Source organism: Chiroxiphia lanceolata, chromosome 3 (assembly GCF_009829145.1).
Source record: "Chiroxiphia lanceolata isolate bChiLan1 chromosome 3, bChiLan1.pri, whole genome shotgun sequence".
Lineage (NCBI taxonomy): Eukaryota > Metazoa > Chordata > Aves > Passeriformes > Pipridae > Chiroxiphia > Chiroxiphia lanceolata.
Genome location: NC_045639.1, coordinates 17705842 through 17777930, shown reverse-complemented (window position 1 = coordinate 17777930; position 72089 = coordinate 17705842). Strand labels below are relative to the sequence as shown.

Here is a 72089-nt window from a genome sequence, read left to right as displayed (position 1 = left end):
CCCAGCCAGCTCAAATGCTCCCTGGGTTTGCTGCATGGCTGCACCTGTATACATTCAAAGCATGATGAATCTTCACATGCAACATGTACCAGCTGAGTGTCATGTTCTCTGGCTGTGCCTTTTTCCAAGTGGTTCTTTGCCTGTCATGAGTGCAGCCTGGCACTGCACACTCAAGTGCTTTCACAGTAATTACAGTGACACTGATCAGACTGCATTAACTTGACTGCTTCATGGATGTGACATACAGATCGCTCCCCAACAGATCCTGTGTCAAACAGCAAAATGAAATCTTTCTGCAGAAAAGATTTAAGGCACATAGGTCAACGTCTGCTTGGACCTCTCAAACTTACAGGACAAGATACTCTGTAAATTAAACTTTATCTCATCAGCTCCCTGGGAAAGAAAAGAAAGGCTCCATCCCTTTTGTACATGAATTCACCACTTAATTCACAGCTCCCTAACTGACAAGTTCTTCAGTTCCTAAGTCTCAGCTCAGGATTTGTTACTCATGCATCATTGAGCAAAACAGTTACCTATCCACGATGGTGAGAGTGCTCATCCTTTCTTCCTCCTCCATCAGGGTGTGAGCATCTCCTGAATCCCACCGGGATACAAAAAAACCTGAGCAGTCCGGCTACTGTTGGAGCTGTTTCAAAAGCTTTTTGGGTGAGCTATCACATTTCTACTACCCAGTATAGAAGCCAGTGTCTCCCATTGCCATGAGTTAGGCAGTTCTGAAGAAACTGCCCAAAATCAGTGTGGAAGGAGGATGGATGGATGGATGGATGGATGGATGGATGGATGGATGGATGGATGGATGGATGGCTGTAGGTGCCAGTAGCTGCATAAGGACATTCAGCCTTTCTTGGTGAATTGAATGGTCGGAGTTGTCCCGTGTTGCTTTAAGTCAGTGAAGAATTGATGAGGCTGGTTGGGGAAAACTTGATCTGAGCCCCTCACTTATCTTGCACAGGGCTCGAGCAAAGGCTAAGAACTGAAGGATGTCTGGAATGAAGCAGAGCTCTCACAGTCTGATGTTTCAACGAGGCCTGGAAGAGCACCTCTGCCTCTCTACCAGCCACTGGCCTCAGTCCCCCTTCACTGTGTATAAAAAGCCTTGTTGTAAATCTGGTCCGATAAGGAGATAAAGATGTGCACAAACACTGTCTGGTGAAGGTCAGACAGCCTTTACTGCTACCTCAGTATGTGGAGGAGTACCAAAGTGTTTCTTCTACCTTTTGTGTGACTACAAATTCTGACAGAAAGCAATTGAGACCCTCACTAAGCCTCTCTCATTTACATATTAACTTCCAAACCCCAAGAATGCAAATGAAAAGAGGACATGTAATATATGTATGACCAAAGTCACCAAAACCCCAGCCATAAGGTGTGATTGTTCCATCCCATTGGGAAGGGTCAAAATTTATAGTATATAAGGGGGACTTTGGGGCAAAAAGGACAGAAGGGGAAAACACATCAGCCTGCTCAGGATCAGTTGACAGACTGAGTCTCTCCTCCTCTCCTAAAGGGACACCTTTAGGTGAACTTTGCACCTCCAGTTGCATTGAGGCAGACATGGAAATATTCATTTTTATATATATTACTAATAGATCTCTGTTACTATCTGCCACAACACACATTAACACTCTGTAGTTGGTGTATTTATCACCGGCGATTCTGAACACGCTTTTTTGTTGTTTCAATAAACTACACTATTTCTGAATCTGGATTGTGCAAATCCTTATTGAAGACAGTCAGAGCTATAGTAATGAATTGATAAATACTGCTATTTGCAAATCTGTGCTTGTCAGTTTTTCTTATTGAACTCAACCAAACTTATACTGCTGAGTTGGCTGTGGTCAGAAATTAAGCCCAGGCACACCCAGCCCACTGATCACTGAGGACCAGCTGGACCATAGTGGGGTTGTCTGACAAATTTCTGTACCCTGAACACATCAGGCTCTAAGACACCCTCTCCATGACACTGGTACTGGTGATTTCATGACCAGTGTGTAAGATCATGTCACTAATTCAGCTGAAAATGAATTAAAATAGTTCATATGTGCATCTCCTTGCCCGGTTAATTTTCAGGCAAACTAGAGAACTAAGCCATCTCACCAGAAGCAGAGTACTGATATTCCTAAAAGAATCACTAAAAAGTGATTCATACCTTTTAAGAGTATGAGCATCACATCACATGATGTTTCATCAGTTCTTAAGTGTCTTTGAAGACAACTCAACTTTGAAGCCCACTCAACTTTGAAGCCCTTTTTTTCTTTATCATCAATACATTTTAGAACTAGTATGACTCTAAACTTGCATGGATTAAGTGATAATTGCATAATTTACATAACTGTATTGTTGCTGGATGCTAAACTTCCTGTTATATGTATGAGATACTTGATTTGAATGTTAGAAAATTACAGGCATAGCTTAGAAACTGATGCAATTTCTGTTGTTAAAATGGGGAAAATATATTTTCTACCAGAAGATGTATTAAGCTTTTATAAAACTAAATTGCAAGAAAAGAACAAATGTTGGGAACCTGACTGGGGAAAAAGAGGCTACAACCTTGTTCCTTTGCCTTCAGAATGCTTACTGTAGTACAAAAATTTAAAGTACAGCCTTGATTTAAATATAAAGTGATTTGTTCCCAAATGTCTGTAATAAAATATCTACTATTTGTTTTGGCTAAACCACAGAACAATTCATTCAAAATAATTAATTAGTGCTTAGTAGCCAGTCTTCTCTCATACTGCTATGAAAGATAAGAAAGATTTCTACAAAAGTATGCCTACCCATTGCCAATTCACTAGATTCTTGCCAGTCAGACTCTAGTCCATAATTTGAAAATTGCTCTACTTTACAGTTTGTAATTTTAATCTCCTTTCACACAGGTGTGAACATTCTCTTTGAAGAATTAAACTCTGTTTGCTTACCCTGTTGTGACTTGGTTCTAAGCTGCTGTTTTCCTACCTAAAAGATATGGCAGAGGTTCAAGAGAGGGTTTTTTGTAGTTTGCTGTCAGAAGGTGTTATGGTGACCACCCTCTGGGTATAGCAACTGTAAGCTTGTTCAAAATTAAACAAAAACTGCATTGGTAGACAAAATAAATCATGGTGATTTTTTTGCCACCACTGAGGTCATCAGTATTCATACTTTTTGTCTTTGATAATTAAGACTAGGAAACACTTGCCAAATTCTTTTTGAAAATTATTTATATATTTTTTCTTGATTCTTTCACTAGTTTTCTGAAGGCTATAATTTAGGAGAAATGGAACACTGGTGGCAAAATGGCTGCATGAAAGACAGCTGTATTATGAGTTACTCCATTTTAATTTCTTTTCCAATTTTATGCAAGGAAATAAAAAATAAATTTAAATTAACCAATTGTAGTAACAATTTTTCAATATTTTTATATGTTAAAATGCTGTCTTATTATTGTGTTAATTCACATAGGCATTCAGGAATTTCAAGAATTACAATATCCAAAGACTACTCAAAATCTTTCATCTAAATTATTGAGGGACCTAAATATCCTCTTTTATCTTTTAGTATTTTTTGTTTCTTCTTCCTTATATAACCTTAGAAGAAGTAAGATTATCTGTAGTAATATCTTCCTATGCACTAAATTTTAGGAGGCAAGTAAATTTTTCCACTTGTTTTCTTTCATGTTACATAGACTGTATGAAATAGCTCACAATATATAGAAAGCATTTAAGAAAATTATGCAGTGTAAAATCAGAACAAAATATTTAGTGGTAAAATTATCACATTCTTCTGCCTGTCTGTTTTGGAAACATAAAAAAACTTGATATCTGAATTTTGACCTCTTGCTTAGCGAAATATAAAACATTAATCTCCTACACATTTGTTTCAATATTTTTTCATTATTTTTTAGTGAGAAATGCTTGTTTCTGGTTGAATCTGGCTTGAATCACAAATTTCACACATACTTGAAACTGTGCTTTATGTTTGCCAGTTACACATTCCACATATAAAAATTAACCAAAGAAATCGTGATCTTGTTTCATTACATAGCTCCACAAAATTCTGGTAACATTTGCTGTCACTGAATATGTGTGTATCCGTGTCAGTTAGAGAATTAAGGATTGCTGCGATAGGAATGTTTAGAAGACAGATAAGCCAATTTTAAACTTTTAAGCAAAATTTTAGTAGATTGACTTTCTTTAACTATGCACTTGATGCTAATGCTTAGTTCATATCCATCATCAGCTGTTATCACTCCATAGTCAGTTAATCCTTCCCATTCCCTACCTGAGGTTATGCAGTACCACAGAGCTGATGTGGGGTATAACACAGTTCTTCACTGCCCTGGTCACTGAGGTTCAGCGAGTAAGGCTTAAAACCTGCCTATCAAGGGAAGCTGAAGCAATAATGAGCATGTTACATCACTTCTGTCTGCCAGACCACATTGAGGATCCTGCCCATTTATCAATGCATTGTGTTCATAATGCTTCTAGACAGCATTTATCAATGCCCAGTAACTGTGAGTTATGGGTTCTGGAACCATTTGCTTTCACCCTGTGACCATATTTTCAAGGCCTCTACTGTTATCCTATCTTGAGCCTACACCTCAGCAAGCAACATCTGGTACCAGGGTCCAGTTTACAAAGAAGTTCTCAAATAGAGTTGGTAACAAGCTTAAGCAGCCAAATCAGGGCTTGGTGCAGTCAACATAAGGCAGAGTTAACTTAAAAACTTGTACTTGGCTTTGTTGAACCTCATGAAATTCCCATGGGTCCACTTCTTGAGTTCGTCCAGGTCCCTCTGGATGGCATCTCGTCCTTCAGGTGTGTCAACTGCACCAGTCAGTTTGGTGCCATCTGTAAACTTGTTGAGAGTGCAGCACTCAATCTATTTGTCTACACCACTGATGAGGACATTAAATATCACCAAACTCAGTAGGGACCCCTGAGGGACACCACTTGTCGCTGATGTCCATCAGGACACTGAGCCATTGACCACTCCCTCTGGATGTGACTGTCCAACTAATCCCTCATCCCCCCCATCAAATCCACATCTCTCCAGTTTAAAGCGAAGGATGTTGTGGGGGACCATGTCAAAATCCAGAGAGATGACACCCGTAGCCTTTCCTTTGTCCGCTGATGTGGGCTGTACAATGATGATTGTGGGTACAACAGGCCTCTGCCCAAGCTCTTCTTCTCATGAATGAGTCAAGATGGATGAAGAGTTTGTGGAGGCAACATTTGGGAGCAGGTTTGGAAAGTGGAAATTGGCTAAATAGATCTTCATCTGTCTCCCAACAGCCCGAGTGCTGTTAATGAGCTGCTGTGACAGCAGGTGTGACAGTCTGTAAAGTTTACACGCATAAATAATTATTTCTGTTACTCCTGGAATGAAAAAATACTTTCTAGTCTGGAAATTCAGTGTTAGAACAACCGAGATGAACATGACCAGGTCAGTTTGAATGTAGATTTTTCATGAGGAAAGAATTAAAGATAACTTGATCTTCTACTGTACAGTACCAATTTTTATCTTATTTTCCTTTATAAATCAACAAAGATCATTATACAAATGCCACAGTGCCTGTTGATAACAGCATGGAAGACTTACTCTGATAAAATTTTTATGGTCATGTCATCTTGCTATGTAGGAGCCTGGAATTTTAGTCTGGGAAAACTTGAACTTTATTTTGGTGTTTGTCTAGTGCCAAGCACAGTGGGATTCTGCTTCATGACTCAAGATGTTTGCTACAAATGGGATGAAAGTAGTAGTTAATACAGTGTTACACTGTAAAATGAGAGTGATTGCACAAAATCCAGGCTGAATATGGGCTGAATGAGAAGATGAAATTCAATCTGCATGTTGAGGTGAGTAAACAGAATCCCATCAACTTCATCTATTTGTTCTCTTTAGGACCATCCTTTATTAGCATGTAAATACTATTTGCACTGTGTAAGTTTGATGATGTCGAAGACATTGTTAACTCTTCACAAGACATTGCCTTCCCCTTTAATGGAAGTGTATCCTATAGTTAATAGAATTCTTATAGTTTCTTAATAAGCCCTAGTGTCAAGAAGAGACTTCTTTTTAGGGGTCTGCCCTGTGCTAAAAGTGTATGGATTAGATCTTTCACTTGTACCTAGGGGCAAGGAACTGGGAAAGGCTGATGGCCTTGTTCTTCCACTTGAACACTCCAGTGGAAAAGTCATAAACTATCAGGCAGTCCTCTGTCTAATTTTAAAATTGCTGAAATAGGAAAAGTATTTGAGTAAACAGAGTTTTTAATTGCATAAAGTCTGGAAACTGACATTTACAGAATGTATCATTAAAAATAATATATGATGAGTCAGCTTCAGAGAAAACAATAATCTTTTCTCTTTGTTTGGCATTAGTCAGAGACATTTTTATTAATTCATACATTTATGCTTAACAGATACATAGTACTTTCTCTAAAAACAGATTTTTTGTAGGTGGCAGGTTCATCAAAATTCAGTTGGGGCACTTTAAATGACCTGACTATAGAATATTTTTAGTATGTTCTATCAAAATCAGATCTGTCTTCGGAAATGTTTTAATGTCCCAATATCATATGACCTTAGATTGTAACCCTTCTGTAAACTACAAGAAGTCCTGATGCTCTCCACACTTCAGCTTCCAAAGAAATTTGTAGATAAGGTGTTCCTGTAAACAAAGATGGTGAAAGAGCATAGTCACTATAGAGTCCACAAATTTGTTTTGTTGAATTTTTTGAGTTTGGTTTCATTCCTCGGTATGTTGCTGCTGACAAAAGATTATAGGACCTTCACATAGGTAAGTTAGGGCAGGATATGTTTTCAAAAGAAAATCACAGGACTTCTAATACTATTTTGACTGCACAGCCTGTTCACGCAACCGACTTTTCCTGAAGTTGTTTAGATCTCCGTGCATTAAGAAAAGCAATTTTAAAGTCATTTTGTTGGACTTGTTCAAATTTTTTACATTTCCTAACTGTCATGTTGAGGCAAGCTCTTTGATGTTAATTCACGCAATAAATACATTTTGCTAGGCTATTCCTTATTTTAAAGTCATTAACAAGAATACTTCAAACATAGATAATGAAAGGCAAACACATTTGAATTGCATGTTGGCTGTTTGCTCTCTTTTCTCTCTTCTATACAGAGGTGCACACATGGCTCCACACAAATCACAAACCCAAAAGAAACCTCAGAGTGCCTATGTTTTGGAGACCACATAATGGCTTTGTCATAAAAAAACAAGAAGTTTTGGTCTTAGCCCACTTAGATATTTATTCTACCCATTACAGCTCTCCTTTATGGTATGCATTCCCTCACAGAACTTGAGCTGAATATTTTGTTATAAGGAGCATCTGCTGAAGAGACCCCTTCCCTTTGGATACCCCCGTGCTACTAGACAAAGGTATGAAACTCAGTGCTGCTTCTCATCACCTTACTAGTCCTTCCTGCTACTTAGTGTGATGTATTTTAATGGTTTTACTATAAAGAAATTATCTGTAAAACAGAGGAATTTCTGGCATCATTTCAGCTGTCCTACATTCTCAGATTCTGGATTATTCATGGTTTCAGGTGTTTATGCCATTGAACAATTGGTTATATTAATCCAGACAAAATTGTCTAAGATTTACATAAATTATTTTCTAAGAACAAAGAGCAGTAAGAGGAATCTTATGTAAGGTGAAAAAACCCACAAATATTCTAGGAAAGACCAAACACTTAGCAGTTTTCTGGACTTGCTAGGTTAGAATATAAGACTATGCCTCTTGGAAAAAGTGCTATATCTGACTGTGTAAGGATTTTCACAAGTGTTAGAAACCTGCTCTTCACTTTTTTTTTCTTTTTAATAAATCCTTCGACGACAAAGGAAATCTGGAATGTCAAAAGCAAAGCAGCACTGGTCTTTTAGACATCTCCCTTGATTCTTTTTATATTCAAGGTCCATGAATTTTCTATAGCCTGACTGATCTGAAGGGCAGCTCACCAAGGACCCATTAGCAGCTGATGATAAAAGCCACCAGGACATCATTTGGTACCTCAGAGCTCACTTGGCACTGGCTGCTGTTCTTGCAAATGTGGTGAGAGGAGTTTAAACCTTGATAATTCCACGGCTGATTACTAGAATGCTGCTATTTATTGTACTTGATTTGTCATATACAGTCCATAATTTGTCATGTACAGCCCATAATTTATCACTGTTCCCCTGCAGTACCACAATCAACCACATTCTGCTCAATCTTGGAATTTACTAATGAGCATAAGCATTTTTTCTTTTTTATGGTATCAGTACTAAGCTCTTTTTTGCTGACCATGTTTTCCTTCCTTGTAAATCAAGAGAGGTTGATCTAGAAGGAATATAATTCAGATGAATAAACATAAGAAAGTTGTCTTCTTTCTGTCAAACAGTGTCTGATAGCAGTCTGCATACTTGCAAGGCTGCTATAAGAATATCTGCTCTGGAGGTATGGGTTGCGGATAAAATCTTTAACCAATGGATATTACTTTTACTTCTGGTTAAGGCTGACTAGGTCATCTGTTGGTGGGAACTTTACCAGATGTAGCCACATTACTTTGACAAAACCCCCTTCTTCAGAAATAGAAGAAAGGTAATTTCAGGTTTCAGAAAGAGTTGAAATAGAACAAAGTCCTACAAGTAAAAATAAAAACTTAAATAGTAAAAGGAGTTCTTCAGTAAGAAAAACCGCTAATAAGAAAATAATCAGTACAAATAGAAATATCAAATTATTTACTTCCAAACAAGATACAAATTTATCAGTTGGGATTCTCCTAAGTTTTCACCTTAAAAATTTGCATAATATTTGAAGGTGAAATTAAGATTTGTTACCACAGAGAAAGCTAACTTCTGGGAAAAATAGTGCTGGAAGAAACATTGCATGCAAACCCCAAAATTTTCTGACATTTCTGTTGTTCAGATCTTTCTGACACCATTTTTCTGAAAAGTCAGCAACGGTGAAAAGAAGCCAAAGTTCCTCCATTTTGAAATCATAGGAATATTGCACACTTTTAAATAGAGTTTAAGCCCTCTAATTATTTCTACATAGTCTGAAATAAAAATAACACCAGCTGCAGCCTTAGTAGAGGCAATTCTTTTACCCCTCTAATAAGAACCAGATCAAGTTTTTTACAAGTTTTCTCCTTCTCTGTTTACTGCTCCATTATATCACCATATATAACTTCTAACAACTTCAGGGCAGTTAATTTTGTCATTCCAGTTGACAAATGGTATGGATTTTCCTGTCCCACTTCTTTTTTGGGTATAACATTTCAGGAACAGTCATTCAGCTGCTCTGCCTCCTCCACTTTCATCGTCATTCTTTGTTCTTATTTAGAAATTCCTCTGTCTGAAGTGTAATGGTCTTGGCTATTTTGAATTTCAAAATTATGATTTTCTTTCTGGGGTGGTTTTTTAAGATGTGTGAATAAGGTATGTTCAATCCCTGCTTACTATGCCGTTCTGGAGTGGGGTTTTTTAACCCAGTTCTGCCCTTACAGTGAAGTATTTAAATTATTTTGAATCCTTTGTGTGAACACACTGATCTTGTGATACAGCTTCAGCAACAGACCTGTGTACAACCCATGTCAACCACCCTTGTTTTATGGTGAAGGAACTGATCACTGAAGGAAGAAAACACGCCTTTTTACATTTTTTGCTGAAGGTTCAGGGGTATTCACAGTACAGGCACTACCCTGAAGGATGCTTCTGACCAAAATGTTAATTTTATATGGAGAAGATGCACAAAAATAGAATAGGAATGCAGGTAAGAAAAATTATACTTGCTGTACAGTAACTGTAATTTCTTGACAAAATTTCCCACGAGGCAAGGCTGAAGTTTTTGCTGTGTGAACCTTCTCCATCTGGTTTTAATAACTCAACAGGAACCTGTGTCACGATTCTTTACTATGAAGGGAGGGTGTAATGAAAAAGGGTGAAAAGTGTCTAAAACCATGGCCAGATTGGGAACTACTTGTGGGAACAGACTTATTCTACCGAAACAATGCATATGTCACAAGATCAAGAAATGTGACTTAGGTGGTGATGGTACTTGAAATGTAGAAGGTAATTCAGAAAGTCTATATTCAAGTCCCGTTGTTATATAAAATTAAGCAATATCTTGTCCTGAAAAGTTAATATTATAATAACAAAACATTGAGGGAGAAGCCAAGAGGGAAGTAATACTGAAAATCTTGATATCATAAACAAAGAATTTTTAGGCAGGCTTTGAAGTAGTTTAAAATGATTGCGTAGAATAACAAGTAGGAAAAATGTAAGAAAATACGTTTGTGTGCTCTTTATGGCATTTTGCCTCTCTGACAACTCTGTTTCTCAGAGCTGCAGTAGTTTAGAGTGTGTTTAAGTTATTACTTGAAATTGAGTTGCTTATTCTATCTCATCTCACATGTGACTGTGCACACTTCAAGAACATTGCAATTGCAAGTAGAATATGTTAAGGCAGTCCTTACCCTACAAAAATCCTAACAATTCTCAGTAGACAATTGACTGCAGATAAGAGTTAGGCATTTTTTAATGTACAGAACAAAACCTACAGGGTTTTTTCTTGCAATGTTAAATCTTCAGATGACAACTCTTCTGTCTCTCAGTAGTTAAATGGCACAAGTGGAATCCTTCAACAAACAGTATATGTTATTATCTTAGCATGGTTCATAATGGCAAACATCAAAATCAACACTACAAAGACAAGTATCTTTAGAAGATTTCAAGAACCTTCTAGGTAAGTATACAAATGCTCTGCAGTAAGTTGTAGAAATGGTACTGAAAAGCATATCTGCATGATCAAAGTCAAAAGCTTTAATGATCAGAAGACTGCCTTCTGTATTTTGACAGCCTTCAATTTGTCTATGAATAATAAAGTTGAAGAAATTATTTCACCTCTCTTTCAGTTAAGTGGATTTATAGCTGGTAAGACATAAACACTGATGGAGATAAATGAGAATATGTTATGTGATTGTATTTCGTATTTAAAATTCAATGATACTTTGAAATCAAAGGCTGCTTCTTGACAGAATGTGATTAGACATTTATAATGTCTGCTTGGCACTTTGAACTGCATGCTGTGTAAGGTTCTGTCTCAAAGAGGTGTGTGTGATAGCCTGCATCAAATTCATAAAGTGAATGTGCAAGTGTCTACTCTCGCAAGGCTTTTTATTGGGACAGGCACACAGATACTTTACCTTCTTTTCTCTTTAATAAGACAGAGTCATTCCAGTCTCTTTCAGCTGCAGAGTCACGACCTATCATTTCATGTCTATGCTTTTCTATTTACCCACCTGTGACTAAATGCCTTCTTTAAATAGTAGAACATTTCTGAGCCATCCAGCACAGATACAGAACTCCACAGAGTGGTCCCACAATTATTTCTTTGAAGGATTCCAGAACCACCTGCCTAGCACAATTGTCTAGAGGCTTACTTTTGGAATCATCCATCATGCAAATGCACATCGCTCAATGAAATTATGCCCAGTAACTTTGGTTTTTGAAGCTAGTAAGTCTACATTTCGCGCTCTTCTTGTCCTCACATAACCTCAGAATAACTCTGATATATTTGTGGTTCTGCATGTGGTAAGACTGAAATGACACTGCATGTTCTCGTGAATTCCACAAGAGAGGATGGGGTGTGGATCCCTGTTCTATGATGCTTCGAGAAGAAATCTCAGGAAGAGTCAGGAATTGCAAGTGATAAAAATACTGCATTCCATTTTCCACTTTCATTATCATCACAGATTCCCACGGTGTTCCATAAATTTATCTTTCAGGATGCCTCACATTGCCTGTCTTTTCCTGAGATTTCTGTTTGCTTGCTTTTCCAACAGGAAGAATCTTTGGTACTTTTGCATACTAGAGATTTTTTAAAAGAATTAGATGCTGAGCTTGCTTTGCACATGAAGTTTAGGGATGTTTGCTGCTTATAGTTTAGTTTTAATAGGATGACTTTGCAGAAAACAAAACCAAATTCCTATTTTATGCAGAATTATTTGAATTTTACACTAAAAAGCAATGCTAGAAATACCACAGTAGCATTTCATTTACGGATAGGTTTCCCATGAGTGCATTGGCCCATATCAATATAAATCAATTCCATAACCTATGATGGCTCTGATTGGGAAAGTAGGTTAGATACAAGAGTGAAGGGAGAAAGAATGAGCAGCGTGTGATATCTTAAGAAGATCCTGGAAGTGACCTTGTAGACAATCTGCAAGCACTTTCTGAAAGTGAATCAGAAGGGGGGTGTGTATGTATATCTATAGATGTATATCAATCACAGCTTGTTCCAAAGTAGAGATTTTGCATGAAATACTCCTGTAATGGAATGAACACAATTTCCCAACTGAGGTGTTCAGTGTTTGAGTCCTGCATAACCTAATGGTGACTTGTTAACTGGATTAGCTGAAGAAATTTCACAGCTTGATCAATTTAAATCTATTTTAACCTTTCATATGAGACAATTTTGGAAGTTGGTCTCCCAAATACGAACTTAATCTAATAAATTAACCTATTGTGTCACCAAAGACCTCTTGCATTTCTATTATTTATTAGAATGGAATCAATATTATATCTTCACAAAGCCGCAGATACTTGTTGTGTTGTACATTTCTAGGCATGGATGCAGACAGTGTAAGGATCTAGGCATTTGAACAGCTTCCTTCTTACACAAAATGAATGTAGAAATGCTTCTACATTCTTAGGAGGAGTGCTAAGATTGGTCATAAAATTTTATTTTGTTTTCTTGCTGGATCTCAGTGTTACTTGCTCAGACTTAAGAGCTTATTTTAGTTATGGCCCCCGTTAATTTAATTATCTCTCTCTCCAAAGTTGGTTGTGTTTTTTGTGACCTTAAAATTCCGGGATCGGTGGTCGTACTCTAGTAGGTCAACTATGCCAATACTTGTTAAAAAAAAAAATCAAATAAAAGGTTACTGGCTGTACTCCTTCTATCTCAGGGGATTTTCCCCACCTCAACTGAAGTCAGGAATGTGAATCCTTTGCTTGCCACAGCCATTTTGTCTGGTGTAGAGGACTGCAACGAGAATAATACAAGAACAATATGAGAACATATAATCAATTGGAAACTTCAGCACTAGGCAGTACTTTCCAACCTATTGCTGTGTTCCAGGAAATCTCTAGAAAGGATGCAGGATTCTTGGCTAATATCTTATGTGGTGGAAAGAAAGCCTTGAAATGCCTGACCATGAGAAATATGCACGTCTGCCATAACTTTTCCTGATGATGATCTTCTGTTATGATGCTAGTAAGTAAAGGAAACCCAAGCAGGGATGTTAGAGCTGTGTTTTACAATCACCAATTCCTGTGCTTATTTTTTGAAAATCAAATTGTTAAAGTAATGCACATGGAGGAAAAAATAATCAAACTACTATTAAAGAATGCAAACGAACCTTTTTTTGCATCTTGCTCCTTTGCAAAATAATTCTTTGGCCATGCAGTTGTGAGTATATGATGACTTGATATAAATATGCTAAAGCTCACTCAAGCTGTATGGGAAGAGCAAACATTGTCTAACTATAATTAACAACTCAATTGCAAGGACTGATAGACTCTACTTTGTTATTGTATGGTTTGTTTTGGGTATTTTTCTATTAAAAGATTTATGTACAGATCAAAATTAGCAGTCCTAATCATGTGATATAACCTTTTCCTCCTCCAACAGTTATTTTTCTTTGCCATTTGACAGCTGTAGCCCACAAGGTGATGGAAAATACTTCTGGCAAAACATGCTAAAATTAGATATTCAGAAAAGTTAGACTTTGCAGCCAGTTATTCTAAATAATATTTGCATGTTCTAAAGTGGGCATAGGGTGCTTAATACCAACATGGTTAAGTGGGACCTTAACCCACTTCTGTCTTCAAGGTATAGGGTCCATTCTAACCACAGGTTCCTTGGTAATGTTTGAGAATTGCAGAAAAGGGAGTTTTCTCAAGTCTTTGCAGTATGTGGCTGGCGAGCTCCAGCAGCTCTGTCAGTACCTGAGAATACATTGGAGACAAGGCTTGCTCCAAACTTGGAATACCCAGCAGCAAACTGGATAACAGAGCTCTGATATCAAGCCATCCATGCATTGGTCCTTCCTTCAGCACTCACAACCATCTGTTGGGAGTTTGCCTGCTGATATGCTCTGGCTTTGAAAATAGTATCCCTCCTCCAGAAGAGGATGATTTTAGCACTTCTTGGGAGCATAGATCTGGCTGTCATGTAAACTGTGCACCAAACTTGACAGGTTACCTACTGTGACTTTGTGCCAAATGACTCAATGTCAGGTACTGGGTCTATGTGCAAATTACTGATTTTCCTTTCCTGTGCTTTCCCTTCACTTTCGATTAAGAATTGCAATGAAAGAAAGGTCACAGTCACCTGAGAACAGCTCAGGCAACCAACTACACTGGGTTTATTATTTTCATTTCTTAAGTTCAGACTCGCACATTATCAAAAGCTTTTTGTCAGATCTGAATTTAATGTCATGGCATTTTAAGGTTATATCATTGAGCTCCAGAGACAGGTCTCCTAGCTTCCTCTTCAGCCTCCCTTTCAGACTGTGATAGATGGTGATTACAGCCTCTTGTGTGCTGGAAGTTCATTCCTTCCTAAGTGTATCCAGAGAAACCACCTGGATTTTGGGTCCCCTCAAGTAATCAATATGTCATCCAGGTCAGTGCTGTTTTGGGCAAAAGGGTGTCATGGTTTGTGTTTGTATAAAGAGATCCAAGACCTTCTTCTACTTCATTGTGCCTTTATGGCATTTGGCATCACCTAAATATAGAATAAATATACAAAATATAAGAAATAATATTATGCATACTAATACTCAGGGGAGAGGAAGTTATTAGCAATAGCTGGAGTTCTCCAAGATACATAGTCTTACACTACATCCCTTCTTCCCATCTCTTTTGCAGGTCAGTGCTACTCTTAAACTTCATGCTCAGAAAACCTTACTATCTAGAAGTGTGCACCAACCCACATTCAAATTGTCAAGATGTGGGAAAGAGGTTGGACGTACCCTTTTGTTAATTCCAGGACCAAAAGGCTTTTGGGCCCAGATTCCTGTGTTCCACCATACTCCAAAATTAGAGCACCTCTAAGGAGTATGTATGGTAAACACAGGTTACTGACAAAACCAGGGTTTATGTTTCAAATATCCTGTATTTTATACCTCACTGAATGACTACTCCCATTTGCTCTAGCTGAAAACCCTCAGTCAGGCTGACACCATTGTGACCACAAGAAGCAAGCAAGTACCACAGCCTGCTCAGGGTCACCATAACTGCTCATGTGCTATTACTGCAAAATGTCAACCATTTTATTGAGTGAATTGACTTGGCTTAACTCATTTCTGCTTTACCTTCCCTCTCCACAGTGATGTAGCCAGAATGTCTAACCATACAGGCTTAAAATTTACTGAGGTACAGTTGGAAACACCCAGCATCTCACAAACATCTCGAGACCAACTTCTTTGACTTTTAGATATACTTATTAGAAACTTACTCCACAGATAGATGCATAGTATTAAATTTTGTAAAATTCTGATTTTCTTAGGTTTGGGAGAAATTTAAGAGAAGCTGATGGTTGGTTATGAAAATAATAACCTGTTACAAGGAATGTGTAACTGTATGCTTGGACACTACGTTTGAATTACTACTATAATCTACAAACTTTGTCCTCAGGTATTTTAGAAACCTTACTTATGGAGAATACTCTTAAGAAAATAATATCTTTTTGAAATTATAATTTGGTGTTCTTCTACCTGAAGAAAAGATTATGCAATCTTCTAAGGCCCCTTCCACCTACTACAATTTTTGAGAATGATTATGTCCTTCCTGTCAGTGACAAGGGTGTTAAAATTACTCATTTCCAAGTCTAGGATAGACTTTATTTAGTGGTTCAATAACTTCCTTTTTGTCTTTTTTTTTTTTTAATTCATATTCTGTGTCCAAAATTAAGAAAATTTATTTTTAAAAATGTTACAAAACTAACTCCTAGTAAAAATAAGCAAGTTAGAAGGAAACAGGTGTTTCAGCATATGTGTTAATAGACTTTGTCTGGCTTCTATAGACAATAGTGAAGCAAAGCTGAAAAAGTCTGTGACTGAAATATCACATACACTAAACTTAAAGCTTGAATTCTCGTGTCAAGCAGGAAACTGAGCAGAAGGGTTTCATTTGCTTTTTAAAAGCTTTTCCTGACAAGTGTATGTTTAAATTAAAATCCTTAAGCTGTTAAAATGCGTGTTTTTCCTTTGGGCAGAGACAAATATGACATCTTTATTTTGCAATGTGTCACATTTCTCTTAGGACATGACATTCAATTAAAAGCAGTATTAGAAAAAAAAGTTTTTCTGTAAAAGAAACATTCTAAAGGTATGCTTTTCTCTGGAAACAGCATTATAAAAGCATGTATTTCAGTATATTCTTTCAGCTATCAAATAGGTGATTGGTAGAACAATAATTTTTAGTAACAGTGAATGATTTGTATCTGACTTGCAATACCCAGAAGACTGTTATCTTACACACAGATTCTGCTGCTTGTGAGTTCCTTGTGTCTATCCCATGTATTTGTGGTATTTGTCTCTACATTTTGAACAATAGTTTATTGTTTTAAAGGTAAAAGGCAGAGAAAACACTAAGATGTGTTTGGTAAGAGATGCCAAAATTTTAGTCCCAGGTAAACTCATGACTTAATGGGATTTTCAGGGGTTTTTTGCTTTCTCTGCAATATTGATGTGGACTATTTTGCTCTGACAAGTACCTGTATCTGTTTTTTTTAGTTTAATAAGCTTTTTTTCTGCTACAATTTTACTCTTGAAGATTTCTGTGATCACATTGCTGGGTTGAGCAAAACTATAACCAAAGTCACAAAGAAGAAAGATAAAAACTGTCATCTTAGAAGTAGCAACAGACAACATGAACACTCAAGGACATACATCTCTGATGCGGTTCTTGTCCTGCTTTTTCTTTACTGTGTAATGATGCAGCAATTTTATTGTTTACTCTATACAAAAAGCAATCTAATATGCCCTAAGGGGCAGTTTAATGTTGTGGCAAAAGGGTAGCATGTTTAAAGCTAGTCCCCTTCCAAATTTTTCTTCCAAACTAAGGAGTAAATATTAATGCAGTGACTTTGAGTAATTGGTGTCAAACTGCTTACTTGTGTTTGTTCATGGTCTTTTTGGAATCTTTGACAACAATAAGCATTTACTTCAAAGCTTAGCTATATGTATATATTTATATGACCTTAAATATATTCAAAGATTCGATGAAAAATACACAATCTTTTTCACTAATAGTACCACAATAATAAAGGATGGGAACCCTTCATTATTAAAAGTCTATTAAAAGTTCCAAGCATAGTTAGGCAGACTTAACAGTTTGTTTCAAAGAAGTTTGGAAAAGGATAAATCTTTTTATATAAACACAAAAAAAATTGCAGACATGTCTATGCCTTAGAAAGGTGCTGTGAAAAATCTCTGAAGATGGTGTTGGACAGGCTAATTAAATAATAAACATGTAAATTCCTTCTAACAATGGTGACCTGGAGTTGCCTTGCATTTTTCAGATAGTGTCTCCATGACATGGTTCTTTAGGGAGGTTCCCTGCTGCTCCAGTGAACTCTTACCACTGAAGGATAAACATAATTCATTAATCTTATATTAATGCCATTAAAATAGATGAAGTCTAGTTTCTGTATTGAATTTCTTAATGGTACGTATGGTCCCAGCACTCATCAGAGTAATACCAGCCTGGCATTTTGGATACTGGCTTATGAAGGCTCTGATTTTCTAGTTCCAAATTTCCCAAGATAGCAAATTTTATCTCCTTATCTCCCCCATACTGTGTCCTGAGCTTTCTCAAAGATTACATGGGTTGCTGCAATGTGCTGAGTATGCAAACTGAAATATTAAATGAAGTCAGCTAATTGGCTGTAGCTGCTTCCAATTTAAGACTGTAAAGACAAATTTTGTCCTATATTAAAGAAGATATCAGACTTTGATGGATTTCTGTTCCATTCTAGTTTTGCTGACAGCATGCAATGATTTTCTGTGGACACAGACATATTTCTGCTACTTGGAAGTAATTAGCCTTCTAGTTCATCCCTATAGGTGGAGGTGTGTGTCACATTTAATGTTAGAGAAGAAGTGTTTTTTATTTTAACACTGTCTGCTCCCCAGTTTGCATTGAAATCATATGAGAAAATATATCCTTCTAATTACAAAATTAATTACTCTTCCCTCAAGAATCCTTACTGCCACTGTCCTGAAGTTGGCAACATGAAGATACACCTTGAGCTGGAGGTTCTGTCCAGAAAACCACAGCAAACAGCTAAAGGTGTAACTATCTTCCAGGAAATTCTCTGTTAGAAGACAGCTATACTTTGCGTTTTCACAGAAAGTCATTTTTCCTGCAGGCAAAATAAATGACCTGTGTAATTTAATCAAGAGCAGTGTAAAAAAATGTGGGTTTATTTGGTAGTTTTAACCATGGCATCTGGTAATTTCAGTTGAGTCAATCTAGTTTTCATTCAAGATTCACCTTCTAGATAGTCTTGCTATTTAAAGATTACAAAGGGTGCTTGGAGCTAACAAAGGTGAAGGCCAAATGTAGCTGAAGGACATTCTGTAACACCCTAAGCCACATGTGTAGGCTCAAGAACATCTCTGGAGCTCCTGGATCTCTGCTTACGTTTCCCCATGTATTACAACCTTAAAGAACTTTCAAAACTGGATTCTGTATCTGGAAAAGTGATCCCGTTTGACCTGAAGGCCAATTAACATCATAATCCATGGGTTGCCTGGGTCATACATACAGGACAAATGTTTGATAGAGAAAACAAAGTTATTGACCAGAAAGTTATTTGAGATGGTGATATCTTTGCATATTCTGCAGTCTGTTCCACCCCTGTCTGGTTTTCCATGAGAGTTGATGCAACCCAGGATGCACCAGCTGGAGATAAAACCGAAACAAAACACCCAAAAACCCAACAGACAATACATGTGATCTTCTATGGTCTCATCAAAACACATGGAAGAGCAGAATGCACATACACTGGTGGGACCAAACCCAAAAGAAAAAATCTCAACCTCAAACAGGTTAAGACCATGTGCTGCCTTGTGCATGTGCAGTGCACATACAATGTTATCAGGGTAGTTTAGGCTTTTTTCCCTACCTGAAAATGTGGACTAGTTATGCAGAAAGCAGTATAAATCTAGAACCATATTTTTCATATTTCATGTGTTTTGAATTTCAGTAGCAGGACTGAAAAATTATTTACCCTCTTAAGAGTAATTTAATGTGTCACACTCCATTTGGCTTCCAGTAAACAAGGACTATTAAAAAATATCAATGACTATATTTTTATAAAACTATATGACATGTACTGAAAAGTTGTAATGTATGCTAGTTTGTTGCAGTGAAATATTTGAAGATCATAACAATCTGCTTAAAATACTGTCTTATTTTTTCTTGTTTCATTCATTCAGCAAAAAAAAAATAAAAAGAAATAATTTCTGGAAAACTGTCCTGATAAGTTGCAGTCATTATCAGGAAAACTCCATGCATTTACTTTGGCAACTAGAGATGTTTTGGGATGAGAGGATGAATATGAAGATGATTCTCTGCTTAGATGATTCTCTCTGTATGAAGCTCTTGCAAAAAAAAAACCAGGAATAATGTTTAGTTTCAAAAAATCTCTTTCAGGACATAATTGAAGGAGAACTACACCCTCATATTTTTTTTGTATATGAAACATACTATGTGTCATCCATCAGTATTACTGTATTTCTGCTATGCTGTTAATTTTTTCAAGACCAAAGCCTTCAATTAATATGCACGGTTAGTTTTAAAAGCCTTCTATTTGAATATGATTTTTGTACATTTAAGAAGAAAATCCAAGAAGTTATTCTCTCTCTATTTTCAAATTCAGTGTCAGATCATCTCCCACAAATCATGTCTGTCATTATAAGGATTAACCACAGTCATATTTGAATTAATAGCATGGTTGAGAAAAGATAGAGAGTTAGGTTATATCAGCCATGGTTTCTACTTGACTGATATTTTTTATGACTTGATGAACATCCTTCACAAAGCAGTAGATTATCAAATTCTAATAACTTCTGCTCTAAGTTGTGCATAACAACTCCTGTAGTCCAATGTGTCCAAATAAAAAAATACTGGTGCCAGAAGCTGGTTGAAAAACAGTTGGATTTTAAATCCAATTTTCAATGAGAATTACAGCTGCTTCTTTTACATCAGCAGCTACACTTTTGTGTAAAAATCACAGGTTTATCAGTTACTTCACTTCTTATAAGTATTTGGATCTTAAGTCCAAGAACGATCATATGAGATTATGTTACTAGATAAGACTAGGCCATATCTTTATTACAAGATATAAAAATTTGAACCTAACAGACCGAATAGTTTCTGCAGAGGTTTAGCATGAAATGCTTTTGTGACACACAGCTAAGTGCCTCAGAAATTTAATTCTATACCAGGCATGGCTGTCAAAGGGTTACTGCAATGGCACCATATTTTAAAGTTATTTTGAAATATGAAGCAGACATCAGCTGTATTCTGCTTGTTCCTCATCATAAGCAGCTTTTCATATTTATTCATATGAGCCCTCAGAGCATCCTGGACACCTGTATGTTAGAGAAATCCAGGATTAGCTGGGAGGTTAAGTCATGTCCTTCTCCTGCCTATCTCCGAGAGATGAAAGAGAGCAAAGGCATAAAGACTATTTCTTTGACCTAACCATAAGACACAGACAAATCAGTGAAGTGTTATGACCTGAAATTCCAAAGGCCACCAAAAGACTCTGCTTGGTCTTCTGCTTTTGTCTAAAACTAGAGGGAAAATATCAGCTGAAACAATGGCTTTTTGTTTTTTGTGAATTCTCTCTCTCTAATTTTCAGCACAGCTTAAATAAATGAGAGAAATGTGCATGATAGGTTGACATGAAGCAATTCTTACCTACACACAGAAAAACATAATTGTTGGTCATAGTGGGGGTTGATATCACTAGAATTTCTCTCTTTCTGGAAGCCAGCTGATTTTACAGTATCGTTTTTTAATCACAAAATGATATATCAACTGGAAATCTTAAGAAATGTTGTTTTACACTCCGTTAAGATAAGTTAATGTAGGTGACAATGCAAATGGTAGTGTGAGTGATTATTTAAAGTCTCCCTTTTCCTACTTTACTGCAATTTTGGTGAGGAACACATTGAAAATATTTACTGTTAAAAGTAGTAGTAAAAGGTCTTCTTGTCAGGGAAACCATAAACAAACTTTGACATCTAGAATTTTTTGCCAGTTCAATAAATAACGATAGTGGATTTCTATGGATATAATAAGGTAACAAGGAATGTAAGATCTATGACTTATCAGCTCTATTTTAACTTTTAACTTCGCATGTGACACAGAAGTCAGAATGAAGCTGCCTAAATGGATGTTTTGACAAATGAAGTTAGTTACCTTTGGACTTCATATATACTTTTTTTTTTTTTTTTTAATACTAGCTTTTAAGCAAAACATAAATACTTGTGTTAATGGGTTTGAGCATTCAAAATTAGGTTAGAAGTATTTAATCATTTGGAAAAGTAATTTCAAATGAGATTATTTAGTTTTACTGACAAGTTTTATGTCCAAACACTTTTCTTTCCTTCCCCCATTTAATTTAAAGTTCAGATAATTTTAGATAATATTTCGAAGTAGTTATCTGATCTCGTCTCAGAAATAAACTTTCATTTATTCCAGATGGAGCAAGAAGATTGAACAGTAGAAAATTAGTAGCTGTAATTGCATTTTGCATTCTAAAATTTAATTTCATTTTGAAATGTTAGCTCAGGTATTTACATTTTTTTTCTTGTTTCTTTGTCCACAGAAAGCTTATGATGTTTCCTTGGGTGAGGAATGTGCCCCTCTAAGCAATGGAAGAAATAAGATCAGTTACAATTTTCTCTCATATTTTTGCACATTAGTTCTCCCTCCTCCTTTTTTACCATCCTTGTAACAAATTTTTCCAATAATAGGGCAGATATTTTTGAGGAATCAGCACATCAGATGGATACTTTAAAAAGAATGAACACTCTCTAGCATTTTGACCAAAAGTTTTTTTTTTTTTCATATTGGACTCTGAAGTTGCATGAACTCCTTATACAATAAGGAGGGAGGTCTTATAGATATTAAAAAATCTACTTCAGAGGATAAAATGTAGGAAGATATTCAAGTATCCACCCAAAACAGACTGAGTTTTCTAAGTTGTGAGAATATTTTCTGATACAAGGCAGTGATTAAATTGCCCCTCAGCCCTGAGAAAGATTTTAAAGTCTGAAAATAACTTCAATTTAAAAAACTACAAGTTCTTTCATTTCTCTTTGAGTGAAACTTAAAAGGTACCTAAAGTTTGAGAATCTGTTGCTCTAAAAAGGGACTGGTTTTATTTGTATTTCTGAACTTGTAACTCTTTAAGTCAAAGTCTTGACGGAAAAGGTTGAAATGGCATATACTGAGTGCTATTTAATTGCTGCAGCTATGCCTGGTCAAATACATTTCACCATGCTCCCAATATTTCTAACAAGCTGTATCCTATCTTGAGCCAAAATGTAATCAACCACTGCAAGTTACAAAGCCAAATGCTCTACACCACTTAGACTGTCTCCTAGCAGAAATTTAGATGGATTAATTTTTTGTACCAGATTGGATTTGTGTCCTGACATTAACAAAATAACCAGTTGCACCCATGCATAAATGTTACAGAGCCCCTCCTGGGCCTGTTCAACAGAAAAGTCATGAGAAACTTAACTGAGAGAGCGGAGGTATGAATGAAAAGGGTGAAGAAATGTGTCAAAATCTTGGGTGGTATTTCACTGCGACAAACTGCAGTCACTTTAGCTTAGAGTATCTTCATGACCAGCACAACATTCACAAACTATTAGGAAGTTAAAAGAATAAAATCAATTTTATCAAATTGAGATCTCAGAGGCCCAACATTTCTGGCCAACAGTTTCTTATGTCATTAATAGAAATTTGTGATGATCTTTCAGCAACTATTATTTAAACTAGAGGTCTTCCAGGACCGAGCTTTTTAATTCAGACGTCACCAAGAGACACACAAAATTACTTTCCAGAGTCACTGCCTTCTCTAGATCTCTTCCTGCTTGCATAGGAGGAAATTTTTTTTTTCAAATTTCTCTGCTTCTCATTGGGAGAAAAAAAGAAAATCAAAGCAAACTGGTGATCCTGGTCACTGCCTGGGACAGGTTGGTTTTACTCCGGGTCTCACAGATTGATGAGTTCAAGTGCCCCACAGACATTTTTGCCAGGTCTTTCTTTGTACATTTAGATCAACTTAAACATGAGAATCTATTTTGTCCTCCTTCTGGAACAGGTGTTGGACACCAGCAGGGTTTAGGAAATATTTTTTTCTCAAATTGGCTCTTTTATGTTTTGTGTTTACAGCCACATCACATTCTTTGTTACTGTTCATGTCTTCCACTGGACTCTCTAAGAACTGAAAGTATCTCCTACACCTAAAAATACCTTGTCTGTCTTAGATTACAGCTTTTTCAGCCTTGTATCTCCTTGTTTGGGGTTGGAACTACGTGATCTTTTAAGGTCCCTTCCAACCCAAACCATTCTCTGATTCTATGATCAGATTGAAGACCAATTCTTGGTTCTCATGATATATTTTTGAGTTTTATTTGAGTTTTTTTCTAATCCAGTCCACCAACAAAACTTCAATCTTATGGGAAATCCTGTTTACTTAACAGGAAAGTCCATATACACCTGGCAAAATTTTCCCATCTTCGTTATTCTTTCTGAGAGCAACTAAATTTGCTAGAGAAGGAAAAAACCAAATCTCTTGATAGCTGATTTTCTTTACACTGTTTTTTTCTTCAGGATGAAATAATTCTCAGGACTCTTCCAAGTACCTTGCACTTGTCTGTGTTCCAAGTAAGTCATAAAATTAGTTTGTCTCTGAAATCTACCAAACTCACGTGAAACCACTGCAGGAGCTTGCTGTCATATACTGAGTATTACTTGTGCTTTATCTTTTTATACCAACAGGACAAAATCCTTTAAAGGCATTCTTTATCTTTTAGTGTCAGATGCTGGGAAGTCCTAAGATTTACATATTTCATAAAAATCATTTCTCCCTGGCATAATTGGCTTGTGCAAACATGTTATGAGATCACTAAAATGGAGCCCTGTGCACCAGTCAGGGTTCATTCAGTAAGATCTCAGGCAAAAATGGGATTTATTCTTTTTTTTTAATGGAGTAAGACTGCGTATGGAACTGCAAAGCAGCCATTTGAAACTCCACCTAATTCTTAATTTGCAATATGCTCCCACTGAGCATTAACAAGCCAAACCTGAACTCACAGAAATTAGGACTAACTACATTGCTTTGGTACCTGTCTGGGTGCTGACTTTTGTGCTCTGGGTGCTGGCTCTGTCTCTCTTTTGTGATTTAAAATGCTGTATAACACTAGGAAAGAAGCCCAGAAGTTAAATGACCATGCAGGGGGGTTTTGCGGTGCTCGGGAAGGTTCCTTCCCTCCTTGAGACCTCTTTCAGCAACTAAAAATTGTACATCTCACAGCCACACCTGCTCAGAACCTGCCCGAAGATGGAATGTGACACTTCTGATCTGACTGCAGTGACATCCCCTGGGGGCTTGCCCAGCCAAGGCAGACTGGTTAAGGATCTGTTCCTAGGAAATTTAAATTCACTTCTTTTAGCCAGCATGCGGAAGCCCTTCATTCTTGCTTCACTTGCCAGTGTCCTTTCTTGATGCCATGTCTTTCAAAGCAGTAAGAAAAAAACCAGGCTGCTGTTGCTGATCTGCTCTTTTGGGATAAGGTTATTCCCGGGGTGCATCCTCACTTTCTCCAAACAGGGGACTCTGAATTTTATCTTAGTCGGGAATTAATTTGCTGGTGGTCTTTCCTGGGTCTTATACTATGGCAGCTCCAGTTTAATTTAATTTCCTCAATGCCATACACACCTAATAACTTTCAGCAGGAACCATTGGTGCACTGTTTCCACAAGAGATATTTGGATGGGCATGTCTTTATGAACAACACATCTTCATCACCCAGATACCTACAGCAAACTTCTAGTCTTTATGTTCGTTTTCTGTGAAAAATTGATGAAAATGTTTGTCCTCCATTGTATATTTCAGATTACAAATTCTTGTAGACTTTGATGTTTCTATTAAATGTATATTCTCCCAGCATGATGAGACCCCAAACTATTGCAGTTATGCAAACCCAGTGACAAATAAAGCTAGTCAGACTGAAGAGAGACCAGTCTCAATATATTTTTCATGAACATAAACCACATTCCTGACCTGTGATGATACTTACCTGAAGTGGGAGGAAGGCTGCAGGACACTCCCTCGCAGAGCATCTGAGAATAAGCCAGTTGCACAAATTAGGTGTGAAGCACAAAGACTTTTACGAGAAGAGGCAGATTGGGAGAACAAGGCAAATAAAAGATTTCAGCATCTATTTCACATGTTCTCTGCCCATCGCTATTTTAATACATTACTACTTAGAAGCCAGTTTTGTTGATGGAGGTTTTTTAATGGTGTTTTCTTATTTTCTCACTTAACATTTCACTTAGAGGAAGCCGTGAAAATTATGTATTTCTGTAATAGCATACACAGGCACAACACATGACTAATTTGATGGAAGAAATTTTAAGCAAGCATATTCATGGAGGAGCTTATGTATCCTTATTTTTGTTTCATTTAGTTACATTTTTTTAAATGGCATAAAATGCTAGGTACATTTAATAAACAGAGATTGCACTTTTACATTACCTTTTTATAATTACACCTCTGAATACAGACATATGTTATCAGAAATACTAACAAATGTGATAGAGTATGTACTTTACACATATAAAAGCTATTGGAGTCATGCAGATAAATGGGGAGTCATTGCATTATGGTTGTATATGCTGACAATTTCAGAGGGAGTATGCCTGTTTAGCATATTTGTACAGCTCAAATAATGGGTCATTATAGGCAAAAGCTGCTGTAAATTGTCTGGACCATGAAATACCAGTTGGGGAAGCATTGCAGCCAAAAAGTGTAGGACTTCATAAGGTACAGCTAATGTAGCTCAAATTATATAACCAAGCCCTTACTTCAAAAGTTAATGAGGTTTGTATTAAACTACAGTTTAGACTGCTGGTGAAAATTAAGAGGACATTCAGCAATTTCTTTTGTTTGCTAGTGCTCTATAAAATACCAACTGCATCAAAGGAATAAAGCACATAAAAATACGAGGTTAAGCAGGGAGGTAAAGGGTGAGATTGGAAATCTGTGGGTTTGCTATTAAAATAATAATGAAAATTACAATATTTGTTTTGTTTTAATGAAGATATTTAAGAAAAAATATCTATGTTTCTTTAGGCAAATATGAGAACATACCTTTATGAGGTTCAGAGATGTAAGGATGGGTCAGTATTTTTGTCCATAGCTGTACCCAGCAGTATGTGCCACAATAGGCTCCCAGCACTAGCTCAGAGCTATCACACATTTACAGATGTGCTGTATCACTGCACACATTCAAGAGTGATGTGGGAATATTTTGGATTGTGTGCAGACTAAAGAGGAAAAAACCAGAAGTCAATAATTTTACTTTCACAATTGTCAAGGCTGTTCAAAATGTGTTACTGAATGCAAAAGGAAAACAGAGGATAGGAAGGCTGCAGATGTTAAGCACTTGCCCTGTCGAGGTTCCAGTGAGCACATGGATGAATGGGAATAACTTTTCCTATTGCCATAAGTGTTCTAGCTCAGAGAATTGGCAAAGAAATGCTCCTGATTCCTGGTCTGTAGGGAAGCATGAAAGAACCTGAGCCAATGATGTCCTTGCCTGTGTTGGGGAGGGGTGGGAATGAGGTGATCTTTAAGGTCCCTTCCATCCCAAACAATTCTATGATGATTTAATTTCAGCCTCAACCAGAAGGTACCATGGCTGGAGCTTTTGCTTCCTAGTCAAGTCCAACCTGTATCTGAGCAATCACAAACACTTAATATACCTGTTCTCATATGATGGGCCTAATGCACAAGCCTTTTATCAGCATGTGGTTTATGTGACTGTATATTATCAGGTTTAGTTTTATCTAACTTTTATTTTCACGGAGTTTAGGGCCATACTGGCAAAAGTGGAATATAGTGAGACTATAACATCACTAATAATATTGTAATTATAAAGAGGAAAATAATTCACATTTTCTTCATATGAAAGAACAAAAAGGCATCAGTCGACACATCTGTCAAAAAAGCTGTATTATTATTTAAAGATAATTTTTCCAGGCTTTTTAACATGAATAATTGGATACTGCTTGAGCAAATCCTGTGCTTAAGAAAAGTGTGCTGTCCCATGCCACTCCTCTCCACTTTTGAACCCACAGGCAGGTGCACTGATTGACTTCCAATATAAGTGCAGCTGAACCCAGGTACACTCCCCAGACCTCTGTGAACATACCCTGGGGATTTAAAAACCACAGGCTGGTGTCGCTTGCCAAGTTACACAAGAAAGCACTGACTGAAGAAAGCATCTCATCTTTCCTGTCTTTCAAGGGTCAGTGAATGAATGATAGTAACATGGTACTGTATCCAAATGACAGTTCATCCTTATGAGTAGGACTTTTTGCACATCTTGAATATTTCATTCAGTGTAACTTAACTTCATAATGCTAAAGGCTTTATCAGTAGTCAAAGTAATCCCTGGAAATCCCCAGCAGGCAAAAATGCTTGTCAAGTTCAGCTGTTGAGGCCGGACGATGTTGCTTCATGAACAATGAAGTAATTTTTTGGAGGGAAAGAACCGTCAGAAAATTCCTTGGCGTGTCTGAGTTCTTTATCTTTCATTAGATGTGTTGTTCAATCATTGCCTGGCTTTTATTTTTATGTTTATTGCAAAAATGCCCTTTTTGTGTCTCTGGTAATTCAGGCATGCTGTGAGACTTCCCTAAGCCTGTGCTACAGGGTGTCATGCAGGCAGCGGCCCATCAAAAAAAACTCACCTAATTCTTGGATCGTGTTGAATTTGGGATATAGCCTATTGCAAAGATGCAGATAAAGGCTCAGCTATTTTCTGGTTTTCTGTTTCATGTTGAAAGTGTTGGGTGACCCTCCCTTTTAGGTTGGGAGACCTAAAAGCTGCTGGGTTGCTTGTTGCCCCACGTTCCACAGTGAGAACGGCTTTCTAGGATATCCAAGGACCCTGAACTGTTTTCTGCACAGCCAGTGTGGTTGTCCTCATACCACACCTAGATGCTTGCCATTGTTGCTAAGGAATGGCATGGAATGATGAATGTTCACTGTCCTATCTTTCTCCCTTAAATGGGATTAATAGACCCATAGACTCCCCAGTTCTGCCCTGGGAACACTTTTACACCAGCAAGAGCTTTTCATTGGCATTCGAGACTCTTGTTAAATTTACCAGTTTTTATTAGTATTTCTTTATTAGCAATTTACAGAATCAGTTGTTCCTGCACTCTGACTATGCATTATTTACCTTATCTAAAAGAAAACCTGGACATGTGAAATGCTAGGGAAGTCTTCCTCTTACAGCACCATTTAAATCTACATCCCTGATGTGGGTATCTGTTGGAGGTGCCCCAAGAGAGTCCTATGAGTGGTGGAAGAGACTTAATGAGGAGAGATCAGAGGAAGAGGAAAAAAACATCTCAGAGTGCACCTACACCGTCATGCACAAGATATGATCATCATAACCACGAGTGTCTGTTTCCAGTGTTTTACTTAGTTGTGCTATTCTTGTTGGCATAATATGTTTTGTTATGAGAATGTATGATTCCCTTCTCTGTACCCCTGTTAACTTTTCTCCTGTTGGTTCTATGTAAACCCTTTCCTTTTTCGCCCAACCCTGCTGCATTGCAGTACTCCCCATAGATAGTTTTTCCTTATTCATATTTGAATAAGTTCCGCCCCTTGTTACCATGACTGGCCGCTCCTTTGAATATTCCTCCCAATCTCCACCGTTTGTTCTAGAAAGATTCCTGCTCTCCCTTTATAAGCCGGCATCCATGTTCGATAAAGGGCCATTTTGTGTCCCACAGAGACTTGCCTGCAGAGTGGTCTTTCTGGGTCTTGCTTAAGGGGGGTTACAGCTCTCACCCCGTCAGGTATCAATCTAATCCAGCATTTTTCCTTGAAACCTGCCTGCACATGTATCCCAACCCCGTGTGGCAGGGAGGAACTGCCTGAAGTTTACAGCAGATAGCTATGGAATATCAGTACCTCCATGGTCACAAGTTCAATGTCTATTTGTTTCTTAAAGCACCTAAATCCCCACCTTTTATTTAACCATTGCTTCGGCTCTGCATTCAGGGTTATCCCCAAATGATACTGGAAACAGGCAAAGTGAATTTGTCGGGTAGAAAGAGCCAAGTTTGTGTCAATTGTAAATTATAACTCCCTATAACTGAACAAGTGTAGGGACACGCAATTATTTCTGACTCTGACTTCCTGCAGCAGGTGAACACCCTTGGTTAACTCCACAGGCTGTGCTGCCTGTGTGCAGCTGGTCAGGACATTCTCTGAGATGATGGAGAGGAAGTTTTGCCAATTTTCTGCTGTCACATAATCTCAACTTTCATCCTGCCAACAGATGTCATTCAGGATTAAAGCCTGGCAAAACAGTGAGATGAATCTGGGTTGTTACTTCTAATAGCAAAAATTACGTTATTTCTAATATAATATATATAATAATATAAATATTTATGTTATATATTTATATATGAATAAATATAAATATTTAAAAATATGTTCTTTCTAATAGCAAAAAGAAAAAAAAAGATTACAGCTGTGAAACTCACATTTCAATTTTATTTTAATTTTCATGATGGTTTAACCAAACATAGAAGCAAGACTTTCTGTGGCAGAAACGCAGGATGCATGTCCTTGGTCTTCAAATAGAAAAAAAAATCAGTAGTAGTTAAAAATATATTGTGGTTTTTATTCAGTATCTTTCCATATCTTTAGTGTCATCTTGCATAATTTCACCTCAAAATCCAATTCCTATACATAACTCACTCTTAAAAATTAGAATTAAAAACCTTTTTTTTTCCCCATCACTTTATGTTTAAAGAACCACGAGCATATACAAACCTCTATATTTGTTCAGTCCTATCAGTTTGATCTGACAAGAACTCTCTCCATATCTCTGTGTGTGTGCACACCATGCAAGGGATTCAGTCACAGTGAAATCCAGCAACAGTCCTTGATGGCTCATTTCAGACATGTCAGTCCTTGGTAACTCTGTCATATTTTCCTGTCCAGAAGGTGTTTTCTTACCAATAAGGTTTTCTTGCAGCAGGAGACAGAAGACACTGTGAAAGCTGCAGAGAGACTCAGTATCTATGAAAAGATTTGGACACTTGTTAAATTAGATGAAGAAATCACACCCATACAAACAAGGATTGCTGAAGGTATAATGTCCTGCTTGATCATTTTCAGATTTGCATTTCCACAGATGCAGCCTCAGATTCTTAATCACTTCTGCTTTAGTCACGGCATTGCAATTAAAGCAGACACACAACATCAAAAGCTGTCCTTCCTCTTGGACCTGCCTTAATTCCAGCACCTTGGGGACTGAAAGCTGGCACAGCCGGCAAGCCAGAGATACTCCCACAGCTTGGCTGGTGTGCACCAAGAGGACTCTGTCTGCAGTCCCCATGATCACATCCAGGGCAAACAGCTTGTGATCCTTGAGCAGACCCCTAAAGGGAGAAGAGAAGGGCAGGGATGCAGGCACAGCCTTTGGCCCCAGCCCAGGGGAGCAGCTGCTCAAATGCAGCCCAGTGGGACTGCCTGTGCTGCCGGGCCTGTGGGGGGGTCAGGGATCACCTCCCAGAAATACAGCTGTCAGGAACCTCAGTGCCAGCGGGCCCAGGAGTTGGTCCTGGAAATCACCCATCCAATATCCAATACACAGAAAGCTTTGAATAACTGCGGTTGTCCTGGAATAGACTGTGCCATGTGCATCCATTTCTCTTAAGAATGCTTGTCCTGGAAAAGGAGAGTTTCTCCTAGGCAAGACTTTTCCTGGAGAAAAGGCACCAGGCAGTTTTGAGAGAGGAAAACTTCACCTAGCACAGGGATCCAGCTGCACAACAAATAGTTTCTTGTTGAACAGCATGCTTTAGGAATGGTACTCCTCAATTTAGTGTTCCCATTGAAACTCCAAACCCCGGCTCGCTCACTCCCTCCCTTTTCCCCTCCTCCTCCCTGCTGCAGCAGATTGGAGAATTGGAGGCACAGAAGGCAAAGGTCACAGGTCGAGAGAAGAATTTACTGGAAACAGCAATGGGATAAGAAAAGGAACAGGAGCAGCAACAATACTAATGCCAGATAGTAGAAGAAAAGAACAAATCCACAGGAAAACAAGCCCCAATAACAGAAAATACAGGAGCCCTCCCTCCACCGTGTTTTCTTGACCATAAGGAATCCCTTCTGGCTGGAAGAGAGCCCCTTTCCCCTGCCTCCAGCAAGGATGGGAGGTGACAGAGAATAACCTCCATGTCCTAGTCCCCTCACAGCTCCTGCAGACAATTAACCCTGTCCTGGCCAGAACCAGGACATCTAGTTTTTCTTGGTTGCATTGGTTTAAGAAAGGAAGAAGGTGGAGGGGGGACACGTGTCATGACCCATGGGTAGGGTCATGAGGTTCGTTACAAATTCTCCAGGCTGAGCAAAGACACCAGACCACAGGTCAGGGAACTCTTGGGTTTTACTGTGGAGTCACACTGGGTTGGTGCCCACTAGTGAGACTCCAAAGGTGGTGGCTGACAAGACCTGAAATTTGTACAATAGACTTGCACAAGTGGTGGTTAACAAGACCATAATTTTGTACAGTACAATTGTACAGTACAGCTTCAATTAGCTCTCAAGTCCTCACAAGAAACTTAAAGGTTTATTTTGGTGGAAACTGAGAATTTTTAGCCTGGCAAATTTCCATTCCCTGCAGGCTGTGATAAGCAGATATAAACACATGCAGAGATTTCTGCATGATTCCAATGTCCACCTTTTGTCTACAGTATCAGTTTGCTTTCAGAGTCTTGACAGGATTATAAAAACACAAGTAGAAAAGAGCATGAAATAGTTCTGCTTCGGTTCTTTACATCATCATTCTACTTGAACAGCTTTGCATGAACATCATCTCTCCTGCCAGGCTTTTCTACTGATAGTTACAGTATGTGGTTTTTTAAAGCTGTGTTGCCAAAAGCAAACGGTTTTGAATTTTTATGTGGCTTTGAGTTCAACTATTTTCCTTTTCTCTGCATGTTAATTCCCATTCATATCGCTAAGGATCTACCATGTATTACAGTACTTTTCACAGCAATTCACTTCATCTAATGTTAAGCTTTAGGTGTATCTTTCTGGTCAGTTCATTAATACTTAAAATTTCTGCAGTTTGAAATACAGGAGCCAGGATACATGGCTCCAACAGGGAATACAAGCAGTGTAAGGAAGACTCCTGGGGAGCTTCTTCTAGGAAAGGCAGAAATGTGTACGCAGTCCAAGCCTCAGGGTCGTGTAGAGGGAGGAAGGCACAGTGTGTATCTCTCCATTTGCATGTCAGAGCACGTTTCCACTGATCTATGTGATCAGTCATGTTCCTCACCCTTAGAATCACCGTTAAATATTGCTTCTACTGAGCATCTGCAAAGACATTTTGTAGGGATGTTGTGTGGACCAAGTGAAATTTTCTCAGCATCTGCATCTTCCACATGAAATATTTCACAGGCAAAATATTACTGCCTCAAAATTCCCCTTCAAATATTCTGCTTTCAAAATCTTCAATTGCAAGTCATCTCCATTTGCATTTCACAGGTCCCCAGGCTGGGCTTACAGTCCAGCAGCTGTTCTTTATGGCACTACTGCTGCATGTGCAGCTTTCCCTCTTCGGCAGAGGGGGAGGAGGGAACTAAAGAGGATGTGGACTCATGAAACCACTGCTCTCCTACAATCCTTTATGCAGAGGACAAGCAGAGAAACCAACAGTTGCAGTGGAAAAAAAATCTGCTCTTCCAGCAGCAAGGCAGCTGCTGTTACTTGTGAACACACAGTGTGCAGCAATAAGCAACAAGTAAATACCCTGCTCCACCAAGCGTCTGCAATTTGATATGCCACTCTGGGAAAGACAGAAAAAGGTTTTGCTGAAATCCATCTGCCTGTGACTGCAAACAGATCATCATTCCCTATCCCTGTTCAGATGGCAGGGGAACAAACTGCCTCGGGGTATAAAAGGCAAATTACTTGAAACATTTGGCTGCAGCACAGGGCAGTGTTCTGAGGAGAAAGATGGATGGTATGCTGACATGATAGGAATACAACTTCCCCCCCCAAAAAAAGCAGCTGGAATGCCACTTCAGTTTGGCAACTTCAGTTTTTTCTTCAAAAGGCTTTTCCACTCCCATGATGGGGCACAAAATATTTTTCTCATGATATTTCATAACATCGTTACTGCTTCCATTTTTTATATGCAAAAAGGTAGAACAGATGTTTTAAAAAAAAGTCAATTTTTTTTTAAAAGTTAAGATTATTTTTTTTTTTTAAATATTAAAAATGCAAAAGCTCTATCAAAGTATTTTCTTCTAATTTTAGGGAACTTCCCCAGCAGAAAACAGCTCTGTACAGACAGTGCAGTATGTTCTCCATCTACACACCAGAGAAGTTTTACACCCACTCCCCAAAACAGCTTTCACTCCACAAGAGGCAAGAACTGTGCTTCTGGTAAGGTTTTAATGAGCTATGGTAAACGTAATTTAAGCAAACATTTTTATTACCTATGGTAAGTAACTTCCTGCAAGTAAAACTATCATTCCTGTTCCTTTAGTTATGGATTTTATTTCCACTACAGGTTTGTTCACATTAGGTCAAACTAACACAACATTTAATTCCTGTGCACCAACCCTTAGGCTGTATCCCAAAATGACATTAAATTGTTGCTTGGTTTTGACTTCTGATAGAAGCTGTGGGGGAAAATACAACATAATATAATATAGGCAAATTGAGTGTTAATTCTGTATTTTTACAGCTGAAATTATTTTTTTTTTTTTTGAGTTGCAGAAGGGGGAACAAAAAGGGGTGATGGATCAGTTCTGCCCATCTCGCTGGACAGATGAGAAAGGAGCTGTTCGAAGACAGGGCTGATTCAAGGAACAATCGTGCTCCCAGGCTGAGGGTGGATCCGTCAGCTTTTGCAAAAAGAGAGGAGAGGAAAAGGGAGAAATGGAGAGACCTTCTTTCCTTGAAATTCTTAGGCAGGCTAAGAGAAGCACCAGACACTGATTCTAACACAGAGATTGTAACACTCAGCCCACAACCACAAGTACAGAAGGAATTTCAGCAAACTTGCACCTGTACTTAATAAGATAAATCAATGTCAATTTTTATCAGACATCAATATCAACTGGGAAAAAAAACCCACTACTTAATTTTAAGCAAAACCTTTATTTTAGTTCAAAGGCTTGTTTGTATTAAAACCAGTTACTTCAAAATCAAATTCACATAAAATTCAACATGTAAATAAACTGAAGTTGTCATTGGTCATGATCCATTTCTGAAAGACAAGGGCTCCAAATGGCATTTTAAACAACTTGCATGGCAACAGATAAAACTGGGACAGCAGGAGCATCTCTGAGTTTACAGACTGAGAAGTTGAACTGTCCCCACTCGCTTCAGTACATTTTAAAACACTACCTGCAAACCAGTGCCATTTAATGATTTCTCTATTTCCCATAAATTCACTCAGAACTGATTGAAAAAAGCATCCCAGTTTAATCTGCTACTTCACAGAACTAAATTCTTTTGAGTCTTGTTACAGGCACTGCTATTTGCTGCCAGCAAGCAAAGTACTTGTCTTAAAACATTTTCCTTACAACACCAACAATCAAGCTACATTATATACAGTTCAATTGTACAATTATCTTTAAAAAATGCCCATGTACAAAATAGAGGGTTATTTTATTTTCAAAAGAAATCACATGCTAGATTTCAATTACATCAATATTTTAGAAGAATTTTTAAAAAAAATTGATAAATAACATTCCAATTCATTCGGAACAATCCTGCAAGCAAGTGCAGAGGTACCTGCACTATATTTAATATTCTAATATGCTTTTTAGGGCAATTTGTGCTATAAACCTCACGTGCGAAGTATGCGAAAAGCTCTTACTTGTGACAATAGAATAGAAGCTACTTAATTAATGCAAGAGTATTTCAGTAAAATTATTCTACTTTTGAAGTAAATACCAGAAGGGCATCTCATTTACAGCCAGTTAGACAAAGAACACAACTAGTGACCAGAACACATACATTAGTCAAAAAGTCAAATATATACAAAAATATATTAGAAAGTGGTTGAGTTTAACCACAGGCTCATGTAAAAAATGTTGTTTTAAATAGCAATAGCAAAAAAATAGCTATTTCTCTATCTGCAACAGTACAAAAGGCAACACCTACATATGAGGTAGCAATGCCAAATTAAAAAAAACCAACAACTTTGGATTGAGGAGCAATTCCTATATTTTCATAGCATATCTGTCAATACAAATATTTAAATGAACACCTCAATTGTTTCAAGAACTACAACATTAATTTACAAAAACCTTTTTTCAATGAACATTTTTTTTAAAAATTACTGGAAATTGGCTTAGTTACTGATTTCTTCTGTTTCTAAAAAAGCTGTTGCATTTTCAAACCCAAACACTGTACAGAAAAAACGTGGAGGCTTTATTATACATACTTGGTAAACGCTATGGTACATTAAGACATAATTTACAAAGATCAGAATAAGCTGACTGTGGTCATTTGATCCTTTTCTGCCTAATGTGCATTCACTGCACACTTTTGCTACCCCCTGTTCAATGCTAGAGGCAGGACGAGGGTTCACTGCTCACTTCCACAGCTCTGCCCACAGCCAAAGCAAGTGTTTGTATCATCTACTTTCAGGAGTCTGAGCCAGAAGCATGGTTTCCATCCAGGGCCAGGGGCACTGCCAGGCAGCAGCTTCAGAGCTCCCCTCAGCCTGTGCTGAAACTGCCTCAAGAATGGGACTGGAGGAGGGGACAGCTGTGCCCCTTCCCTTCTCCCAGTTCTACATCCCTCAGTCCCTCCTGCAGGTGCAGGGCAGGAGGAGTCACCTGAGCCTCCCTGACCAAAAAAAATCCCATTAATGAAAAGCCAGGAGGGGAACAACCACCTAGTTGAGCTATGCCAGCTCTAGGCCCGGGGCTGCAGGCCCCTCATGTGGGTCAAATCCTCTGCTGCCAGCTCGCTGACCAAAAAAGACCCTGCTGCTCCTCCAATTCAGGCAACTAAATTGGACATCTGAAGTCAGATGGTACAAGTAACACCAAAAAATAAACTGGATGGAATTTCAGCATTTATTGTATTAAGAAAATAATATACTTTACATCACAGTGCTTAATTAAACGCAATAAAAAAAAAAATGTAAACTCGGAATTCTAGATAAAATTTAGCTTGAAAAATTAGGGCTCCAAGAGTTTTTAAAATTCACAATATTTTAAGAATTGAAGTCACAGCCAGTCAGTTCACATAACTCATGTATTTAAGCTTACTTGTAAATACCTTTGACGCACTCCAAAGTTTGGCCTTTTTTTTTTTTTTTTTTTTTTTTTTAAAAGCCTAAATGACAAATGACCAAGTGCAAAGGTAAGAGGTATATTTTATCTGCAAGGAAACTAACTTTAGAAGTAACTTTCCAATCAGGAATCTGGAGTGCTCTAGTAGATGTAAGGAAATATGCGGTATGGTACACGCTGGCAATACCTTTCCCATGCCAAGCCATATTTTTGCTTACAATGATGTTCATCACGAGCTTCTCGATGAACAAGCAAGCAGATGAAATATATCACGTAGAAATACGGCAAAATGTGGTTAAAACCTGTAAAGTAAAGTGAGAAGTTCAATTTAGATACAGAAAAAAAAAAATCCAGAGATGTTAGATATTAACATGTATTAAGGTGGTGACACACACTTGTTAAAGACAGAAGCATCTTATATTCTTAAAGCATCAAACATTCAAGAGGACAGTTGTGTGACATGTTTACATGCAGATAGGAAAAGACCCCCAAATCCACAAAAAGTCATCCTTAAAATTTAAAGTCACAAAATCTACCAACTTCACTCTCAATGCATGCAAAGCTTATCAAACCCACACTTTTTCTAGTCAAACCTCTGCAGCACTGAACTGCCCCACACAAGGTTTTCTCTATTTTTGCTGTAGACGTGAGTCCAGCTTTGCTCAGACCACAGTATTTGACTTGTAGGTGGAAAAAGCTGGAAAATGACCCAGAAACGTGTGACTGCAGCCCAGAAAGCCAAAAATTCTGGGCTGCAGCAAGAGAAGTGTGGCCAGCAGGTCTAAGGAGCTGATTCTGCCCCACTGCTCTGGTGTCCTGAGGTCCCACCTGGAGTGCTGTGCCCAGCTCTGAGGTCCCCAGTGCAAGGAGGAGTGTGTATTCACTAACCAAAACTGAGACAGAATTTCACTCCTTTGTGTCTGATGACTTTTTTTTTTTTTAATGTATTTTGCTCAGTCATCCTTATATGTGGTAGCCCCTGGTGCACAAGCAAACTCCCACTTTTGGGGAACTTCATTTGAAAACACTGTAGCACACCCACTAGTCTAAAAAATTTAAGGAACAACTAATCAGGAAGCAAGTCCCATCGTTATTGAATGATAAAGTGTTAGAAAGACAAGTAAAATCTATAGTATGTCAAATGTACAGCAAGCTAGAAAGGGTAAGGTGAAAGAGAAAATAGGTGTTGCATTAAACTGACACAGAAATTGGCTATTCAGTGGGTTATAGGGTTTAGTATCCCAAATAATTACCACTTTACATTTCAAATCCAGCCAGATGCCAAAACATAAAAGCATTTTTTATAAAATCCACTTTAGTTTCAGAAACTTACCACAAGGTAGGGACCATGCTAGAGCCATGATGATATCACCGAGATAATTCGGGTGACGAACGAAACCCCACCAACCCGTGACAAGAAGCCCTTTTCCAGTTGCAGTGGGTATAAATTTCAGATCTGTGAATAGAGTATTGTAGTCAGTACAACAATTGAAATATACATTTAAATACCACAAAGACACATTGTATAGCAACTGAATAAGAAATGTACTTACTGGCCAATTTGGGATCTGCGGGATTCCTTCGGAAATTATTTTTCTGAGAATTTGCACTACGGAATATGTAATACCCAATACCTGAAAATAAATATGATTTATTTTGCATTTTCAGTACTTTCCAGTTTTCTTTGCTTCAACAAAAGAACTCACTCTTATCACTTCAGCCTTTTCCTCAGAGATGCAACTGATATTTTCTGGTTTACAGAATTCTAACAAGATAGAAATGCCATCGGAAACCTGCTCTTACAGCTTACTCACTTTTATAAGATTTTGGAAAAGCTTTATTTTCACATCTATTTTTGCATTTGTATCTGACATAGTTTATTAATGGAACACTGAGTGTGAAATTCACATAAAGGTGATGTGCTGCATTTTGTAAAATAACAGTTCGTTTAGCAGCCCAGTATTTTGCTAGTGCCTACTCTGTAAATTGACCAACTATTTACAAGTTCACAGCAATAAAAGAACCAGACAATGAACTATCTGATTTTGAAATTAATTTCCCCCATCATTTTCACACAGCAGGTTAAATTTGCTTTTACCAAGGCTGTACTGAGAAAAGATGATCACAATATATTTCAAATAATGACGTTCTTAAAAGAAAAAAAAGTAAAAACCCAAGAAAAAACATTAACTGAAGATGAAAAAATGCTGTTGTATTTCTCAGTATTGCACATCTTAAGTTGTACCCCTTTTCTTTTTTTCAAGTGCTTAAATTCTTTGCCATGTCTACAAAAAACAGGCAGGTTTTTTAGGTTTACTATTCAGGTAAAAGGGACAAATTACAAGGCTATGTTGGTGCAAACTTAAGGTTGCCTAAAGAGGAGAGGTAAGATCCTTTTCTCTAAGCAAGATCCTTTCTCAAAGCACTTGGCTAGAAAAAAAGATGTTTTCCTTTGACATGTGTGTGTAACTTGGGCATCAGGGAAGGAGATGCAAACACTGAAGCTAGGGAAAAAGTAAAGCACAGCCCACAAAGCACTGACTTCTTTTTTGAGTCACTTGCAGTCATTCAGATTAACAGATATGGTTTGAAAGTCAAATTCAAAACGTTTCAAGTCACTTAACTCCAGAGAGCATCCACCTAAAGATGCCTCTCAACAGAACAATTAGGTGTTCAGAGTCTCATCTACCCTTCATTTAATAAATACATTCATTAAATAGTAGCAAGGCACATGCTTCCACCAGCTCTAATACAGAAAATGTGATCACTGCATCTGAGCTAAAGCTCCATCTCACATCTCAAAGAAACAAAATCAGTACTAGTTTGTAACAATAACATTTACTGTAACTTACAGTTCACAACAGTAATTGCGGCAGCAACAGGCCAAGAAATCACAGTAGGATGACCCACTAAATAGAAGGCCTGCAGACTGTAGACAAATGGAACCCACACCAAATCTCCAAATGCCAGCATGAATCCAAATCCATCATGGGTGATATCCATTGTAGTCAAAACGGCTTCCTAAAAGCAAGGAGGAAGGAATTTAGAATTTTAAAAGCCTCCTTCATTTGACACTGTACTTAGAAATTCTAACACAGTTAAACAAGATTGTCATTTACCTCGTTCCAAAGAGCATCCACCACATACAGAAGCTGAAAGCTGTTCACAAGTATCATTGACAGGGATGGCATACTCAGATTGTGTATCTTCATCTCAGCCAAGAGCATTGCCAAGTTTATAACAACCTAGTTTAGAAAATATGTTATTTAAAAATTTCCTTGTTCCAAGTGGTCTTTTCAATTAGACTATAGGACACTTTAACACAGATATTTTTGAACAATGTTTGAGTTTAAAAAAAAAAGCGCTACAGTCTGCAAGTAACCACATTTCTGAAGCCACATAACCTCAATATAACGAATACTTAAAGAAGGGTTTTCATTTCCCACAAAGCAAAGAAGCTAGAAATTTCCCTAAAGTGAACAAAAATGGTCATTAAAAATTTGGCAACGTGTAAATGTTTTTCAGTACTTCCCCCCCCCCTTTATAAATATATATAAAATCCTTAATACCAACTATACATAAAAAAACAAGATCTCTGTGTACTATTTAAGCAAATAAAATAACTAGGATTACTGACTCACCCAGCCAATTAATCCTGGACGCAACTCACAGAAGTATTTGAGGTCAAAATTGCCAATACGAGGGTTTAATTCATGTCCAGTGAAAAAATCATAAATGAAATACCCTGTGGATAAGACACAGCCTCTGTTAGCAATACTGTTACTTTCATCTGCCACTACACTCAGCACCATAAATAAGATCCTACTTTCCATTAATGCTCTCTCATTATCAATTTTTAAAAGCCTTTATATTGGAAAAAAAATGAAGAGTATATGCAAAATACAAAGCAAAATCCATACACTTTGTATTTTAAGACGCCCAAATATTTTAGTTATTAGGAGGACTAAACACTTTAGAAGTTACTATTGGCTTATTTCTCCCTGACACTTGTTCCTTATTTTCAGCCTCATCCTGAAGCTCACATCACAGTCTCCATGAACATGATCTTATGGCATTAATTAATTCTACTTTCCCTCCTACTTCATTGCTTTTTTCTGGGAGAAAAAAATTCCTTTAGCTATGATTACCTGTTCATTAAAAGAGATGAAGAAGCAAAATGCCTGGACTTCAAGATACCCTGGACTGAGTTTGCAAAAAATAAGCACTTTGCAGAACACTTACTGAATGCTACTATGCTACCTGCAGAGACTAGAAGTGCACTTTTTGAAGAAAAAAAAGATAATTTATTTCCCTTCACACACATAACATGCTGCAGTGACAACAGAACTAAGGGGTTTTGAATACTTCATTGTAATACACTAAGTGTTCTGTCCATATACACCCCTTCTTAGTCACTCTATGGACATTTATAAAAGCAGTTGCAATGCTAGCAGACTTCTCAATCTATCCTTTGTCCTACAAAAACATGCATATAATCGATACTTTCTAGGAAGGCAGTCTCATGACTGAATTAAAATCTTTTTTGAAAACTCCATTCAGCTAAATAGATTTAAAAGCATGTGGCAAAATAAAAGTTTAGAAACACAATGTAATTTTAAGTTCTGTATCTGACTTCCCACTGACAAAATATTTACATTTTTCAGGGGTTTTTTCAATTCTCAGCTGTTTCAAGAAAAGGCAGGTGCACTATGAAGCAAACTACACAAGCCTCTCAGACAAAAATATACTGAAAACTAAAAGGAAAGAACTGTCCTCTCATCACAGGGGACTAGACCAGCCAAGATATTATTCCATAGAAAATCCAACTAAAATTTTAAGCATTTTAGAGTATCCAAGTGAGAACAAAAATTTGCCAGTTAACTTTTAATATTATCTTTAACATTTGTAGAAATCAAAAGTCAAAGCATTATATTCAAAATCCTAAATCCTACACTTTAATTCATAAAAATGAAACTGTAGCAGACAATCAGAAAGCAGTTATCCAAAATATTTTATAACTCACCAGAATTTCCACTTGGTGCTAGTTCTTCCTCGGGTGCTTTCAGGGACCGAACATACAGATAAATGCTCAGTGCCAAAGAAAAAGCTGCAGCTGACACTGCAAACTGCATGAAGTGATCATACAAATAATGAAGTTCAAACTGAAAGTATAATAAAATTCCAATAGCTGCAGCAGTGAAAATAAAAGCATAAAACCCTAAAGGATGTAGAAGAAAGACGTATTAGTCAAAATAAAAAAAAAAATACCTCTCTAGTAGAACCTCCCCAGTCCAAGCTTTCTGCATTTTCCTTTCTTCCAAGATTTGTTTCATATTCCAATAATGTCTTACACATTCCATGCTCTCAGTCCAAACTTCTGGGGCACAGTAATTTACCTAAGAGACTCTAAGCCCTGAAATTTATTGTGCTCCTCTTCAAAAGGACAAGAGGGAGGAACACTCTGAGCACTCCTACATTTTTTATAACACAGGATCTAATTTCAGGTTGTAGTGGAAAAATGGACACTGACACTACTAACTGATAACAGCAGGTTACAAAATCTTATCAGTGTGACAACTCAGATAACCATATTTTCATCTTTGAGTTTTCATACATACCTTGACACAGATAGCACATACTAAACTATTAAGTAACTATCAACTCAAAACTTGAACACAAAACTTTTGTAGCCTTTGAGAGTATCAAACTATGTGGAATGGATTGATGCCCTAATATGAGTAGGCAATTCTATACTGCTCTCATGTAAGGACCTTCTGTGAACCCTTTCACAGGGTCACAGTGGTTGAGGTTAGAAGGGACCTCCAGAGCTCATCTAGTTTAGTGCCTCCTGATGTTCAGATGGAACCTCCTGTACTTCAGTTTGTGCCCACTGCCTGTCACTGGTCATGTACCACAAAAGGTATGAGATAACCTCGATAACCTCAACACGACTCATTTCTGCAGGACGTAATTCCTCATTTCCAGGATTTATGGCCGTATTGTGCCTTTAAAATGGTCCATCTTAAGAGATTATGTTAAACCTCAACTTTTTAACTTAACATTTGGATTCCACTACTACCAGACAATGCCCTTGAACTGACTAAATCAAATAGGTAGTCTGGAGTACATTCAAAGCATCAAAGTACACTTGCCTATTAAGGTCAGAAAAAGCAGGACTGCTGAAGTATGGTAAGCCATACTCTTGAACTAGATGAGAAACCTGCCTTATTCACAAGAAGTGAAATCAGTTCTAATTAAGGGCTCTGAACTGTTCTTTTGACAGGCAGGAATAAGAACATCTTAAATCAATTACAACATACTTCTTATTAGTCTGTAAATCAGAGACATCCAAGACGACTGAGACACATGGGATGAGACCTCTTCAGATCACTCCTCCTGAACAACAGCCTTTGTCACATGAGCATCACTAACACTTCCTGATAGATAACTCCTCATTTTAGCAAGGAATATGACAGGAGTCACCAGTCACAACTGAATGCAGATCAGGTGCCCTGTACAGTGCAATGTCTCGCTCTTGTGGCAGTTAGTTCTAGATGATTACTAACCATCTTCTTCTAAGAAAAGGCTCACCCTACATTATGACAGATTTTTGTCATAACATATACATTTTGACCATAGAATGTATCTTTCATAATTTGTACTTTGTGGTGCTGAGCACTGCAAATCACATAATGGAATCAATCCTAGAATAAGCAACTGCAACATGCTTACCATTTATCCGGTACTGTAGTTTCTTTCCATTTGAAAGAGGCAGGCCTTCTACAACCTAGGAAGAGTAAAATACTAGTGTTCAACAAAGTACTTTCTGAGAGCACTGGTGGGGGAGGAAACATCTCTGCCAAAAAGACATTCAAATCAAGGTAACCAGCTGGACACAATCAAATCTGAGGACTGTTCTAAAAAAACCATACTTTGGATATCAAAAGGTTAACAGTTTCAATTAAATTTTAAAAAAATAAATCTCTTCCTAACCAGCCTCAAGAAAGCAGAGCTGCTCCAATTGTTGTAAACTACTTTACTGTCCCTTCAGAATCTGCTAGTAGCCCTAATGTCACAAAAGAAGGCAAAAGAGCATTTGCCTGATATACATATGGCTAGAATGGTTTATAGCTTTCTGTAAGTGAAGATTATATTCTAAAACTTCGGATAGCCATAAGAAATTGAGTATCAAACAGTTTGTGAATTTGAAGGTCAGATACCTGAAATTCTTCTAGAATTCTATCAAGTTTTATCCATGCTTTGATCTGAATGCCTATATAATGCTTTCTGCCTCTTCTACTGAAAGACTCTGAAATGCACTAATTCTTGACAAACTGTGGTCTTTTAAGCTTACAGAAATCTGCAGTAGCCATATTCCAGATTACGGAAAACTAATTATTTGCTTTTAAATTTGCTGCATTAAGAACACACCCCACCCTCCAGCCCAATGTACAGATCAGTTGCCCATAAAGCCCCAGCTGCTACCAGACAGCCTACCTTTCCAATTGGCAGCAAGTAGAACAGAGCTTGAAGGAAAAACCACAGGAGAAAAATACCAAACACCCTCGTCTCCCAAAGACTTTCAAGTGCTGGGAGAGGAGGGAAGTTCATAAGACTGGGGTCATCTTGTTTACACATCAACAGCAAGTACAATACAGTAGCAGGCAGGAGAAACATCATCATGAAGGTCCCTGTAAACAGACATCACGGAATATTAGAAGATAAACATAGAAAGTTAAAAAATACAGTTTCAATCCCACTAAAAAAAAAAAAAAAGCTCGATATTAACTTTAGTAACAAAGAAAAGGTTGTCTATCTATTCCTGAAGCAAGACAGCAGCAATCCCTAGTCACGTAATGGTACAGAGACATTCTTCTCACTTCCACGCAAGGTCATCCATCTACTGAAGGATCACACACTGCATCCCCTTAAAACTGGTCAAAAAACTGTATAAAGAATACTTTACTGTCAAGTTCAAAGCACCTAAGTTTCAAAAATGTAAAACCTTTGCTAGTTAACTTCTTAAATCTAATTTAGAAATATTTAGACCTCACTGTGCAAGAGATGGCACAAGATCTTCACTGTATTTCACATGAGAACCAATGTAATAATGGTTCTTTGCCATCATATCAAGTGAGGCACTATCACACCACTCTGAATTCTGCAAACCAGGGTCCAGCAACTGGAAAAACCGTTCTCGACATGACAGTATGGTCAGTAAGTAAAAAAACCCACAAAGCAGTACTAATTTTCAAATATTAAAAGACAGTTTGCACACACACCAATTCTTCCCCCAAACTCCAGCTCCTTTGTTTTTGACGGTGCTTTCTCAATTGGTTTTAATGCCGTAAAAATCTTTTTCTCTGAATATATCTCTTCTTTCTTCTTTTCATCTTTCCTTGAGCGCAGGCTGTACTGTTCAAAATGCTTTACTTCCAGGTCTGGTTTTAACTTTTGCTGTTAACCAATAAAAATAAGTTACTAAAATGATTCCCAGTGATTTTACCTTATTTTACTCCAGTATTTTATATTTCAGAAGACCTTATTCACTATAAAACACCAATGTACAATGTATTCTACTTCTTTACAGTACTGAAGTTTATGCATTCACATGAAGGGACTGCTAAAACCAGAGTCATTGTGACACCTATGCTGTGATTCACATATCAGCAGCAGTTCCAGTACAGATCATGCATTCCCACCCTCCTCCTTTCCCTTCTGCAATAACCCTGTGCATTAACTAACAATTGGGACTAAAGAGCTGATTCGGTTAAATTTAAAACACTTTCCACAGTCAAATATTCACACTGTAAAAGCATCAGAATGAACATAAGTTACCAGAGATGGTTCAATGGAAAAAAGAAAACAAACCAAGAAAAAAGAATGTTATGCAGCTCTAGTACTTTTCCCTTCCCAACTTCATCTCCCTCTCCCCTGAAATTAGCTTGCTGGACAGTAAATTTGCTGGACCTCAAAGTTTTATATTGCACTCTATTTCTGCTTGATTATTGTAGTGCCTTTGTCTATGAATTTCTGAGATAGCTAAGTTTGAACGCAACATAAAACTACAAGCAAATACAACGTTCATACCTCCAAGATTATGCAGGATGTGTCATTTTTTTCCGTATTTTCAGGTTCACCGTTGTACCTTTTGGTGTTATTCTCACTCGGCTTCTGGTTCAAAGAAGAAATATAGTTTTAGCTTTCTGAAAATAAAAGCTGCATTAAGTGTGAGTGTATAATGAATAATTAAGAACACTGTCTAGTTTTTTTTTGTCAACTGCAACTGCTCTGGTTTTCTCCACAGGAAAACAAGTGGGTTCAATATCCAAAGTACAGACAGTTTCAGTTCACAAACAGGAAGAGGAAAAGGTTATTTTCTTTTTTTAATAAACTGCGAAATTAAGAGAGAATACAGCTTCCAAGTTACTTTAACTCATCACTAGGAACTGCCAAATACAAAATACATGTCTATTCAATAATGCTAGTGGCAAGCAGAGAAAACTTCAGTGTCCTATATATGGCACTGCTCTGCAGGACTGAGAGTTGGTTTTCCATTAAATATCTTTGAAGAAATAAATTGTCTTACAAAAATTCTTTTAATGAGCCTAGCTTACACAACTCTGGGAAGACACAACTCGTGTTCTGTTTCATTTCACCCCAAGCTCAGCTGAAAAGAACCAGGTCATCCCAGTTGTACAGCAACCAATAGATCCATCCTACTCCTTAATTAGAAGCCATGAGAAAAAAACAAATGATATTTTTTAACCTTTTTGTCCTAAAAGGTACAAGAAGTACAAAAAACAAAGTGTAGCTGCTGGCTACAAACTACTTAAAATGAGCATATGGTCCACAGGCCATGCACTGGGTCATACAGCTCAAAGCACTTCACTGCAAATCAAAAACCACAGCAATTTCTGTGCCAAAGAGTGCTTTCAATAGTAGCAATATACTGAACCTATCTGTTTAGTTTAGATTGATCTGGTTTAGTTTAGCTGAAACCCAACTAACACCTCTCTGTTTTTAATAGGTCAGCAGAAGAGATTTCCAGTTCAAGGGACTGTGTCTTGGACAAGTGAGAAGCTATCTCAAGGGCACAAGAGGCAGAAGAAATGCTGATGGTTTCTTAATAGAGAAACATCACCTCTACTATTCTTCACTTATAGATCACCAGAACCATTTCTAACACTCATTCTGAATTTTCACAAAAATGTCAAGAACAAACACAATAAATTTCAGTTAAACATCAGATATTTGATAAACTTTGAAATCCTTACAGGACATTTTCATAATGAAAACAGTTCTGCAATAGTATCAATCAGTAGGGCCATATTTAAATATTCCACACTTGAATTCTACAACAGTTCTCACACAGAAGCTGCACATTTTTCATTACTATTGTAAATGAACTGTATATGATAATAGAACTCATTTTATTTAAAATTCTAATACCTCCCTGCTATGTATTGATCAAAACCTCTAAAAAATAGGCTAACTTCCTTTGCCTCATTTCACAAGTAGAAGCACATGACTAACGATGATTTAATATCAAAAGATAAAAAGAATTTGTGTGTGTTTGGATCCTGAGAACTTCACAGCAAATTCAAACGGAACTTGATAACCTAAGTTTACATTTCAAGAATTTCCTCAAACTCTTAAAGCCAGAAACCCTATTTTCAAAGACAAAAAAAAAGGTAGTTCTCAGATACAGTTTTGCAGCTAATTATGTTGTTCAAGGAACATCACCTACAGCTGGCCTTTACAATGATAAACCCAGTACATACGAAACCAAACTCTCACAAATAGCAAAAATTTGAGTTTAGAAAAAAATCCAGCAACCCCCTACACAAAGAACAAACAAAATGAATACCGCTGGTAGAGCTAAGCTGGTTTCCTGAATGGTTTTCTTTTTGTCATCTTTATGTTCTCTGCTTTGGGAAGTAGAACGACGTCTCCCTCTCCCCGGCCGACCAGGAGACCTGGATCGTGATCTGCTGGTGCTTCTTCTGGAGGGAGAGCTTGAAGAAGACTGGCTCTTCCTGTGCTTGAATGACGACTGAGACTAAAGGAAAGCGGGGAAGAAAGCAAAATCTTATCTATGTTCCAAAGAACAATGTTAGAAACAAGGTGGGTTTTTTGTAACAAGGACCCTGGCACTCAGCTCTGTGGATTTGTCTCTAATTTCCTTTACTGATGCTGTACAAAGCCTGCTAAAAAAGAGCAACTGCAGCATACTCATTTTGCTGGTAATTCCCAAACAATCCTGTCCCAGGTCCAACTGCTTCTGACAATCCCTATCAGAACTACAGAAATCAGGATATGGATGTAAACTACCAACGTGAGCACCAAGCCCTTGGGCCCCTCAATCCTTTGCATAAGGAAGGGAATTGATAGTTGTCTCTTAAGCCCCAAGAGACTGCTCTCATTTCCACATTTCCATTACTCAGCTTTATTAATGCATTTGACACAGCAAGATGTCATCATCTGTTTAAGGCAACACAGATCAAATCAACACTAAAAAAATCCAAGTCAGCTAATTCATTTAATTAGATGTGATAACTAATTTCATAAACGGTTTTCCACAAAAGTATTGTTTGATTTCTCGGCTTCCCATGTAACATTTCCAGAATGCAACTTTTATAATGCACAAATGTTTCATGACAACAATGTTTCACGGCTTTTCCTCAGCTTGAGTTTGCTAACCTGCAAGCAGAAAGTAACAACAGGTTACACAGTCCTGAAGCAGTGATTACTCCAAGGCAGAAACATTTTGGTTCCAAAGTAAAAGGCCAGTTACTGGGCATGCACACTGCCACCAAGAAGCGAAACTACAGTTCACATAAAGACACATAAGTCAGCTTTGAACTTATGCAGGTTTCAGAACAGGCCTCAAAAATCAACTACAGTGAACATTCAAACAGGGTTGTTTTTTTCTCATGCATTATCACATTTTAAGCTGAAGTGAAAACTGAAATATGGAGTGTTAAAGGCCTTTATTAGTAATAAAAATGAAATAATAAAGATTTATAAAAAGGAAGGAATGTGTTCACATGCATATGCCATGAACCTTTCTCAAGAGTTTCTAAATGTCACAAATGTAGCAAAATACCTTAAGGAGCCTTTGAGGACCTAAAGCAGGACAAGCTATTTGCAGATGCTTTAAGTATGTGCTTAAAGGGCACACACTATTTATATTTGCAGTGATCCTTAACTACAGGTTTCCATTTGTTTTCAAATTTTCTTCTTTAAAGGTGGAAAACCATCAAATTAGCATCAGCCCTCTGATTACTGCCTTTATAAGGCACCCCAAACTGATTTTTCATGAAGAATCATGTTATAGAGTTCCCAAACGATCACTCTTGTTTTTCCCCAAACACATCACTGTTTTTTTTTTCAACACAAAGCAAACAATCACTCTTCTTTAAAGATGGGGTTTCAGAACTTAACTACCTGAGAGGTCCCATAGGAAAAAGCTAATATTTAACATCAATTCCTTGAAGAAACAGTTAATAAAAACTTGTAAAATGACTTTCAAATCCTGAGTTGTACTTTTAGCTACATCACAAAGTTGGTGTAATCTTCCACTAGAAGCAGTGATACTTACACACACACACGTGTACTCACCCTTATATCACTTTCTTTCAGTGCAAGTTCAGTTCCATCTTTGTACTTGACAGTATAAAGATGAGCAACATCATCATAACTGGTCACTTGTACTTCATAGTACAGGACACTTCCTGGCCAACGGCCCATCACCACCTCGCCATCAGCATACCTCCGGCTGGGCATTTTCCAAAAACAATCCCTGGAAAATAAATCAGTCAGGGCACGTGACAGCTAAACATTAGGTTTAATTTTCCCCTACTCTCTTTCTGTATCATTTAGGCTGGAAAGGGGAAACTTTAAACAGCTCTCCACTTTAAACAGAGAAAAAGTTATGCGACAAGAAAACAGCAATTATCTATTTTCCAAATAGAGTGAAGGCTGAAGATACATATTCTGGGAAACTGTTCATATGTATTAGACCAGTACTCAACTATGATATACAACCTCCATCACCAGGCAGAGCACATAGTTGACCAAAATTACATAATGCAGCTCATCTTACCTAGAGGGGGAAATGCAAATTAGATGGTATTTAAGAGTCCTCTAAGCCATTTTCCCTGTGGTTATACTGATATTACAGATGTGATGATTTCTAAATATCAAACATTCCCAAACTCTTCAACACTTACATTTTTTGTCACATTACATTTTTTTTTCAATTTATTATGCCAAACATTCGAAAGTTAGGAAGCTTCAGAATTTAGGCTCCTGTCTGGGCAGAGTTATTTTCTCTTTTCCACCTATTTAGCACAAGGCTTGTACTGTCTTTTGCAGGGGCCCACAGGAAAACAAAGTACGGTATCAGAGCAATCACACCATAACCTGAAAAACTAAATTCTATCCCCCTTTCAGCACCATAAGGTTTTTACTTGATATTAGCAAAACATGGTGCAAGTGACTACTACCCTTGGTTCACCACACCAAGTGCTGGAAAAAAACCCACAACTACAATTTACAGAAAATTGTTTTTAAATATAAAGTCCCATATAACTGTTTGTAAAATGCTTTGTATTGTGTCATTGCCTTCTGAAAATAAATATCCAAAGCAGAACATACTTTTAACCTGAATTTCCTAGTCTCAGGTCTCACATATCAAGTGAGGCTACCTTAAAAGTCTAAGGTAAAATATATACCAATGTATGTATTAGCACCATCTGTACAGCAAATACAGGAACTTAGAATGGATGGGGGGAGAGGGACATTTTAACTTGTTTGCTATAAATAAGATGTGAAGCCACACAAACTGAGGTGAAATCAAGTATTTAACTACATACTCATTCATTACACATTAACTAACCTGCAAGGAAAAGTTAGACTGGATTTTTGGAGGATGGGGCTCAGTGAGGTTTTTTAATCAGCATTCATTCTGGCATTTTCCAAAGCTGCTGCTGCTAAGTTTTTACACCTGTGTAGCTCTCCAAGTCAAAGAAACAAAAAACTCAGCAAAACTCCCTCATATGGATTTTACCACTAATATTCCTAACTGCTTCAGAACAGAAACATCTGGCCACCTCCTCTGCTGTAAAACATTTGCAGGAGAAAAAAGAGTAAGTTTTATAATTTGATTTCACTGACACTTGCCAGTTGGAAAAATTATCAGAGTTCTAGTCTATGCTTGTAGGAGCTCTTCCAGCTCCTCTGCCTTCTAACTAGTGTTTCTTGTCACAGTTTCCTATTAATGTCTTATTCTTTCTGAATTCCCACTCCTCTGACTGTTTTATCCCAATCAGTTTAACCCACTCAAATACACAGCCCTGTTTCTGATGACTCCATGAAATACAACTTCCATATTTTCATTTCAAATTCTTCATTCTCTCCTTATCCCCCCATTCTTTCAGGATTTCCTGTCTTTTCTGTCCTTGTTCACCCAAGCAGGTCCAGTCCCTCTTTGCCACCTCTGGGCTCAAGCCTGATCTCAATCCCCATAACGTCTCCTTGGCCAGTTTTCTCACCCAAAAGACAGTTCTTCAGCAGATCCATGTCTATACTGCTCTTTCCCCAGCCTCCCACAATTACAGCTTCTTCCTTCTCTTCCATAAATAGTCTAAATACCGGTCCTCCAGCTTTCACTAGATGTCATAACCTCACACATGACTTCATTTCCTCTCTGCTGTTGTACCTCCTACACTCCAGCCAACGGTTTCTTCTCTTGACCTGGAGCACCTCAGCCATCATCTGAAAATTTAGAGCCTGACCAGGACAAAGCTGGCAGATCTTCAGACACAGGTGTGAAATACAGAGCCTTTGGAGGGTAAGTCCTTTTTGCAAAAGGGAAACATTTTTTCAAAAGTTGTTATTAAGGACACGCACGCTGATTTTTACGATTTTTAACAACCACTTCAAAATTTAGATATCATTTCATAGGGATAATGAAATGCAATTCTCTGCTAGACTTCAAAATCCAACAGTTTTGTATGCCAACATAAAAACAGCCCAAAGAAGAGGTAACCTGATGATTTAATTCTTGTGAAAGGCAGGAAGACCTTCCCCTCCTCCAACTCGGTTCTAAAAAGGAGCTGGTTAGTTTTAAGAAGTTGAAAAATGTGGTTGGAAGACCTGTAACTAAATCAATGTTATGTAATTCACACCGATGTAGATATCACTGATATCCTGATTAATAAATAACTTTAAGCAAGTGCAAATATTATCCTCTGACTCAAAAGTAATGGACAATCTTATTAATGGGAAATCATTTTCCAATTCTTTTCCTTAAATATTAAAGCTTAATGATAAGCTCAAACATTAAACACTAAAAGAAGTAAATTTAACTTCTTAGCCCATCAAAAGTAACCACCTTGTTCTGCACCCCAGCTCCTCCTGTGAAGGGGGTTTACAATCCTCATTCCTTCTATCCCACTTCTAAAAGCTACACCGTTTAAAGGCAGCCTTCATCTGTTCAGATAACAGACTTGATTACTGACATCAAAAAAAGTTAAGACGGAAAGTCTTTAAAAAAAACACACCTAAGACATTACATTTTGAATTCACTGCTCTTTCAAGCTCTACACACACCCCTGCTCATCATCTTCAGGGTATCAGCTGGCATCAGCCTAATGTTTACAGTAGTCCTACACAAGACTTTCAATTCACAGGGCTTCAAATTATGTATCCAAGGAAGATTATTTCATATGATGAACCCTGTGCTGTACAGACATCAGATTGCAACTACAGTTATTTATGAGATGAAATTTGTGTTTTCTGCACCATTATTATTTTCCTTTAGAAACCCAGACTCAAAGGGAAAGGAAAAAAAAGATTTTGTATCCTGTACCAAGCAAGATAATTAACACAAAACTCCCTGGAGGTTAAAAGTTAGCCAAGAAGAAAAGTTACTGCTGACTCAACCAAGAATGAAATAAGTAAAGAGAAACATGGCTGAGAAACACATTATCCCATGAATCCATTTCTGGTCTCTCTTAATAGCTCTCTCACTAGAGATGTGGAATGATATTTCACTGTGGAGAAAATAAGACTGCCAGCTTGCAGCCACTGAAAGATCATACCCCATCATCAGAGGTTGGGTACCCAGTTTTAAGAGTACATAAATAAACACTAAACAAGCTTTCCCTCTTCGAAGATCAAAGTTCACACATATTAAGTGGTTCCACTTAGCACTTCTGAGACCTCACCACCGCTAGATAGTGTTCTCTATATCAGAGGAAGAAGCCATTTGAATGCAAGAAGAAATGCAGGAGAAGAGAACACTGACAGTCGAGGATAACAAGACAGCCTACACGGAAAGTTGCTACTGGATTCACCAGAGACTGAGCTGTGCAGGACCTTTTCAGCATCACCACTACACTCTCCACATTTCCATCTCTTCACCTCCAGACGGTGGAGGGACCTACCCCTGTCCAAGTCAAATCAGCGCCACCACTACAAACAAGCACACATCAGCCTCAAAGCAAAACTAACAACCCATCGACCCCGGGGCTGGGAAACGAGGGATTTCCCCTTTAAAGAGGCTCTCCAGCGGAAGCACGGCGAGTGGCGGGGACGCGGCAGAAACTCTCACTCCCCGCGCAGGGCCCGGGCGGCGGTAGCGGTGGCGGGGCGCTGTTGACAGGAAGGGACCCACGTGCCGGGTAAGGCCCAGCCCCCCGGCCCCGCCCCGCCCGCGCTCCCGGCCCGGGCCTGGCGCGGGGCCTCCGCCGCGGGGGAAGGGAGGGGCCGCGCCGCCCCTCGGCGGCCTATCCCGACGCAGGGCCCGGCGCGGCGGCGGCGAACAAAGCGGGGGCGCCCGGCCCCTCCAACCCCGGCGCCCGAACTAGCGGCCCGCGCCGCTCCGCCGCCCGCCGCGAGAGAGGCCCGAGCGCGGCCGCGGCGGCGATCGGCGGGAGCGCTTCCTCGCCACGGGGAAGGCCGCGGAGGGAAAGCCGTGGGGAGGGGTTTGGGAAGGTGGTGGTGGGGGGGGGGTTATCCCGGCCCGCGCGCGGCGCCATCCCCGTTACCTGGAGCCCGCCCGCGCGGGGCCGGGCCGGGCCGGGCCGGGCCGGAGGCGGATCCGCGGAGCGGCGGGAGCGGGGCCCGAGCGCGCGCCGCGCTGCGCTGAGGGAACAACCGCCCCGCCGAGCGACGGTTACGGCCGCGCGCACGGCCCCGCCCCCTCGCCCGCCCGCCAACCGCGCCCATTGGCCGCGAGGCGCCGTTTGAATCGCGGGGTGGCCGCACGCCATTGGCCGTCCGCACGATGGCGCGGTCCGGCCCCCCCGCCGCCGTGTGGCGCGCGCACGGCCCCGCCCCATCGTGAGGGTGGCGAGGGGGGAGTGGAGCGACTTCCCCACCCCTCCCGCCTCCACACCCGGCGGCCGGGGGAGGATGGCCGGGAGGGAAGGTCGCTGTCGTTGTCGTGTCGGTGGGGGCAGGCTCAAGCCGCCTGCGCCACACAGGCCCTGCCGCAGGGTGGTAAACAAAACCCCCGTTTTGTTTACGGAGCACTCGCGGTCTCACCGCCTCAAGAGCCGCCTCCGGCACCGCGAGTGCTCCTGCACTGGCCGAAGATCAGCCTGTGGTCCCTGCAGCCCTACACCTGCAGCATTCAACAACGCCAAAATGTAGTAAACAGGCAGTAAACGTACTTCTCTCTCTCAAAAAGAAAAATAAAAAAGGGGGGGGGGGAAGCGGAGGCGGCGAGACCGCCGGTGTTCCTACACTGACCGGACAACAGGCTGTGCTACATCCAGCACCGCACTTCCAGCACTAAACAAAGGCAGAATGTGGTAAAAATGAGGTAAAAAGACACTAAAAATATCCCCAATCTCTCCAAAAGAAGAAAAGGGGGGGGGGGGGAGGGGAAGCGGAGGCGGCTTTTGAGGTGGCGAGACCGCGAATGCTCCCACACTGACCGAAGAACAGACTGTGCTCACTGCTGCCCTGCACCTGCAGCACCCAACAAACCCAAAATATGGTAAAAATGCAGTAAAACCAGCCCCTCTCCCTCCGAAAGAGAAATAAAAAAGGGCTAAAAAGCAGCAGCGTGTGGTTACCCTTGTCCTTTTGAGGCAACTTTCTCAGAAAGGCCATTCGAGTTCTTGGCCAGATTTTGAAATCAGGAAGTCTAAGCAATATTTGAACGAGCAGATGAAAAGTGGGTTGTGAAAAAATTAACACGTTGTCCTTAACAGTGAGGTTTAGTGTTCAAACAAGTTGTTTCCCGTGTTGGGATCTCAAAAGTGATGAAGTGCTTTAAGTGTGAAATACAGTCGTGTTTGTGTCTGCACGATCTTTATGGACCTCCCAAATTGTCTGAATTTGGGTACAGGCTGACAAGGATACTCTGTTCTAATAAAGCTTTCTAAACGAAGGAAAATTCCCTAAAGACAAGACCACCATTGTCCCATACAGAAAACTGGCAGTGCCACACAATACAGAAAAAATCCCACATAAAAAGAAACACCAACCAACCAACCACAATTTGTTGTTGTTTATTCGTTTGTTTGTTTGGGGGTTTAATTTTGTAGCCATAATGTTTGAATTAAGAGTAAGTATGGCAAGCTTTTTTTCCCCTAAGTGATTGCAGGAAATGGGCATTCATGTGTGAATTATTTAAAAAAATATATATTTTACTATTTATTCTGTCTATTTTGGCCTTGAAATTTTTAATTTTCACAAGCAAATTTTAAAAAATTTTATTTTGTATCTCTCCTATTTTTATACCAAAGAGGTCCAGTCACACATTCATTGTATTTTTCACTATGTGATGCAGTAAGGGACATTTAAATGAGATTAAAAGTTACTCAGTCAAACAGGAATCACGTGTAAATATAGATTTTAATAAATGCAGCCAGAATAAATTTGTTCTTTAGTTAAGGCAATCAGCTTTATCTAAGAGACATTTGATAATTTACTATGCAAAAGAATGCAAGTGAAGCTTAATTTCTGACTTCAGATAATGTATATTTTGGTTCCAGCTAAGATTTTTGCTATATTACTATTGCACAGTTTACAACCATTATGTTAAGAACTGTTTTCAGTAATTGTCTAAATTACAGTAACTATTCCTTGGAGTGAGCCTGCTTCGTTTTATTGGCAGAAGAATCCTACAATTAATATGCTTAAACATGAAGGTTTTCAGTTGAAATCTCATTTAGAGAATAAACTTGCCTTCATAGAAATGGTTTTGGTTTGGAATTGCTTACTGAACCCAGATTAGAAACCTACTGGGCCATTAAGAACTGTTTATTGCAATTCTGCCAGTGATAATTGGTATACACTTGAGAGATTATTTCAGAAATATTTGTGGGACCATCACAGGACAACTAATAAATGGGACAAATAGGAAATCCAGTCAGGACCATGACCATCAAAATGATATTACCTGTGCACTGCTGCAAGTTAGGTTTCCAGCGTTTGAAATTTGCCTATATCTAAATAAAACACCTCAATCTTACAACATAAAACTGAGAAAATAATTCTCTAGGCTTTCATTTTAATGAGAATAACAGAATCATCAGAGTTGGACAAGACCTTCAAGATCATCTAGTCCAACTATCACTTGGGGATATAGTTTAGGGGTATTATTGAATACCCCTAAACTATATCCCCAAGTGCCACATCCAGAGACACTTTCAGAGACAGTGACTCTTCCAGAGGAGAAAAACACCTTTCCTTCTCTGATTCCTGTCTCCAAAATGCTCTTCAGCTGAAGGCAGAGAACGGGGCAGGGGTTTGGGAGGAAGCCATTCAAAAAGCAATGGGAAGTGAGTGGTAGCTATGACAAGACTCAGGAGAATGGTGGAAAACAACACGATAACCAAAAATGGGATCATTTCACTCTTCTCCAGCAAGGGCCAGGAAAAATTTCATCAGGTGTAAGTTCTGGTTCTGAAGTCTCCTCAGGACACACACTTAGCAGTAAAAATTGCTTAAGCTTAAGGGAAAATATAAGCAGCTGGTGACGTAAAATTTCAATATGAATAATATTGTCTACACTCTGTAAAATCTGAGTATATCCAAGGGGAATCTGGGGTTTTCTATAGGACAGATGTCTCAAGTAGCTCTAAGTGACAGCCAGGGATAGTCCTACAGTTTATGCTGCTTGTGTGGCGTTACTTAAGTAGTCCCAGGGAGTTCAGTTGTACTGTCTGGCCTTGGCAGAACAGGTTGACTTTACAGAGGAACTCTCTCCAAACAATGAACCCCTCTGGAGGTTCTGAATTTCTGCCTCTGGAGGCACTGAATTTAGTATTTCAGGATATTAAAATACCTTTAATTTAATAAAATATATTTTTTAAAAATCCCATTGGTATATTAACTCTAGCTAACATCCCAAGATTTACAGTTCAGAATTGGTGACCACTGGAGTCTCCTGCATTGTTATTAACCAGTTGGTTATTAACAGTTGGTGCCTGTGATATTATGAATTGCTGGCATTACTATGTGTCCTGATATTTAAACTAACTCATCTGAACACACATAACTGTGTGCTTTCCCAGCACCATATGAAAACAGGTATCACAGTAGTCCTCAGACAAGTCAAGTCTGTGGAATTAAATTCAGGTTATAGCTAGGCTCTTTTTTTAGTTAATGATCTGTAGATACTTCCTAAAACATTAAATTTTACTCTAAATCCTTTTTTTTTGCATAGTTGCTTAATAATATTTACATATTCAATATCTATCTTGCATTTTTTGTCCTCCTATTTTTGATTTTACCTGAAAATGTTTGTGGCTGACAAATAAAATCATCTCAGAAGTGTTCTCGTTCCAATAGCATTTAGAAACCAAATAATGAACTAAAATTCCATTGACTAGGCAAAAAAAATTCTTACAGTCATTTTCACACTGTTTCTGTCCACCTCTTATTTCTTCTGATGTAATAAGATGGAGATTTTCATTTTTTTAGATATAAATATTAAAAGATGACAATTCTGATACCAGTACCTATCTTTCATCGAATGTAACTCACTTTAAATTGACGAAATCAATATTCAGGAAATACAACCTTAACACACTGCACAGTGCTGGCCATGAACTCCCCTAAATTTGTTTTGCTCTGGAATACTTACAACATTTCTGGTCAAAGTTAATCTTTTTTCTGTCCGGCAGCCAGATCTGACAGCCCATGGCTGTCTGGGGAACTCCCATGTGTCCCTACCACACCTGTGCTTAAGTCAAGTATTATTGTTACTTTGTTATTATACCATTTTTTAATAGGTTTTGTGAAAGGTTGCAAAAACAAGTCCTAAAAAGCTGCCAACTCAAGAAGGTTGAGAAACACTGTGATAAATGGCTTCAGCAGGGGCTATGGAGGTGGGTGGGGTAATTCAGCTCCTGTTTCCTCTCCTGATTAGCGCTTTGCTTCTGTGGAAGAAAACACCCATAAGACTCATAGTAAGGTGGCGTTTTTTATAGGCTGTTAAGCAACCCATTTATGCATAGATGTGTGTGTATAATGTAAATGGGTGTGTATGTGTATATACTATATAGACTTTTGTGTATATATATGCACACCCTATATGCTTTCTCATTCTCTCTAGTGTTATATTTGATCAAAACATCCTAGCCTGTCCCGTGAAAATACATCTACTGTTTGCATGAGAGGAAGAAAATACTTGTCTGGCAGCTGCCATCATGGCACATGGAGCTGAACAAATTACCTGCTGCAGCCAAGAAGGTGGTGATGAACCTGTGTGTTGTCTGTCACATCACAAAGTATAACCTGAAAGAAAAGGCAGACTGAATTCTGCATGCTAACAAAAAACATCTCCTCTCTGCCTCTCAAACTGACATTGAAAAACTAATGACAATCCAGGTTTAAAAGCTGTTGTGAGTGTGCTCAGGCACTTCGGGGATTGTTTTGATTAGGCTATATAACTTTTCATGTTTTTTCAGTGATAGAATCGTTCTTAATAAAGGAGTGGGAGATTTGGGATTTGCCTCTGAATATTATTGAACTAAATCAATAAAAGTTTTGTTTCTTTGGACCTCAGTAAGGCAGGGATTTCGCCCTCGACCACATAAAAAGTTTCTCATTGTGTATTAATATGTGATACATCGAGTTGGAACTTAAAACCCCTTGTAAAGGAACAGCCTGCCAACAAACAGTACAGCTCTGGGCAAATTAAGTTGAGCACTTGCATTCTGGGAATTTTTGCAAAATGTTTATCTTTAGAAACAGCTTTAAAAAAATACCCAAGGCTATCAACTGCGCTGGACTCAGCAATAAGAAGAGGGACACAGATACATACAAACTGACTTTAGTTCTCCAAACAGGAGAAGGAGAAAAAAACCCCACGTTGAATCTTTGATCTCCACAATAGTGCAACAAGCTTCCTTTCTGTATTGTATGTGAATTTCTAAATAAGACTCATTATTTACTAGGGGAAGTTGATGCAATTCTCCAAGCAATGGGCCCTGAGATAAGAGTTTTGGCTACTGTATCTTCTGCTGGGCTGCTTACCTTGCCATTTTTGCAGCACAGCTGTTAAATTACTCCAGTGGTAAGCCCTTGGAACAGTTGATTTTCTGAAGGCTTATGGAAAACACAGACTACAGTATTTCCGAGGATTTCTAAGACAGATGCATTTGTATGTGGCAGAGGTATGTGCTTGAAAGAGTTGTAAATGTTTAAACAGAAAGTGGCTTTAATTTAGAGGAAGATAGAAAACTTTACACTTTAAATGTATTACTTTAAATACAAAGAAAAGCCACTTGCACCTCCTGGGTACCTGCTGACTCTCAAGCAGTTTCCCGGAAGGCTTCTGGCTGTTGAACCTGTATCCTCTAGTCTTCAGGAAGAGGTTACAGAGTAGAGAGTGACTTCAACTGACACAGCAGCCATCTGGGATCCCCACAGGATGGGAGGGACAGAATATACCTTCTCCTGGTTCCTGTGTGACAGCCTGCCCTGGATGAAGAGAGAAGCTTGGCCTCAATTCCCACGTATAGCACATTGAAAATGTTACATCCCTAAATCATTAAGGCACTCTGGCACCTGGGAAAAAAACAGCAACAAAAGCCTTGGCAAATGCAAAACAAATAGAACCCAAAGGCTTTGAAGTGTCAACACAAACAAGTATAGGTGTATATGTGTGTGTGCACACGTGTGTATATCTAATATACATACAAATATGTATATATATAAAGAGTTAAAAAAATGTTAACTCTCCAGCATTAGTTTTGCAACCAATGCATGATTTTTGTGCCTGTGACTGGCAGATTGCACAACTCCCTGCAGTAGATGAAACTAATATCAAAGTGGCTTTTTAAAACGAGCTGAAGAGGGCCACAGGCTGCTGGTCTGGAGGGAACAAGTGTTGGAGCCGCCGGTGTGGAGCCAGGCAGGAATCAGCAGTGAGGCTGCTGACTGGGCCAGGCCAGTGGCACGTGAGGCCCGGCATCAAGGCAGAATATTGCACCCACATCCAGTTTTCTAAATGGTATTAAAAATTCACTGCAATGTTTTTAATTGAATTTTAAAAGAGGGAAAGCACTGTACTTCTGGAAAAATAATTTGGGTAAATTTGTACTTAAGGAAAATAATTTGGATAAATTTGGACAACTATTTGTAACAAATAATTCCAACACTGGGATATATAGAATAGATAATAAATTTCTTATGTGAGTACAGACACCAAAGAAATCATTTTATTTAATGTTGCACTCATTTTCTCTTGTGTTTGGTGCTACTGCTATCCTCACACCTCTCATCTTATTCTACAAAAAAAAATGTAATTACTCAAAACATTTAGGCCTAAACCAGAAGTGATAAATGAAGAAATCAGCTTGATGCATCTAGCAAAAGATGAGCTCACATATTCTGGCTTTAGGAGCTGCTATCACTGTATATCTACTTTCAACTAAATTGACTTCTTCTCTTATTAAACCTGTTCAACTAGTCTTGTTTATTATTTTTTAAAATATAGTAATTTAAATATTAATTAACTCTTTGAACCTCAACGTCTCTATTTCTAATAACATTTTAAAATGTATACACATACCTAATTTTTCCACTGTGGTTTATGAAGACAGAGGCTTTAAACTGATTCAGATTTCTAAAAACCAAACTGGCATACAAGCATCAAGTTAAGTGTTTTCAGAAGTATAAATAATAAGTATTAGAGCAGAGCTTCAGCGTATGTGTGATCCTTCCGTAGCATTGTTCATTGCTTAACATTTGAAATTCTTGTTTCAAACAATATCCACATAAAGTTAATTTTGTTAGAAGCAATTTTACTACATGAATCAAAATGCTTCAAGGCAGAATTTGCATATGCAAGACTACACCTCCCTCATCTCCACAAATCTCTCTTACCTTCCTTCCCTAGATTTAAAGTCTATCTATGTATACTCTGGCCATGGCTTTATATGTGGACCATTTATAAGACAGCAAGAAATTTACCTCCAAATTCTTGGTTAAGCAGTGAGCAGCTGACAGCTGGAACAAAAGAGCTGAAAGACACTGTTAATGTGGAAAGTTTCACTGAGCCAGTACCTGGAGACAGATAAGGGCAAAGATAGTTACATACTTCAGAGTCTTCTCTTTGTCTCTCTCCCCAGTTTCTCTCTAGTTCTCCCATTTCCCAGGCATGAGAAGCTCAATCCAAAACATGAGTTATGGGAAGCAGAGGCTAATGGCAGACTTCTTATTTAATTAAAGGAGAAAAGATAATTAGGATGATTTCTAGCCTAAACTATACTAAAAACCAAATTCATAATGAATTCTGACGCTAGGCAGACTGACAGTTTTCAGACACTTCTGTGCTTAATTTTAACTGCAGAACCATCCCTGGTATTATTGCAATAGTCTTTCTTCTATTCTTGCCATGGACACCTCTGCAGTTTTTGAGTTTCAGAAGGCAGTCACAGGCATTCCCAAGCAATAAACAGGTCAGTGTTCTGAAGAAAAGTTACTTGGATATTTAAAAAAAAAAAGTATTTCTGTAGGAACCAATTCCCACACACTGTTTGTTTGTTCAGCACACAAAAGGAAACAGCACTTTGTTCTCCAAGAAAGCCAGCACTGCCACAGACATGGTTACATCAGCTCAAGGTCCCAACAGGGCAATTGAGATGGCTCACAGATATTTTTTCCAGCCTGTGCAGAGCTGACCAGTCCCAGAGAGCTTTGATGAGGTTTTTGAGGTTTTTAAGGTTTTTAGGGTTGAGATTGCTGTGCACACAACACATCTGGAATTTCCAAGAGCAGTAGATGGCAGGATTCTGGTTTCAGATTCAATGTTGTTAAATACACTGTTAAATACAAAAAGCAAAGACTTGGGTACCTGACACTGAACTGCATGAATTTGCTTCTCCTTAACAGGCGGGATGGTCTTGCTGATGGAGCAAGCCCTTATTTCGCTGGCCAGAAATGAACCTCAATGATAACCTGACCTGAAGCACTTCCCCGTGCACAAAAACAAAGACGCTTCCTGCTCCTAAATGTTTTGCATTTGTGCCAACAGGCAACATGACTAATCCCATTTACTTTTAAAGTTTGCTTTCCCTTCACAATGGCTCTCTAGCTGACCTGGTCTAGATGGATCTCTCCTGCTACGATGGACCAGACCCATGGCAGTGCCCAAGCCCATATGCTGGAACACTCACACATCTTAGAAGAGCAGGAAACTGTGCTGTACTGGACTTATTTATCCTTTTTCTTACTTTGTTTCTTGAAGATGAAGCTGCTGTAGTGTGGCTCAGAGGTTATTCCTGTAAAGCATCAGCATTACTTGTCTTCCACACCCCTGATGAAGGCACAGGGCACGTGGCAGGAGGACCTCACGATGCAAAGGCAATTGGGCAATGGCAGCCTGAAAACCACAGCACAGTCTTTTTCTTACTTCTCTGTTCCTTTCCTCTCTGCTATATATAAGAACATTTCTCAGAGCACGTTTCCCCCAGTTACATCCTCTGCCGACATTGCACAGGCCTTTTGTTGAAGCCGTGGTGGCGCAGGGCAGGCACTGCAAAGTCATTTCCTGCACTAGCGAGTTCAGGCTCTGAGGTGGTGCAGCAACCACTCCATGTTTGCCTGCCACTCCAGCACTGAGACACCATGTGAGCTTTCACCTGAAAAAAGCAGAAAAAAGTAAAATCCAGATGGAATTGCAGAGCCAATGGCAAACTCCCCCCCCGCCATGGCTGCCTTTGCAGGCTGAAGCAGACAGGTTCTAGGCAAGGCTAAACAAAAATCAGGAGATCATCACTGCGTCCTCAAGCCTTGCTTCAAAGCTGGAGTTTTAAAGCATTTTCAAGTTTGAAGGAGATTTTTTAATCGTGCAAACAAAAGAGTATAAGTCAGCATCACTTGACATGAAAATATACTTTTCAGTAGTCCCAGTGGCTCACATAGGCGTGGAGCAGGGTGGGGCAGCAAAACACCCAGAAACACCATAACATTCAGGCCACTAAAGCTGGTTTTGAAACAGCTATTGAAATATCTGCGTCTGCAGTTCCACCTTTCCCCTGCAGCCCTCACTTTAAAAAGGTCTGTTCATAAATGCACAAAATCTGTGGAGGCTTCTCCTATCACTTCAAAGGAAAACCTCAGGGAAAGGCCTTTCTCTACATGCTTTCTTACCTACATATTTACATTTCAGTAAAGGAACTGTATAGGTCACCCTAACCATAGACTTTGCTGGTGACACTTCTCCACTGTTCCATTGAAACCAAGTTTTGCTTTCAAGTTCAAAATGAGAGGTTTTTCTCTTCCTGCACACAGCTGCCAACCGCTTCTTGAGCCTTCTGAGGCGCAGCACGTTTCCTTCGCTGGGAGAGGGGAATTTCCTCTTTTCAAAGCACCGAGTCCCTCCCCACACCCCCGTCGATCCCTGGTTACTGTATACAGCCTCTCAGAAGACTGATAAAAATGCAAAATACGAACTTGTTTGGCCCCTTTGTATTTATTCAGTTGCTTTGCTCATTAACTGTACGTGTCTGAACCTTCCTTTCCTTGCAGGAGCATGGATAAGGAGTTAACACCAGCACTTAACAGCAAAAGGGAGCCCAGTTTCTGCTTTGCTTCCCTTCTCACTCCCCAGTTGCCCATAAATCAGCACCAGAGATTTCCAGCGTCTTCCCTTTGCAAAATGAGAGCCCTGCTAGTCTTTAGTGACTTATGCCTATGTCTTCTTTCTTTTGCCTTATTTTTACTAGGACAGTAGAGCTGGCACATGTGCCACGCTGTGCTGTTTTGGCTTTGCCATACATCCTTTCATGGGCATGCAAACAGACAAGGTCAAGGCTCCCAAGGGACCTGGGAAGAGCTGAGTCATACACTGGAGAGAAGTCATCTGTAACTCAATAGTTAATAAATGATGCTAAGCAAATCAGAGATTACATGCAAAAAACTGTTTAGAAATACATAAGAAATTTGTAAGTGCAAATTTATATCATTACATACGTACATTCACAATACATGACTAATATAGAATTCATAAATATACAATCATACAACTTATAATTTTCTGATATAAACCCTTCATATATATGCAGTATAAACATTTCTGAAATTTTATAATAAAAAATGTATTTGGTAAAGCCAGCTAAGAGCTTTTCCTGCAATTCCTGAAAGTACTTTTCACTTGAGATCTATACAACCCGGTTAAAATCTAGTTTATAGTTTCAGCACATTCAACGTGTAAAAAGTTTGCCTGTAAGCAAGCGTTTCCAGAAGCAATGTGTCTGGGCCTTATTGTTTTGCTCCTCAGACAGGAAAAGTATTGTATCACAGGCATCCTGAGCAGCTGCTCCAGGGAGGGTGAGTCTGAGATACAGTCTTTCTGCAGTGCTGCCTGTCACAGCAATTTCTCCTAAGCTGCTGCAAATTACCCAGTTCAAAAACACGTCACAGTGCAAATGTAAAACAAAACACAAAAACAAAGAAAAAAAAAAGGATAGAAGGAAAATAAAGGAAAAAAGAAAGAAAGAAGAATGAAAATAATAAAGAAAAAGAAGAAAGAAAAAAGAAAGAAAAAAGAATAAATAAACAAAAAGAAAGGGAAAGAAGAAAGAAAACGGAAAATAAAATAGAACTTCAAGCTTCTAACTTTAAAGCAGTTTTCCTTATTACTTCTTTGCATGTTTCTTCCCACATCTCTTTATCCCATTGCAAAGTAGCCAAACTTGCCTAACATCTACAGCAGCAGAGGAGCAGAGCTGAGCTTTGATGTTGTGCTGTGGATCTGCATAGCTTCATGTGAGGACAAAAACAAGCCCTCAGCCATTCCTGCTCCCTAAATTTCATGCTCAGGGTGTGAGTGCTGGACTGCACAGCACAGCAGGAGACACCAGAAGGGAAGAACCAATGCTGTGCCCTTCCCAGAGCAGCATTTCTGCAGCGACACCACAAGCACACATAAAGTATCAAGGGGCTTGGATGTAGGACCATCCATTTGGGGCCTGGAAGCCCCACAAGTTAGATCATTTTTATTGATGCAGGCTGTTACCTCTCAGTAGAAATACCTTTTAGAGTTCTTCTCGAAGATACCACTGACAGCAAGGCCATGGTGAGCTGCCTCTGGGCTTCATCTTGTGGTCTCAGGGATTGGTTTCCTGCAGGATCATACAGATGGAGGAAAATGGGGCCAGGCAGAGAGAAGAAACTAAAGTGAATTAGACATGTTTTGCACAACACACAGCTAGTTTATTCACAGCTGTCTACCTTGCAGTCTAGTCTATGCAGTCTAATCTAGGGTGTATTTGCTCTTTGGTATATATGATACAGAACAAAATAATTTTAAAATAATAGGGGTAAAATTAACAAATACACAGATCATTAAAGAAGAATCTGGTTTCAGTAATGAGAATAAGACCTCCACCTAAACTGATGGAAGCTGGAATTCTTCTTATCATGCTGGCAAGGAACACGGAGGCATTAACAATATCTGATAGGATATTAAGGCTGTGGGTTATCCCATGCCTCCCTGGTATTACTACAGTTTCACGTTCCTTTAGAGCATGTATTTCAACTGCTGTAGTTTGTTTGTGATTGTTACTGAGCTGATACCAACAGCCCCCTCACCTGTCTACTTTATGTGCCTACACTGGAGTCCTGCCTTGGGGGACTGGCTCCATGTGGACATCAGCTACTGCAGGCTGGCGGCTTATTGTGAACACACAAAGTTCACAGTGTGAAAAAGAAAGGCATACAGAAGTTATTATCCTGGTTTCTTCCCTTTTCCTCATTCAAAGTTGCACCTGTCAGCTGTCCCCTTACATCCTTCTCCACATAAATCCTCTGGCAGCCGATGGATGGTGCAGAGCACTTGCACGTGTGGCCGTCCCGTCAGCGTGAGCACATCACTGTGCTCCTTCCCAAAAGGAGGTCAGCTGAGCAATGGCAGCTGAGTCCCATCCATGGTTTTCAGCCCAACCAAACCTGAGGACTCTGCAGGATCAGGGGCTTTCACTAGACCAAAGGGAGTAGTTTGCAAGCCCAAACTGATGGCTCTGAACTGGAGACTCACTGGGATTAGGGGAGGATGCTGGGACCCAGCTGGGCAGGCATCTTCCTGCTGCCACAGCCAGCTCTTCCTCTCCTGTGCTTTCTAAGGCCCCTTTGAAAAGCTTTCGGGGAGGCAGAAGAAAGAAGAACAACTCTTACACCACAGTTTACTTGTCCTGATATCTTGACAACCCCAGGAATTGTTCTGACTTAAAAAAAAAAAAATAGGCTTTGTTTCACTAGCTTGATAAATTATTTTTTTCAGGAAACAAAGTTTCCTCTAAATTTTATCTGTTGAAATTGTAGCTGCAAATTCCATCTGTAACAGCTTCAGTGGCTGTTCCAACTCTCCATTCAAAGAGCTCTCATTTCTCAAGCTTGCAGAGAGATGTCTACCACTGGATAAAACCACACAATTTGGTGACTATAGAACCAGAATTAGATGACTGCATGACATGATTTCTGAACCTGAGTCTACTGTCCTCTCAATATATGTGTTTCTTTTATCTCATCTTTGAGGAGGCCATTTGAAAGCCATCTCAAGTGGGGACAGGGGAATGATACCTGGAAAACCTATTTTTCCACATTCTACCTGAAAATTAGGATTTATTTGTTGTGTGCATCTAATAAGCCGATTACAGTGCCAGTATGAGTTGAGAAAGGCGGCCCTGTGCCAGTGTAACTAACAGATTGTTAACTAAAGGATACTTCACAGAACCACAGAATATTCTGAGTTGGAATGGACCCACAAGTGAACAGCCCACGTGGAGATCAAACTTGGTGTTATCAGCACAGTGCTCTAACCAACTGAGCTGATCTCAGGGTACTTCTCAGTATTAAAACAGCCACACAGTTTGTACTTTTAAAATACCTGTCTGGGAATGAGGGATGCGGTCCAAGTGGTTTTGTGTCCAACTCCAGTGCTCCACAGTGCTCAGGTCTCACGAAGCAGTAGGTTGGCAGAGGGGTGTGCAAGTGAGCCCTCTTCGTTCTTGGGTTCCCTCCCCTCATTAAAAAAACAGCTGAAGCAGCATTTCACATGTGTGTGCACGCAGCCAACTTGTAAAGATCAAGGCTGTGGGCAGGGTTTTGCATCATTAGCAGCCCTCTCTGTCACAGTACCACACAGTACTGAGAGAGTTCAAGGTAAATTATGCTTTTCTCAGCAAAGATCCTAGGCAACTCGCCTCCACAGCAACCTCACATGCAAAACCAGAGAGGACAACACACTCAGAGCACAACAGACCATTTACCAGTCCCTGTCTTGCACATTAGAGCATGAACTGTGAACGTGTGGTTTCTGGCTTGAGATGCTGCAATTAGACCAGGGGAGAGCAAAGCAAGTTGCTCTAACATCTCACACTAGGTAATAATACACCTAGTGTATTAAACACATCACAATTACCATGCTAATTATCTGTGAGAAAAACAGCCTGTGAGGTGCCCAGTCCTGTCTTTTCCTGGGAAGGGGGGAAAGTACTTGCCTGACTCAAAGTGTCTCACAGTATTCAACTTTTTTTTTCCTGTTTTCAATAGAAGTGCAAACCACTGCTTTGCAGAGGTAGGACTGAGCAAAAGGCTTACATTTCTTCATTCTTCTCTATGTTTTCCTTAGAGTCACTGGCGAATCACTGAGGGCTCATTGGCTGAGAATGGCAGCGTGATGATACAAAGCTGTTTGACCTGGCTCTGCCAAGGCATAGCCCAGGATACTTTCCCTACATTGGTCTCCTGATGCATCCCTGGGGTCAATCCCAAAGCCAGAAGCCCGTGAGGGTATATGTGTGTGTGTCTGTGTTTGTGTATGCATGTGTGCTTTTGGGAGGCAGGGGTTGTGCTGTCTTCCCCTACACACAGCTGTGACCTTGTCCTTGCCTACTGAGTCTGATTCACTAGATGTCGGTCTTAAACAGACACTGCAAAAGAAATCCTAAGGCTGAGGCACTTCTCATCCTTACTTTTTCTCCCTTCCCACCCTTGTTTGTGGGAAATAACTTATAGAGTAAAATCTTGATCTGACACTTCTTTCATGGTCTTTTCCTTCCCTGTGTAGTAACCTGTACTTAATGCTGCTTAGAGGTCTCCAAGAACAAAGCCTGCATTTGCTGTGCCACTGCACTGGTGTGTTATTTACCATATTACACTTCTGCAACATGATTTTAATAAATTGAAATGCAAAAATATTTCTCTACAATTTTACAAGACTAATTTCAAGCTGCGGTAAAAAAAGGCCTCAGTTTTTGTCTGTGATTTCAGCATCATGAGCTTCACTGTTTGCACATAGGCTAATTCACATATGAAGATGCTGAGCAGCACAGAAAAGATTGATCTTGTGCTTACTGGATTCACCGTCAGCTTCCAGATAGCTCAGAAATCTGGGAAGGCTGCTTTGGCTGGTAAATTGGAGGAACTAATTGGATGTGTTCTTTCATCAGTAAACAGCAGCCAGTTCTGAGCAGAGCACTTTGAACAAGCAGATGAATTTTGATCTGGAGCGGGTCCATAAAAGCACCAACCTTGGGAATCCTGAGGGAGGAGATCTCAGTAGAAGCTGTGGATGATGCACAAATCAAGAGGTACAGCATAAACTCAGAAGAATACCCTCCTTTTGAAAGCCCAAGAGACTCCAAGGGCCCTAATGGAGTAACTTGTTGTGAACTCAGCACAAAAACCCCTGCCACCATTAATGCCCCCACAAAGTGATCCCGAGACTGCTCTGACCTACATTGCTCTTACCAGCCAAGCTCCAGCTTCAATCACATTCCGCAGAAGTGAACACTCAGCCCTCGCCTCTCTCAGCAACAACAGCATCATTAGTGGGTCTGGCAGCCCACAGAGAAATAATTGCAGGCATTATGAAGCAGCAACAGTGATGGCAGGTTCAGAGGGCAGTCCCATAATCAAGTGAACGTTTAGATAAGAACAATAATAGCATACGGGAACTCAGATAACAAGCGGGTTATTGAAACGTGCTTCAAGGAGTAGAAAGATCAGCTCGGATAGCAGGGAATCAAACTGGCATTTCTTTTAATTCAAGTTCAATCTCAGCTATAATCTACACATTCAGGGTTAGGTCCAATTCAGACTACCAACAGGCACCCCCACACACATGCACACCACACTGCTTCACGTATGGAATTGAGCTAGATCACTTTAGATCTCAGCTTCACTAGAACTATGTTAAAATGTGAATTTATACAAAATTCCAGAAATGTTCAGAAGTAAATTTTTCTCTAGACCATTTCTGTGTTGCTAGGCAAGAATGTAAGAATCGTTCTGATTAAACCTTAGACTCAAGGAGTGGAAAGATGATTTAAATTTTGATTATTGAAATGTATATTTTATAAGAGATTGTTAAAGTGTTGACACTCCTCACAAAACGAAAAGTTTTAACATACTGGAAGTCATATAAAAAACTAGAAGCATCCATTTCATATTACACCTGTGGCCTCATCAGTTGCAGCTGGTAACAAGTAGTGCATGTTTTGATTTTGGAGTGAGATACAGCATTTTATGCTGAATCCTAAAACCTGTCAGGCTGTATCCCATTTACAGTTGGATAATTCTAGACAAACATGCAGCAAAGCAACATCAGCTCTAGAAGTACCTGCCTTAGAAAAAAGGAACACGAGATAGTCCCTGTGAATCTTTTGTGTGCAGGTACACCGTGGTCTTCTGTAGATACGTCATCATTTACAGATTGCTGTCCTCCCCTCCCCCAAAATAAACAGGGCGAAATTCAATGTCATGTATTTAAATTCCTAGAATTCCGACAACCAGGGCAGGACCTTCCCAGCAACTGGGCTTTTTTCCACCTCCTAAGCATTATGCAATTTAAAAAAAAAAAAAATTCATGAAATCTCTGGTTTCAGTTTATTAAGTTGGATTAAACTCAGATGGTGCCCCATCTGAGCTGTGGATGGATTGTGGGACATGGAACGTGTAATCAGAGTGCAGCTAACCTGACTATGGGCACTGGCTGTATCTCCAGGACTCCCCATCCATTCCTCCATCTCGGCTGCTGGGCTGCAGGAATTCAGATCCTCTCCCATAGGACACGGATTAACAAGAAGGACTTTACTACAGGAAAAAAAAGAGATGGTGAATATGGAAACTGAGAGTCAGGTTCAGTGAGAGTTCACACAGAGCACCGGTTTAAGCTTCCAGGAGGAGCCAGACACAAAGTGAAGCCAAGCCCTCCTCAGGAGGAAATGGGTTCGCTGGGGTTAGTGAGCTGAGCAGCCGTCCACCCTCGGGACATGATGCAAAGGTTTGTAGCGGCTTTTCCAACTTCGTTGAGGCCTTGCTCACCCTCAGGACAAGCTGGTGGCATATGAAAGGTGGGGAGGAAGCGGTCAGGGGGTTTGTTTGTTTTTTCATCTGTTTTTTTTTTTCTGGTGCTGTGCCTTCGGCAGCACACCTCGTCCGCGTGGTTTCTGTGCCTCAGATCGTTTCCTGTCGCTGCCGCAGCTCGTTCATTTCCCTGTGGTGCTGCTGAAGTGCTCGCCACACAGAGAGGGTTGTTTTTTTAAAAAACAAAATGAAGTTTCAGTAAGCTGTCAGGAATCAAACCCCCAGATGGTATGGTAAGAGTTTTTAAAAAATAATATATTGGATTATTTAGGTCAACATTAAGCTCCTTTAAGCCTTTTGTTATGCTGTTTCAAAACAGTTCCTGTTGTACTATTTCAAAAGTGCAATATACTGCATCAGAGCATCGGTCCTATTGAGTTGCCTCAATAAAAACCTCAGACGCTACTTAGGGTCAAGTTGTGCTCTAAAATAGTTTGAGTTGTGCTGTGTTTATGCCGTTGCAGCTCTGAAACATAACACAGGAAACAATTTCATTTATATAACACCAAGGCAGTACACAACAGGCTTCACAAAGGCCCATCAGTGCTTTGCTGTGTAATTTCTCTCATTTCCTGCTGTAGAGAATATGTTATGTGTACAAATGGCTCTTGCAACTCCAAGAAAAAAGGTAAATGGTGTTTTTGTGATGCCTTTGATTTATTCACCAACAATATGTTTAGTTGCTAAATTATTATGCAGTGCAGCAGTAGAGCCATCTAGCTAATTTAGTCTTTTACTGTATAATTATAAAACATATGTAGATATTTTCTGTGCTGATCTGAAACACTGAAGCCAAAGAGTATCTATGCAGGCCTACTAAGTCAAGTTAAAATTTTCTCAGTGGAAAAAGATATATTTCAGATGATTGATATTTTTTTTTTTTTCATTACTTACGCATCATACATTTAATGCCATTTCAGATAAAATACGCAGCTCGAAGCCAAACATACAATTTGGGTCTTCAAAAGACATCATCAGTACCAGACAGTGATGCTTTGAATTATAGGATAAAATTAACTACAAGGACTTTTAAGCTTCTATTACAATTGCTTCTGATTTACCACTGACTTTGCCTGTAAAGAGATGTATCAACTGAATAACTGAATGCATCAAATGCATCTTTTTACATTAGCTGAAGAATAGTGAATCCCTTCCGTATTTTAAAAGCCCATGCTGTGTTCTTCCACGTGATGTGAGATTCAGAGGACCCCAAATCTTTTCTGCCAGGGAGCCTTGGGAGAGAATAAGGGAGAGTTTTGCTTATTTAGGTTAAATCACTGAATGTTTGTCTCAGAAATAAATGCTGAACTTCTTTCAGCATTTAAAATAAGGTCTGTCCCGAGAGGTGAAGTACAATTTCCCAAACTTGCATGGTATTTGAGGGATTTTCACAGCAATCTTAAGCATGATTTTCATGACATCTCTTCCCTCTTCTACACATCTGCATCAATGTCTTAAGTTGACCTCTGAGAGGCTGCACACATATGGGTGAGTGCCAGGGAAACACACATGCAGCTGAAGACATGCTTGGGACTCTTCAGGTCCCTCCT

General features: G+C 39.0%; 1 protein-coding gene and 1 long non-coding RNA gene across 7 annotated transcripts; both read right to left on the bottom strand.

Annotated features, from left to right (window-relative positions):
* Positions 1 to 34524: 34524 nt before the first annotated feature.
* LBR (lamin B receptor) lies at positions 34525 to 53817 on the bottom strand. 5 transcript variants are annotated; one of them, XM_032681837.1, is made up of 15 exons: positions 53080 to 53295; positions 52077 to 52191; positions 49318 to 49499; positions 47564 to 47755; positions 45784 to 45867; positions 44976 to 45150; positions 44191 to 44384; positions 43426 to 43480; positions 41717 to 41911; positions 40335 to 40438; positions 39813 to 39938; positions 39546 to 39714; positions 38247 to 38327; positions 38027 to 38149; positions 34525 to 36995 (listed from the first exon to the last, which is right to left on the bottom strand). In XM_032681837.1, the coding sequence occupies exons 2-15, from the start codon at positions 52078 to 52080 to the stop codon at positions 36835 to 36837; spliced, it is 1845 nt and encodes a 614-aa protein (XP_032537728.1). In that variant the 5' UTR covers positions 52081 to 52191; positions 53080 to 53295; the 3' UTR covers positions 34525 to 36834. The 5 variants fall into 5 exon arrangements, with proteins under 5 accessions (XP_032537728.1, XP_032537730.1, XP_032537729.1 ...); XM_032681839.1 differs by lacking the exons at positions 52077 to 52191; positions 53080 to 53295 and adding an exon at positions 53751 to 53817 and having other exon boundaries at positions 49318 to 49498; XM_032681838.1 differs by lacking the exon at positions 53080 to 53295 and having other exon boundaries at positions 52077 to 52934.
* Positions 53818 to 56327: 2510 nt separating this feature from the next.
* On the bottom strand, positions 56328 to 67585 carry LOC116783873. Of its 2 annotated transcripts, XR_004355875.1 has the most exons (5): positions 67058 to 67585; positions 65205 to 65344; positions 62403 to 62810; positions 61268 to 61383; positions 56328 to 59646 (listed from the first exon to the last, which is right to left on the bottom strand). It is a non-coding gene; the product is annotated as an uncharacterized LOC116783873 (long non-coding RNA). The 2 variants fall into 2 exon arrangements; XR_004355874.1 differs by having other exon boundaries at positions 61268 to 62810.
* Between the last annotated feature and the right edge of the window lie 4504 nt (positions 67586 to 72089).

Excerpts from the sequence above, each read along its gene's own strand:
- LBR (XM_032681837.1), bottom strand. Across the intron at positions 43,481-44,190 it reads ACTTGCTGCCAATTGGAAAG|GTTGTAGAAGGCCTGCCTCT; the intron begins GTAGGCTGTCTG and ends TACTCTTCCTAG. Across the intron at positions 39,939-40,334 it reads GTCCAGGATTAATTGGCTGG|GTTGTTATAAACTTGGCAAT; the intron begins GTGAGTCAGTAA and ends TTTCTAAACTAG.